Genomic DNA, 72,089 nt, shown 5'->3' with positions numbered 1-72,089 from the left:
GATTTTACATTTTACCACATTTACATTACTGCATTACAAATATAAAATATCTTTTATAATGCCTTCAACCCTCTTTGTTCTTTCCTGTCTTATATCTGTTTTTTTTAATATCTGTTTTTGATTACCTAATCTGTCTGGACAATTGTTTTTCTAAGGTAATCATCTTGTTTAAGTGTATCATATAAACAACATAAAATAAATGTTTTTCATGCGAAGATTGTCTTCATCTTAGAACGTTTACTCATTTTGATTGGTTATATTAACGGACCCATTTAGTTTTTAGTCTTAAAAATATTATTCTCTATGTCAGAAATCTGCAATCTATACCCTGTGGACCAAATGTGGCCTGGCTCCTGTTTCTGTATGAGCTAGAATGTTTTTACATTTTTTAATAGTTAGAGAAAGAAAGGAAAAAGAAAAATATGTGAGAATGTGGCACACAAGACTTAAAATATCTACCATCTGGTACTTCACAAAAAAGTTTGCTGACCCCTGCTCTGTTTTATTTCAAAACACACTTTTAGCAGATACTGTCCCAGCCCTGTCATGTTCTCTCTGTGCTTATCCAATGCTGGTACATGTGGCTCTTTGGCTCAGAGAGGGGGGTTCCATTCTCCATGCCCAGTGGCTGGGGCAGGCTCTCTGTGCCAAGGCAAGAATGTCCCCTGGCCACGGACCTCAAAAATGCATAAACATCCATCCCCTTGCTCCTCAGGTGGGAGAGCTCTAAGGACGCATTCTACACCAGAGTCCCCAAGATGATCAAACTCCACTGACCACAGCAGTGACATGCTTGATACGACATACTTCGTGGCTTCTTTTTTTCCCTGTCTCACTCCCCTGCTCCCTCTCAGTGTTTCCTGGTATTATCTCTCAAATAAACTACTTACACTCAATTCGTGTGTCATTGCCTAAAATAGTCTTTAGAATGCTATCTTCTATTTTTTCTGCTTCCTTAAATTTTACCCAGTTCCTTAATTTCATACATAATGCATTCCTGAAAACATGTTCAAGTTAAATATGTATAATTTGAGAAGATAGACTTACATTCTAGAAGTTCTCAGAGAGCCAAATATATCATTGAAAATTTCTCATGACATTAGACTTTAGTCATTAATTCAAAAGCATATTTCAAATATTCTGTAACTAATTTCTAAATTTTAAACATTTTTCTTCACAATTTCTCACAGTTGACTATGTTTAATCATTAATTGAGGCTGAAAACTCATCTCTTTAAACACAATAGTTCTATTTTTGCCTGAGTTTTATTCTAAACATTTGAGCTGCCTATGACTTGGTAACTTTATTTCTTTCTCTTTCTACTTTCTAAATTAAAATACCCAGGTCCAAATGAAAATAATTCCTCAAAGAACTGAAAAAAGGCTATTCTTCAGATAAAGACAACAGGGCTGCGGCTAAAATTCATGTTCAGCAAACAGGCAATTTTGTCCTTGAAATATTTCAATGTTTTTATCATCAGATGAAGAATGAAAACTGTAATTGCCTTGAGAACGGTATTTCAGAGCAAACGGTGTATTAACTTTCTAAAGAATACTATACATAAAAGTTAAATATTTTTTTAAAAAATCAAGAACCTCCCCACCCCCCTGACTAACCTTTTTTTGTTTCCTCCAGGTGCCCTTATGGTTTTGTGCTGCAGTAGCTTTTTGTAATTTGGTAATTTTTCTTGCTCTGTTTATTCTTGCAGAAGGAGACATTTATTTATCTAGTGTTTATTTAGGACAGTAGTTCTCAACCATGACTACCCAGTGGAGTCCAGCATACTTTAAAGACAGTACAGAGGCCTTGGTCTCACCTGCAGAGGTTCTGATTTCATTGGACTGGGATAAGGCCTGGGCTTTGGGAATTTTGAAAACTTCCCAGGTGATTTTAATGTGCAGCTAAAGCTAAACCACAGGTAGAATCATCTAGGAGTTGAGGTAAATTCTCTTGGACTTTGATCTGTTCTTGTTTGACTCTTTCACATTATGAGAAAGAAGAAAAAAGGATGTATAGAAACGCACAGTGTAGTCTCAATAGGGGGCTCTGTTTCTTTTCTAAAGAGTTTCTTTCTCTGGTGCTTTATTTTGAAAGCAGGAAGTTGCATGTTCCTAGCTCTTCACCAGTGTGGCCAGGTGCTCACCTACTGTCACTTTGTCTTGCAGTATGATATGATGAGCCACCAGCTCATTGCTTGGCACTGCCGCCCAAAGCACGAGGAAACCAGGGGCCTTCTGTTGTCACTGCGGTCGCATAGGAATTGACCCCAAATCTAGACAGAGCTCAGATAGTTGTATTTTTTTAAGTTCTTTGCCCGTTCAAGTCTACCATCAGCACCCCCTTCATTCCTCCTTACTTACTATCAGGCATCTCTTCTAGACTGCAAAGTACGAGTTTTACCAGGCTTGTATCTACTTCATTCTTTGATCATTTGAGGGAGAGGCGAGTCCAAACTTTCCCTTTTGGAAAAGCTGAAGGCGAGCATTCCACCGGAAGGGTACTAGCCTTCCTTTCTTGTGTCTTCTTGTGTACAGCAATCATGGTGTTGTTATTAACCTCAAGTGTTGATTTGGGGCTGCTTTAACGAAGCTGCTCTAGACTGTCATTATGGCTTTAGGGAAAGTTGCAGAACATTCTTCACTTTAATCTGTTTGCACTTTTTAGTCAACATTGTTTAAGTTTGTGGTACATGGCCACTAAGATTTCCTTGTCTCTAATGCCAACGAAGACTCCTCTCTTTCACTACCATCTTGTTCACTTCAACGGCAATCTAAGGGTCAGAAAATAAGTGTGCTTGCTCTCACAAAGTCTAAGAAAAATGTGATTAGTGATTTTTGATGGCATGGTTTGGGTGGTCAGAGTGTTCTAGCGGAATGTGGTATGTTGCCACTGAAGCCAGAAGTCATGGGTTCATTCCAAAGAGATGGGCTCTTCTAAGATCCCAGGAACATCCAATGGTGGCAGCCTTGCCAGGTTACATAACATGTACAGTGTCAGAGATGGAACTTCTGCTCCCATCCTCCACCATCACATGGTCCTAATTATTTCATGCAGCAGATGCCGCCCTTTCTACCTTCATTGGGCATCTTACTAAGCAACCTAGGCCCATCATAATAATTCACCTGATAGGCACAGTTGGTTGGCGCATGGATGGTCTAAGCAGGACCAGTCAGAAACTGCCCAGGACATGTAAGGCAGAGCCTCAATTCCAGTCTCTTTAGTGATGAAACTTGGAAATATGAGACATAGGAGTTGCCAGTGGCCTTACTGCTTGCTCTGGGGATGGGTCCAGTTGACGATTGATGCCGTCAAGCCAAGAGAAGGGAGGAGACTCAGGGAATGTCCTGAGCATGTTCAGGTTTCTGAGGCCCAGCCACCAAATTATATCCAGATTTCCATCTCTTGGATAGCAAGTCAATTCCCTTTTGCCGAAAATGGTTTGAATTGTGTTTATGTCACCTCTAAACCAGAGTCCAAATAAGGGCATTCAAGTCATAATCAGAAGATCTGAGTTTGAGACATGCCTCCCATGCTGGGGATTTATATAGAGGCATTCCTGCGAAATGATAATAATAATACCAACACATTAGAGAAAAGATGAGAAAATTCTTGCCTGGTATTAATTATAGAATATAATAGCATTCAGAAATTACTTACCTCCCCTCCCTTTTTCTCCTCATTCCTCTCCACTCATCAGCTAAAAAGGCAGCAAAAAGGGATCCCAGACACACCAACCAAGGTGCCTGTTCTTACCTTTGGTGCTCAATGAAAGGGTCTGCCATGTATGTCCTAGTTTGGGATCTAGTATAGTTTCACCTGAATCAAGCCCTACACTGTCAAAGAAAAACAAGTCTTTTAGATCATTTTCCTTGCCTGAAAATCCATACATTTCCCCCTTTCTGAACAACTACCTACCTTTTCTTAATGTCTGTGACAATGTGCAGATCTACAAGTGATTAACCTGCTCCTCAGGACTTCGCCATTCAGAACTAGGAAGTAAACTCTGGCAAAGTCTTAAAACAGTGCAACAGTCAACAGAAAAATAAAAGAACATTTCATGTTATTCAATTTCAACAATCTCTGTAAACATCTTGAGGAAGCCAAAACCTTCTATTGATCAGTTTAGTATGTCATTCTACTCCAGAGGAAAATGATAATAAAATGAATGCCATTAAGTGTTTAGAGACCACATCAGTATATACTATGTGTGACAGGTCCCTCTGCATCCAGAATGTTCCACATTTATAAATAAAAATATCCTGTCCACTTCCTAAAATCATTCCTTGCTATGAAATTATGTCTGGGTAATTTTATGTTTCAAATTCTTATCTTGTGCTCATTTGTGCATTTTCCTCCTGCTTCCACTATAGTGAGGGTGATATATTTATATCTTCACTCAGAGTTCAGAGGCAGCAGAGAGAATTGGATAAACACACTGGGGCCTGACAAGGCCATGGAATACCTCGTTCTGTTCCTGTACATTGCCTTCTCTTACAGAAATGTGCTTGTCCTTGGAAAGTGCCTATTTATTTCCTACTTTTAGATACCTCCGTCTCTTTGTGGGACTCTACTACCAGAGATTCTTCAGATACAAAATAGAAACTAAGCCAATGAAAACAACAGACAGGGCTTGGTGTTTCAGAAACTCTGTGTGCTTGTCAGTTAACATGAAGCATCATTTCCTTGCACACGAATATAAACACCTGGTATATAAAGTGTGCTTCTTGCCCATGGATCTTTAGATGAAAAAGAGTATGGGCCCTGTTGTCAGTAGACAGGTTTGTTCAAGTCCAATTTCTGTTGACTAATTATTTTTATCCAATGAAGAGTAATTTATCCCTATCAACACTGTGTCTCCACCTTTTATAAAATAGAAGTAATAATAATAACACATAACCAACCAATAGTTGATTTAAGGTATAAATGAGATAATGCATCAAAATAAAATCCGAAGCATTTTTGCAAAGACCATAATTCAGAGTCAAATCAACCCAGGAAAACTTCCCAATGGATTATGGATATTGTCCTCTGGAAAGTCCTAATAAGTAGTCCTAATAAAATAGTCTCAATAAGACAAAGTCAAAGTGCTCCTCTTCTGGGGGGAGGGGAAAGTTAAATCACATAATTAGCCACCCTTTTTTTTTTTCCAACACTCAGTCTCGCTTTCTTCACTGACACATGAATGACCTAAGAACACTTCTGAATTGTTAATGGAAGAAAGGCATTGAGGTGGCTGCAGTAAAAACACCTCCTTTCTCTGCAGTTTAAGGCTGTGACCGAACTGTTACTCATAATGATCCCAGAACAAGAAGCAATGCCCCACAGATCAGTCAAATGGAATTCTTCCTTGGCATGGAGCTAACCAAGGGAGCTCTTGAGACTCTTAAGTAAACATTTTAGAACTGATCGCATGCAGGCTTGACAGTTTGCAGCACAGGACATTAGAAAGCTAGCGTGATGCTTATAAGATCCAAAAGTTAGCATGCTATTTGTCTGTGCTGCACCCTGCAGTGGATCCCCACATAGGGCCTGATCCTTCCATATGATTTCCAAAGCCTTTTCCCTCTGGCTTCATTTTTTCTCCTCACATGCCTTGGTTCCCACACCATAGGCTGGCTTCTCCAAATTTCTATGCAAGTCATAGCCTCCGTAGTGTGTGTACAAGGAGACTGGATTTTTTTTGGGGGGGGGCTGGGGGGGAGGATTTGGGTTGGGTTTTTTTTTTGGCCCGTTGTTGGCCTATATTTCAGTATCTCTACCACTTCCTTTTCCGGTAGACCGCGAATAAGTGCTGATGAAGCAGCCTGTAAGAACAGTATATTGTATTTCAGCATGAAGAGAACGGTCTCCCGAGACAGCAGAAAGGAGCTGGGGCACCTTTTTGCTTTTCTTCTGCTCTGTGGCTGTCAGGAAGGTCATTTGGGCCACTCTTGATTTCAGGGGAAAGTAACTCTCCTTTACAGGCCTCCTGGCGGTTGTCATGGAATTCATGACAGTTTCTTATGTCACAATTTTAATTAACCTCATGCTGCAAAAGCCAGAGATTTGGATGTTTAACCATTTCAGACCAAAGCCACACCGTCGTTTATAAAACACCTAAGGCTGTGAGAGTAGCAGGATTGGATTCAGAAAAACACACATCTTGGGTTAATAGTTTAAAGCATGTCATAAATGTAAGAAGACATTAATGCACCCATGGACTCAGTGGAAGTCTCCTTTCCAGTGATGAGAAAAGGGCAAAAAATACTATACATTGAATTGGCATTTTGCAAAATAAATAAACATATACTATTAGGAACAGGAAAAACTCAGTAGATTTGAAAATGGTTACAGAAAAAATTTATTGCTTAGACTGTGGTCATTGTCCATTTTTAACAGCACTGTTTTGGCCTGGGGCAGAGATGAGCCTCAGGCTGGAGTGCAGAGAGCCGCCTGTGTCCTGGGAGGAACAGCTCGAAATGCATACAACAGGACTGCCTCAGCAGCTTCCACATCACATCCTTTGGTTTGTTTCAAGTTCTTTCTCACTAGGACAGAATTGGAATCTATCTATCAACTAAAGTTGCAATATATAAAAACATATCTGATGGGCCTTTTCACCAATGAGTATGTCAAAATTGCAGCAAAGCTCCAAATTTAAATGCTCCGATGCCTTTCTGTTTGGTTAGCAAGAAATCCAGTCTTGTCTTGTACCCTGCTCCCTCATGTTTCCCTCTAGAGGAAATGTATGAGGGTAGGGCAGATGTTTACCTTTGTACAGTTCCCAGATGTTCTCAGGTCTACCATGGTTGGGGAATCCTTCCATTACTCTGGTGCTTGTGGCTCTGCTCACCCTTCAGCTCTGTTGGAGGCTGGGACTCTGGGGTTCCAGGCTGCTGTCTGTGCTCTTGGAGCTGGTGATGCATACTGGCATACTAGTTGGCCTAACAGTTGGCTGTTTGCTTTCTGTCTTTCCAGATATTGTTTCAAGGAGCAACATTTAGGAGGAGTTTCTTATCAGAGAGCTGTTGAGCACTCAGAGCTCCCAGGCATTAGGGAGAAGGGATGAGGATGGTGGGACTCAGTGGGGATCCCGGCTGGGTAGAAAATGGTCAGAAAAGTTTCATACTAATCTATGAGCTCTGCAAGCTAGGAGATTAAAAGCAGAAAAGGGACGATCAAATGTCTTGGTTTTAATTCTAATTAACTAGCTCTGTAACCTTGGGTAAATTGTTTAATCTCTTTTCTCCTCAAATGTAAAATGTGAATAATAAAAGTTCCTGCCTGATGACCTAGTTGGAAGGACTTAGCCTTGTTATTGGTACAAAGTAAGCACCCTTGGAAAAATCACTTGACATATTGCCTTCTAATGTCAAGTACAGTAATAATGGCATATCTCCATTTTTTTTATTGAGGTATAACTGACATATAACATTATATTAGTTTCAGGTGTACAGAATAATGATTTGATATTTGTATATGCTGCAAAATCTAATTAACATCTGTCACCATATGTGGTTACAAAAAAATATTTTTTGTGATGAAAAGTATACCTCTATTTTAGCCATCATTAATCCACCAGCAATCTAGAATTGATCAATATTACTCTTTTATAATGGGCTAAACATTGCCTTTTATTAATTTCATTCATGAACTCTGTCCTCAGTTGTCATGGTAGGAAAGGGTTTCTTCTCTTCCATATACTGGCTTTTAAAATAAAGGCAACTATCCTTTCTGCATGGGCTTCATCCTTCCAGGGTAAATTGACCCATTATTTCAAAAAATAGCAAGTCCTAAAGCTGTTTTTCCTCCTCCTTCTCCATCTACACTCTAATTTATCAGTACCTCATTAAACTGGATCACCCAGAATATTCCAGGTGTGCTTAGAATTACACAATGCACTTGAACTTCTACTTCTATTAATGCACTCTAAGAGCATATAGGCCTTTTCAGGCCTCCTGGCATCCTGAGGATGCAAAGTGAGATTTAAGTTACCTAAATTTCTATTCTTTTTATTTTTATTTTTGCCATATTTCCTTCCATTACTTTGTTTTTTAATTTTTTATTGTTATATTAATCACCATAGATTACATCATTAGTTTTTGATGTAGGGTTCCATGATTCATTGTTTGTGCATAACACCCAGTGCTCCACACAGAATGTGCCCTCTTTAATACCCATCACTAGGCTAACCCATCCCCACCCTCCTCCCCTCTAGAACTTTTGGTTTGCCCTTCAGAGTCCATCGTCTCTCATGGTCTGTCTCCCCCTCTGACTTACTCCATTCATTCTTCCCCTCCTGCTATCTCCTTCTTTTTCTTTTTTCTTAACATATGTTGCCTTATTTGTGTCAGAAGTACAGATCTGTGATTCAACAGTCTTGCACAATTCACAGTGCTCACCATAGCACATACCCTCCCCAATGTCTAATACCCAGCCACCCCATCCCTCCCACACCCCACCACTCCAGCAACCCTCAGTTGGTTTCCTGAGATTAAGAATTCCTCATATCAGTGAGGTCATATGATACATGTCTTTCTCTGATTGACTTATTTAACTCAGCATAACACCCTCCAGTTCCATCCACATCGTTGCAAATGGCAAGATCTCATTCCTTTTGATGGCTGCATAATATTCCATTGTGTATATATACCACTTCTTCTTTATCCATTCATGTGTCGATGGACATCTTGGCTCTTTCCACACTTTGGCTATTGTGGACATTGCTGCTATAAACATTGGGGTGCACGTACCCCTTCGGATCCCTACATTTGTATCTTTGGGGTAAATACCCAGTACTGCAATTGCTGGATCGTATGGTAGCTCAATTTTCAAATTTTGAGGAACCTCCATACTGTTTTTCAGAGGGGTTGCACCAGCTTGCATTCCCACCAACAGTGTAGGAGGGTTCCCCTTTCTCCGCATCCCCGCCAAATTCTGTCGTTTCCTGACTTGTTAGTTTTAGCCATTCTGACTGGTGTGAGATGGTAACTCGCTGAGGTTTTGATTTGTATTTCCCTGATCCCGAGTGATGTTGAGCACTTTTTCATGTGTCTGTTGGCCATTTGGATGTCTTCTTTGGAAAAATGTCTGTTCATGTCTTCTGCCCATTTCTTGATTGGATTATTTGTCTTTGGGTGTTGAGTTTGATAAGTTCTTTATAGATTTTGGATACTAGCCCTTTATCTGATATGTCATTTGCAAATATTTTTTCCCATTCTGTCGGTTGTCTTTGGTTTTGTGGACTGTTTCTTTTGCTGTGCAAAAGCTTTTTATCTTGATGAAATCCCAATAGTTCATTTTTGCCCTTGCTTCCCTTGCCTTTGGTGATGTTTCTAGGAAGAAGTTGCTGCGGCTGAGGTCGAAGAGGTTGCTGCCTGTGTTCTCCTTTAGGATGTTGATGGACTCCTGTCTCACGTTTAGGTCTTTCAACCATTTGGAGTCTATTTTTGTGTGTGGTGTAAGGAAATGGTCCAGTTTCATTCTTCTGCATGTGGCTGTCCAATTTTCCCAACACCATTTGTAGAAGAGACTGTCTTTTTTCCATTGGACATTCTTTCCTGCTTTGTCAAAGATGAGTTGACCATAGAGTTGAGGGTCCATTTCTGGGCTCTCTATTCAGTTCCAATGATCTATGTGTCTGTTTTTGTGCCAGTACCATACTGTCTTGATGATGACAGCTTTGTAATAGACCTGGACGTCCGGAATTGTGATGCCGCCAGCCTTGCTTTCCTTTTTCAATATTCCTCTGGCTATTCGGGGTCTCTTCTGGTTCCATACAAATTTTAGAATTATTTGTTCCACTTCTTTGAAAAAGGTGGATGGTATTTTGATGGGGATTGCATTGAATGTGTAGATTGCTCTAGGTAGCATTGACATCTTCACAATGTTGGTTCTCCCAATCCATGAGCATGGAAAGTTTTTCCATTTCTTTGTGTCTTCTTCAATTTCTTTCATGAGTATTTTATAGTTTTCTGAGTACAAATCCTTTGCCTCTTTGCTTAGATTTATTCCTAGGTATCTTAAAGTTTTGGGTGTAATTGTAAATGGGATCGGCTCCTTGATTTGTCTCTCTTCTGTCTTGCTGTTGGTGTGTAGGAATGCACTGATTTCTGTCATTGATTTGATATCCTGCTACTTTACTGAATTCCTGTATGAGTTCTAGCAGTTTTGGGGTGGAGTCTTTTGGGTTTTCCACATACAGTATCATATCATCGGCAAAGAGTGAGTGTTTCACTTCCTCTTTGACAATTTGGATGCCCTTGATTTCTTTTTGTTGTCTCATTGCTGTGGCTAGGACTTCTAATACTATGTTGAATAGCAGTGGTGATAGTGAACATCCCTGCCACGTTCCTGACCTTAGGGAAAAGCTCTGAGGTTTTCCCCATTGAGAATGATATTCGCTGTAGGTTTTTCATAGATGGCTTTTATGATATTGAGGTATGTACCATCTATCCCTATACTCTGAAGAGTTTTGATCAAGAAAGGATGCTGTCCTTTGTCAAATGCTTTTTCTGCATCTATTGAGAGGATCCTATGATTCTTGTTCTTTCTTTTCTTAATGTACTGTATCACGTTGATTGATTTGCGGATGTTGACAAGCCTTGCAGCCCAGGGATAAATCCCACTTGGTCATGGTGAATAATCCTTTTAATGTACTGTTGGATCCTGTTGGCTAGTATTTTGGTGAGAATTTTTGCATCCATGTTCATTAAGGATATTGGTCTGTAATTCTCCTTTTTGATGGGATATTTGTCTGGTTTTGGGATCAAGGTAATGGTGGCCTCATAAAATGAGTTCAGAAGTTTTCCTTCCATTTCTATTTTTTGGAACAGTTTCAGGAGAATACGTATTAATTCTTCTTGAAATGTTTGACAGAATTCCCCTGGGAAGCTATCTGGCCCTGGGCTTTTGTTTGTTGGGAGATTTTTGCTGACTGCTTCAATTTCCTTAGTGGTTATAGGTCTGTTCAGGTTTTCTATTTCTTCCTGGTTCATTTTGGTAGTTGATACATCTCTAGGAATGCACCCATTTCTTCCAGGTTATCTAATTTGGTGGCATAGGGTTGCTCATAATATGTTCTTATAATTGTTTGTATTTCTTTGGTGTTGGTTGTCATCTCTCCTCTTTCATTCATGATTTTGTTGATTTGGGTCATTTCTCTTTTCTTTTTGATAAGTCTGGCCAGGGGTTTATCCATCTTGTTAATTCTTTCAAAGAACCAGCTCCTAGTTTCGTTGATCTGTTCTACTGTTCTTTTGGTTTCTAGTTCATTGATTTCTGCTCTGATCTTGATGATTTCTCTTCTCCTGCTGGGTTTAGGCTTTATTTGCTGTTCTTTCTCCAGCTCCTTTAGGTGTAGGGTTAGGTTGTGTATTTGAGACCTTTCTTGTTTCTTGAGAAAGGCTTGTATTGCTATATCCTTTCCTCTCAGGACTGCCTTTGCTGTATCCCAAAGATTTTGAACAGTTGTGTTTTCATTTTCATTGGTTTCCATGAATTTTTAAAATTCCACTTTAATTTACTGCTTGACCCATTCATTCTTTAGTAGGATGCTCATTAGCCTCCATGTATTTGAGTTCTTTCCAACTTTCCTCTTGTGATTGAGTTCTAGTTTCAAAGCATTGTGGTCTGAAAATATGCAGGGAATAATTCCAATCTTTTGGTACTGGTTGAGACCTGATTTGTGACCTAGGATGTGATCTATTCTGGAGCATGTTCCATGGGTACTAGAGAAGAATGTGTATTCCGTTGCTTTGGGATGGAATGTTCTGAATATGTCTGTGAAGTCCATTTGGTCCAGGGTGTCCTTTAAAGTCTTCATTTCCTTGTTGATCTTTTGCTTAGATGATCTGTCCATTTCAATCAGGGGGGTGTTATATTCCCCCACTATTATTGTATTGTTGTCAATGTGTTTCTTTGCTTTTGTTATTAATTGCCTTATAAAATTGGCTGCTCCCATGTTAGAGGAATAGATATTTACAATTGTTAGATCTTCTTATTGGATAGACCCTTTAAGTAGGATAGAGTGTCCTTCCTCATCTCTTATTACAGTCTTTGTTTTAAAATCTAGTTTGTCTGATATAAGGATTGCCACCCCAGCTTTCTTTTGTTGTCCATTAGCATAGTAAATGGCTTTCCACCCCCTCACTTTCAATCTGGGCGTGTCTTTGGGTCTCAAATGAGTCTCTTGCAGACAGCGTATTGATGGGTCTTGTTTTTTAATCCGATCCGATAGCCTGTGTCTTTTGATTGGGGCATTGAGCCCATTTACATTCAGGGTAACTATTGAAAGGTATGAATTTAGTGCCATTGTATTGCCTGTAAGGTGACTGTTACGGTATATTGTCTGTGTTCCTTTCTGATCTTTGCTGCTTTTAGGCTCTCTCTTTGCTTAGAGGACCCCTTTCAATATTTCTTGGAGGGCTGTTTTCGTGTTTGCAAATTCTTTAAATTTTTGTTTGTCCTGGAAGCTTTTATCTCTCCTTCTATTTTCAGTGAGAGCCTAGCTGGATATAGTACTCTTGGCTGCATATTTTTCTCGTTTAGTGCTCTGAAGATATCATGCCAGTCCTTTCTGGCCTGCCAGGTCTCTGTGGATAGGTCTGTTGCCAGTCTCATATTTCTACCATTGTAAGTTACATATCTCTTCTCTCGAGCTGCTTTCAGGATTTTCTCTTTGTCTCTGAGACTCGTAAGTTTTACTATTAGATATTGCGGTGTTGACCTATTTTTATTGATTTTGAGAGGGGTTCTCTGTGCCTCCTGGATTTTGATGCCTGTTTCCTCCTCACATTAGGGAAGTTCTCTGCTATTATTTGCTCCAATATACCTTCTGCCCCTCTCTCTCTTTCTTCTTCTTCTGGGATCCCAATTAGTCTAATGTTTTCTCGTCTTATCGTATCGCTTATCTCTCGAATTCTGCCCTCGTGATCCTGTAGTTGTTTCTCTCTCTTTTTCTCAGCCTCTTTATTTTCCATCATTTGGTCTTCTATATCGCTGGTTCTGTCTTCTGCCTCATTTATCATAGCAGTTAGTGTCCCCATTTTTGATTGCACCTCATGAATAGCCTTTTTGATTTTGACTTGGTTAGGTTTTAGCTCTTTTATTTCTCCAGAAAGGGTTTCTCTAATAACTTCCACGCTTTTTTCAAGCCCAGCTAGTATCTTTAAAGTCATGATTCTGAACTCTAGGTCCGACATCGCACTAATGTCCATATTGAGTAGGTCCCTGGCTGATGGTACTACCTCTTGTTCTTTTTGCTGAGGTGATTTTTTTGTCTTGTCATTTTGTCCAGAGGAGAATAGATGAATGAGAGAACAAAATGGTAACAGGTTAACAACGTCCCCAGCAAATATACTGTATACAAATCAGAAAAGACCTGAAACCAGGGGATAAGAAAGGGAAAGAAAGAAAAAAGAAAGAGAAAAACAAAAAACAAAAAACAAAAACAGAACAATACGAAAAAAACAGAATATGATCAAATATGATCAGGGTAGTGCATAGAATAGTGCCACACACTAGATTTTGTGCGTATTTTGTTCTGTTAGAAAAAAGTGCCTCCTAAGTAACTACTATGAAGGGATAAAATATGACTCTAAAAATGAAAAATAAAAAATGTTTTTTTAAAAAGCGGATTGATAAGATGTTGGTTGAAAAAGGGAAAAAGAAAAATTTAAAAAAAACAGTTAAAAAAATTAACTTTGAAAAACTAATGAATCATGGTTAAAAAAAAAAAGCCATGAATTCTATATTCAGTATTCCCCTAGCACTGGAGTTCTCCCGTTCTCCTTGATCAGTAAACTTGGTCTTGGCTTGCTGGCTGTTCCTGCTGATCTTCTGGTGGAGGGGTCTGTTGCCGTGTTTCCCAAATGTCTTTGCTGGAGGCGGAATTGCCCCACCCTTGTCGGGCCAGGCTAAGCAAGCTGCTCCGGTTTGCTCTCAGGAGCTTTTGTTCCCTGCAAGCTCTCGGTACAGCTTTGGAGGACCAGGGTGAAAATGCTGGCCTCCCATTCTCCACCTGGAGGAGCTGAGAACGTGGGGCTCTGCTCCTCAGTGCGCCCCAGAGAAAAGCAGTCACTCTCGTCTCCCTGGTCTCTGGCCGCACTCCGTGCTCACCCGGTCTGTGACCGAGTGTTTCTATCTCTGGCACCCGACCCCGTGTGGAGTCTCCAATCCCAGCAGATCCCTGCGGTGCACTCTCGCGCTGCTCCTCTCCGGGGAGGACGGTGAGTCTCCCCGGATTTGCCGCTTGTTGGGTCCTTGCTGGAGGAGCAGTGGCCCAACTGGGCCACGGATCACAGTTTATGGCAATCCCAGCTGAGAGCCCACACCTTGGCTCCGTCTCTGCAGCCGGCTTCCCTGCTCCGATACCTGGGAGCTCTGCTACACTCAGGCACCCCCAGTCTTCCTGCGACCCCGAGGGTCCTGAGACCCCACTCTCCCGCGAGGGTTCCACCCCCCACTTAGCCACTGGAGCGGCGTCCCTCAGCGGATCCGACTTCTTAAATTTCCAATTTTGTGCTCCGTGGCTCTATCACTTGCCAGAAGCCGCCGATGGAGGTCCCCTCCCCCGCCATCTATCCTCCCGAATATCACCTTGGATTCACTTCTCCGCACATCCTACCTTCCAGAAAGTGGTCGCTTTTCTGTTCAGAGAGTTGTTGCTACTCTCTTCCTCGATCTCCTGTTGAGTTCGTAGGTGTTCAGAATGGTTTGATCCCTATTCACCTGAATTCCTGAGACCAGACGAATTCCAGGTCTCCTACTCCTCCACCGTCTTGCTCCGCTCCCCTAATTTACCTAAACTTCTAAAGTATTCTTGTATATCTTGCAATTGGGCAATTGATTTTTTGAAGTTACATATTGGATTTATATCTATCTCAGCTAAATTGCATTTATTATATTCAGCTCCACTATTTTTCAAACTGCTGAGAAATTTTGGATCCCTGATTTGCTAATTCAGTATTATATAGTTTTCCCACCTTTGTGTCATCGTCAAAAGTTATCAGCATACCATTTATCTTTATTATGTTGTTTATTAAAATGTCCTCAACTTCTAATTGTATCTGATGAATTAAGCAGAATTATTTATCTCTGCTCCTTTCTGAAAATCTGTTAAAATGACAGTTAAGGGAAAGAAACTTAACTACTTGCAGAGATGACTGCCAATAAGAAACAACCTTATTCCTGTGTAGAATCTTAGACAGGCTTGGAACTGGAGGCACCAGATGCTCTGAGAACATTTTACAAAATGTGGAGACATTTTTGGTTGTCACAACATTCGGGAGGTAGGGGTGCTATTGGTCTTTAGTCGGTAGAGTCTATGGATGCGGCTAGATACCAGTCCACCGCGACAAAGAATTATCCAGCCCAAAATTCAGTGAAGCACTAATACCGAGGAATCCTGTATTAATCTAATCAAGTCCCATGGACAAGTCCAAGGTCAAGGGGTTAGGAAAGACCCACCAGGAGGCTAGAATAACGATGTAGACACATAATACAAGGGAGTGAAGAATTACATGCATGATTTGATTATCAGTGTATAATAAATTGAAAATTTCTTTCATATAATGTGGACAAATCTTTCATGGAAAATGGATATGGCCTTTTTTCTAGAAAGGAAATTAGCGATTTTTACTACATTTCACTGATTCTAAGATGCATACTTCTGTTTTACATTCTAGCATCTCTGAAGTACTAATGTGTTTTTTGATCGATATGATGAGAAAGTATTGTATTATACTTCATTATATTGTATTATATTTAATTGGCATTTTTTTTTCCTGTGGAACATGAAATAATGTCTCTTACACTTGATGGTATACAGATTTAATGACACACAATAAATGCATATTATGTGCTTACCCTATGATAGGCAGTAAATTCAGAAGAACTCTTGGAAGTATAGATAATTACATTTTGCAAATATAAGTAAGCCCCCTCTTCACATCTTTACATATGAACAAGAATCTACCTAGTAGACCTTTGAGCTACGTTTGATAGCAGTTGGGAACATTTTAGCACAGTGGTAAAAAAAAAGGGGGGGGGGCTTCAGCATCTGTAGAAATGAAGTAATGAATGAAAACACTTAGGATGGTATTTGACATATAATAAACACACACTAAGTAGTTATTGTCAATCCTATATGCCCAATGTTTTGGTAGGTGGATAACTATGGAGAGCAACATTTTTTGCGTGTTGTTTTTGTTTTTTAGATACATTTTATTAGGTACGGGCTGCTGAGGTATTTTTCAGTTCATTAATATCTTGCCAAAAGTTAAACATATGACTTCATAAAATTAGAACAACAAACTCAGTCAATTATTAGGTGGACAACATTGGAGTCAGAGTATCTCTGTTTTGGTTTCTCATCTGCAAAATGGGGACACTGGTTTCAGTATTGCCAACTCACACATTTTATGGAATGCAGAGTGGCTCACAGTGCCAGACAGAGAACATACATGATCAAGTGCTGCCAAGATATATCTCACATGGCATGAGACAACTGGCAGCTATTACCTAAACTCAGTATTCTGATATTTTTGTTTTCTTAAAGGCCTCAGGTTTAATGCACATTTTCTTTTTTTTTTAATTTTTTTATTGTTATGTTAATCACCATATATTACATAATTTGTTTTGGTGTACTGTTCCATGATTCATTGTTTGTTCATAACACCCAGTGCTCCATGCAGAATGTGCCCTCCTCAATACCCATCACCAGGCTAACCCATCCCCCACCCTCCCCTCCAGAAACCTCAGTTTGTTTTTCAGAGTCCATCATCTCTCCTGGTTCGTCTCCCCCTCTGACTTACTCCCCTTCATTCTTCAAATGCACATTTTCTTTAATGTACCTAAACACAGCAAGATAATCAAGGCGGCTCTTTCCGGGTTCAGAAATACATTCATAAGGTAATGTTAAAGTCAGCATTTGTAAAGAGAGGTTAAAACAAATCTTGTGAAATATTTAAAGAAGATAAATGACTAATACTTTAGCTGGATTCAATACTTATTCCTCTAGAGCAAAACTTACATAAACCGTCCCATTAAAATTTCCTCTGAGCACCTTTTATATTAGTTAATAAGAAAAAATGTATTTCCTTATATTCTAAATTGTCATGAATATAAATACATATTATTGTAAATAGATAGCCCGTGGAAACTGACTGCATTTATAAAGGGGAGAATCACATAACAATAATGTCCTATTACCATGGCTATGTAGAGAAGAAAATCCTATGTTACTATGGGAAAAGAACAAAAATGTGTTTATTAGGGTAAGATAAGAGAAGTCATAGGTGGGAGGCATGGGGGAGCTGCCTGTCTGCTTCCCTGACTAATGTTCCAACCCTATCTTCTTCTATGCCTTTGCAAGCAGATCAAATTTGTTTCCAACATATTTCTGCTGCTGAGTTAACATTTTAAGATTGACTGTGACTTGGATCAGCTGACTTTCCAAACAGATCTGGGGGTGTGTAGGTGCATACCAATGAGGATTTAACAATTCATTCCAAATAAAGCTCAGGACCATGGCAGTTCAAGTCCAGGACCATAACAGAAAGTGCCTGCCCTCTCTTAAGATTATTCCCACTGTTGGCCAGTATTTTGTATTTTTCTACTGAGTTACTCTTAGGTGCAACATAGTTCTGGCCTTGTGGGAAATTATAGAAAGAAGTGACTGGCAGTGTATATTGATGTTTATAATAGCATAGCCTTATGTTCTTAAGACTAAGATTTTTGATGGGTTTATCTTTGTGTTCAGAGCACCGATTTAAGAATGAAGCCCCTAGTGATTGAGTGATGTACCCAGGTATACTTGTTCTTTGGGGCTTTCCTCCAAATTTCAGAGCATATAGTAAATGTCATGGCAGCCTAATTTTACTATATATTCCTAACCAAGATTTCAGGTTAGATCTAGAGATGGTGGCATTGAATGGGGAGAAAGAACCATAAATTAATAGATCAAAACTGGGTTTTAGGGGCACCTGGGTGGCTCAGTCAGTTGGGCATCTACCTTCAGCTCAGGTCATGGTTCTGGGATCCTGGAATCAAGCCCCTCATCAGGCTCCTTGCTCAGTGGGGAGCCTGCTTCTCCCTCTCCTTCCTGCTGCTCCCCCTGCTTGTGTGCTCACTCTCAATCTCTCTCTCTGTGTCAAATAAATAAATAAAATCTTTAAAAAAAAATCTTAAAAAAAAAAAGTTTTAGTCTTGACTTTGTATGACTCTGAATTTTCATTCAACTTCTCTAGATTTCCAAGGCTGGGTTGATGGAGGGACTCTCTATTCTGGCCATACATCACAATCACCATCAAAGTCTATAAAACATGCTAAAACCTGCCTGGTCCCAGGTTATTTGGTGAGAATCTCTGTGGGAGAGGCCTGAGTAGCCATATTTTTTAAACATCCCCCAGGGTGTTCTAATCGAAGCCAAGATTAATACCACTAAGCTGGCCGATTCCCGAGAGCCTTTCTATGTTATTCAGTACAGGTGGTCTTTCTTCCAGTTTTATTTATTTCCACCTGTACTTTTAATTTACTCTTCACTTATTTCCTTTTTTCCTTCTTGTTTGAAGGAGTTTTAAGCTTATTCTCATGATGTGTGGCAGTATCAATCTGCATATGCAGGTAAAATCAGGTAAAATCTTAATATCAATATTTTCTTCATATAAAGGCACAGTGCTGAAGTCCCTTCAGTTTCCAGAACTGAATGAATTCAGTCCCAGGAAAAAAACACAGCTCCTTGGCAAAAGGGTTGGGATAGACATGACTCTCATTTGGCCATTTTCTGAGTCTTCTGATGGAAGAAATTCTTTAGGGGAAAAATAAAACTATTTGGTAGAACAATTATTTCCTGTTGAAAAATGTCTACAGTTCTTTCTTTTACTTTTAAAAATAAATTACTCTGTACTGTTTATGAACTGTGCCTGTGAAGACCACAGGCCCCACATATAAGGGATTTCTCAATTTCTCCTATGAAAGAAATCTTGGAGCATATAGCATTTTATATTCTGATGGCAAGAGTCTGAGTTGACAGTCTAGATTAATACAGCTTTCAGCACCCACCTCAGGAGATTAGCAAATTGTAGGGAAGCTGTGATTGGTGGATAAAACATTGCTATCTGATGTGCTCAAATTGACACCTGGTGGATAAATTTTTTCTCTATGTCATTGCTCATAAAATTCTTGTAGATAAAAACTCTAATAAAGAACTCTCTTTGTTATTTACGTTTGTTTGACTTTACCAGTTTACTGCAACCAGTCATCATCTACTTCATTTATTTTTTACAGCCTACAATGAATAACCCTAAATTAATCAACTGATTGCAAATTCCTTAATTCTATGCACCACATTTCTCTTTCTTTGCAGTTTCCTTTTAACCAGAATTGGGAATTAGACTCATGGGACTACGCTGTCAGTACCAGCCAAGTGTGAAGTAGAGACAGACATTGTTTCTGTACCTCTGGGGAGTTTCTAGGAAGGACAAAGTTACTTTCATTAAATATCTGAATTACTTGGAAGGAGAATGGAATTCTGTCTGGTCATCCCCTTGAGAAGTTTACATTTTTACCCCCTCAGTCTCCCTCCAGTGGTTCTTTGGGGAGTCAGGAAAAATCCATTATGTCAGTCCTTTCTCCTCGTTATACAATCACACAGAGCACCAGGTTATTACTACATTCACTCAGCAAATATTTATGATGTGTCAGGCACTGTCACAGGCCCTAGGAATGAGAAACTAACAAAGACTTTGCTTCTGGAATTCAACTGATAAAGATCAAGTGGTACAAAGTACTATGGAAGAAAATAAAGAAAATATTTGGTGCATGTAATAGCTAGAGTTGTAGAAACAGAAAGAGAAAGTGCTATTTCATATATAGAATAGCCAGGACATTTCTCTCCAGCACATGGCATTTGAGCAGTGCTTGAAAGAAATAAAAAAATCCATCAGGCTGATATCTGGGGGAAAATTTTCAAGGCAGTGGTAACATAGAGTGCAAAAGCTGTGAAGCAGCTGTGTCCTTGATATATATGGGGGGAAGAGTAAAAAAGCTGGTATGGCTGGAACAGAATGATGAAGAACCAGGGTTGCAGAAGAGAAGGTCAGATGGTCAACAAGAGACAGGTCATTAGGGCCAAGGAGGTCATGGTAAGGGCTTTGCTGTTTATTCTGAAAGTCATTAGAGGTTATTAAATCACCTCATTCTCATCTTCAAAGGATCTGTCCAACTTCTGTGATGAGAATAAGCTTTACAGGCAACAGGCAAACTTTGGGGCAGAGAAACCAGTTCAGAAGCTTCTTACATGGTTCAAATGAGAGATGATGGGTTGGCTTAGGGAAGTGTGATGGAGATGGTATCAAGTGGTCAGATTCTGGCCTTATTCTAAAGATAGAACTGAGATATTCACTGATGGATTGGGTATGGTATGAGAAAAGAAAGAAATTAAGAAGTTTCTCAGTTTTTTTTTCTGTAGATCATTGTCTTGAGCTTTATTATAGAACTATCCAAGGCTTGGGAATGACAGAGAAGAGAATTCAAATTATTCTATAAGTTGAGTGGCAATGGATGATTTTCTTAAGGGTTTTGAGCCTCAGTTTCTTCAAAGGTACATTGGTGTAATTATATTTAACACATTAGTGTATCTTCAGGGTTTAAATTAAGTTATAATCATAAGTGTACTAAACTCTCTATCTCTACCTCTTAATTTTCACAGCAACACTATGAAAGAAGTGATGTTATCCCAATCATATGGATGAGGAAATTAAAACATGAAGAGATTACAGAATTTCTCCAAGGTCACACAGAGATAGATCTGAGATTTGAAGTCAGGTCTGTGTGATACCACAACCCAAGCCCCAAAGCAGCTTATTAACAACCACAAAAACAATCATGATCTTAATAATACAAATAGCTAACATTGTGCAGCATGCCAAGCCTTTTGTTTAATTCCTCACATGCTTTATTTCTGTTCATTCTTACAACTTCCTACCAGATCCATGTATTATCTTCCTTTCACAAATGAGAAAGTGGAGGCTCAGAGAGGTTAAGTAGCTCATCCATACACCTTAAGCAATCAACTAGCACACCCAAAAGCCTGGCTTAAAACTTGGGTCAACACTGTACAAAACTGTCTGCTTTGACTAATGCCAAGAGGCCTCTCTACACTAAGGGATTCAGTATGCATTCCCTTCTGCTGATGTGGGGAAGGGGAAGTAGGGAGGGAAAGCTGAATGTGGAGATTCTTCTTAGAACCCCCAAAGCTCTGAGGAATAGCAGGTACCCACCCACCTAAGATAACTAGAGCAGTAAGCAGAGACTGGCCACTTTAGCTCTCCAGCACATTTCTCTGAGGTTAATATTGTAAGATGTTAGTCTCTTTCTTCCTCTAAAAACATGATTTATTGCACTTTTTTCATTGCTTTTATTTTTGAGAAATGATGAAGTATTTATCAGGAGGCATGCTTTTGCAATTCATAAGTACTCTCCTTTCACCAGCAAATCCAATTGTTTTATGTTGAGAGGAAGAAAGCATACAAATAAAAATCTTGCTCTAGTTGGATTTTTCCCCCCTCAGAGAAATGAAAGCCAAAAAGGAAAAAAAAAAGAAAAAGAAAAAAAAGTCACTATGTCAAAGGTAGAATCTGACTGCATTTAGAGGATAATAAGGAAGAAAAATGTGATTTGTTATCAAATAACAGTGATAGATTAGTTTCCTTTTGTTTCAATTTCAGTTGTTATGAAGTCCCAACATTCAGCTGAATGTTTTTTCAGGGATCTTGTAGTATTTTTCTTGCCATCATTTGGTCAAAATCTCAAAGGAATTCAATCCTTTATAAAACCTATGTTTAGAAAGGCAGGGATTAAGGCAGTCCTTGACATAGCAGTGGACAGAACTTCTTCCAACTGTCCTTGCTCACTTCAGATGGAGATTCCATTTGTTCTGAGGGTGAAATGCAGCTACAGGCTATTTCTGTGCCTTCTGCAGCACTATAGAAAAGGCTATAAAAGGGAATAAATGAGATCCTGAATAGCGGTGGGGGTATGATGTCTTGATTTCTAGAGGACTAAGTGTGCAAACAATTGTTGAACATCCCTGATGTACCTGACACAGGACTAAGCATTTATATTTGCTAATTTAATCCTCAAAACCACCACCAGAGCAAGAAAGCTCTTGGCATTCCCATTTGAGAGATGAGAAAACAGAGGTTCAGAAAACTGAAGATGTTTAAAACATATATCTAGGAGCTCCTGGGTGGTTTAGTTGGTTAAGTGTCTGGCTCAGGTCATGATCTTGGGGTCCTGGAATCAAGCCCCACATCGGGCTCCCTGCTAAATGGGTAGTCTGCTTCGCCCTCTCCCTCTGCCCCTGCCCCCGCTCATGCTCTCTCTAATAAGTAAAATCTTTAAAAACAAAAACAAAAACCCGCACATATCTAGTACATGGGGAACTAATGGGATATACACTCACATCTTCATGACTCTTACTGGTGGCTGCTATATTGCTATGTCACCTCTTAGCATCATAACTTTCCACTAATGTCTCTGTAAACAGGGACTATATAGAAGGATTGATTTTAAATAACATGCATAAAGTATCTAATATAGTGCCTGGCATATTTTAGGAAGCTTTTTCTTGTTGTTCTTTGCTGAGAATACTTGTTTCTGTTTTACACAATTACCTGACCAAAGCACTGAGGAGCAAACCATCAAAGTTCCCAATGGCCTTTTAACATTGAAAAGTAAAGTTTAAATACATATGTTTTTTAACCTTAAAGGTTTTATTTGGTGCATGTATCAGTCAGAGTTGCACTACATATATATATATATATATGGCAGAATTCTATAGGCAGAATTTCCTGGGCCTCAGGGCACTTCACTTTTCTCCTTAAGGTCTTTCAACTGATTGTATGAGGTCCACCTTGCTGATTGAAGATAATCTTCATCAAAGTCAACTGATTGTACGTATTAACCACATCTACAAAATACCTTCACGGGAACACCTAGATTAGTGTTTGGTTAAATAATCGGGTACTATTATCTAGCCAAATTGACACACAACACTATCCATCACAGTACTTATTTGTCACACTGTGCAGCAGCAGGAAACTTGCCTGAATCATTTTATCAAATTTGATAATCAAAGACCCAGCCTGTTAGTATTCTATAGATTATCTTCAGGAGGTTGGGGGAAACCAATGGAGGAAGAGGCATTGCTTTTCCTTGTGTCTGTACATTTTCCCTAAAAAGTAACTATCGTAGTATTTTGTTTTTGCTTATTGAATTATTTGCAAAATGCCCTGAATTCAATATTTTCTTGAAGGCAAACACTTGTTAAATTATTCATAGTGCTACTTTCTAAGAATAATTAGATTACCTGCTGCCTACATTAGCTAGGAGACTATAGTGCCAAAATTTGAGATTTTATAATGGTTTTTTGTGCATTTTTCCTTGACTAAATTAGAGTGTATTTGGGAATAGAAATAGGATCAGCTCTGAAAGCAATTTACGGAGCATGCCTTATGTTGATGGGGATTGAGATTTTAGAAAAGGTGATCAGAAAAAGCCTTACTGACAAGTTGACATTTGAATAAACATCAGAAAGAAATGAAAAGTCATGTATACATCTGGGCAGAAAGCATTCCAGGAAAAGTTCCTCTGATAGGAGCATGCCTGGCATGTTCTGGTAAAAACAAAGAAGTGGTGTAACTAGAGGGGAATTAATGAGAGAAGAGTGGTGAAAAATGAGGTCAGAGAGATAAAAAGAAGTTTGATTCATATAGACTTGGAGGTCTTGTTGGTGTTAATTATTTTTTAGTCATACTCTTTTTCCTACTTCCATGGGAGGATATACTTCCTTGCTCCAATTTTTTCGACTTGACAGTATAACTGGCATTATATCCAAGTAAATATGCTACTCAAATCTTCAAAAAACCTTCTTTGGGCATCATAATTGGACCTAGAGCTTCCAGTGTTGTCCCTTTGATATATCACCTTATTCTCCCAGATGCAGTACTCCTACAGGGCTGTTCTTAGGCAGTAACTGAGCATTACATTGCATGGACACCAGTATCATTTTTGTGGAATGCAAGCCCCACCCCCACCCCTTGCACAGGAACTGTGGCTCATTGGTCTAGCTGGAACTTTCTTAAAACTGCATTGGGATCTGAGATTCACCCTACCTGTTTCTTCTGCCTTCCCCCCTCCTTATACAGTTGTCAGGCATGCATTGCAATTCTGCACTGAATGTTCTTCCTGCCTACTACTATGCACTTTCATCTTTCACCGGCCTTCTGCCACTGAATCTCTTGCATGTCGAATCTGCTTCTTAGGGGATCTGAACAGACACACTTGACTTGGCTTCATATTGTTATATTGTACTTCTTGCACTTTGATTTTAGCTTATCATATGGCACGCATTGACCAAAGATGAGGTGTATATGAGGGAGAACTGGACCCAATCTGTAGCTTGAACCAAGTGCAGCCAAACCTACAGTATCACCATCAAACAACCACCAACCATTCCACAGACGTGACCATAGATCAAATATTGTCATTTTAGGCCATTGAGATTTAGCACAGTTTGTTATGTAGCATTATTGTGACAACAACCTAATTGATTGATACACAGTAGAATTTCGGCCTTTTCTCTAAGTTAGAGGTAAAGCCGTTGGAGAATTTGAAATGCAAGATGACATCTGAATGATCCAGTTTTAGCAGGTTCACTCTTATTACCATGTTGATAATAGACAGAAAGGGATTAATGGTAAGAATAGAGAGAAACCTATTTGTTTATGACATAATTCAATTAAGAGATAATGTTGGTTTTGACCAAGATGGAAAGAAGTGTTAGAATCAAGATATTCTTCAAAGATAAAAAAAAAAAACACCAGGATTTATTGATGGGATGATGTGTAGTGTGCAATAAAGAGGAGAAAATGATGACACCAAGGGTTTCGACCTGAGCAATTGAGATGATGGAGTAGTCTTAACCGAGAGAAGACGCAATCCGAAATCAGGCTTTACAGATCCTTGAACTTTTCAGCTGCAATCATCTGTACGTCCGTTATACCTCAGCTACCTCCCACAGTTATTTCTGGGGCCTGTCATCACCACTAAATACATAATTTCCAGAATCTAGATTTTAGGTATGCTCCATTCTGGTAACTATCTCTTATTTTTCAAGTTTACTGCATCAACCTTTACAGAGTACCCCATTTCGAAAATGTTTCAATGTTATCAGGAGTTATATATTTTATGCTATCAACTTCAGGATCTTTTTTGCTTCTTTTTTCAACATAAGACACCATACTTCTTACTATAAAGCCTCCCAATATAAATTTTCCTTAGGAATACTTACCACCCGGTAAAATCTCAATCCTTATCTGCAACCATTCACATCTAAGGCCACCTTGTCTGTCATGCTCCAGCCCATCCTTGCTCCTCAATTACTTGGGCTATCTGCCAGATTACCAGCTCCTTTCCTGCTACAAATCATCTCCATCAGCAGACAAATATGCCTAACTAAGTCCAGTTGAAATATGTGCTGTTTTCTCCACCCACCCAGGATGCCCCATGGGTGAGGGATAGAGGTCAAACTACCCACTTGAAGAAGACTGAATGCCACCCTGAGAACAACCTAGGTCTCTTGAGTCCTGGGTGTCAGAACTCTCTCAACTTCTCACACACAGCAAACTCACTGCAGTCTAGAGGCTATTGTTCTCTGCTGTCCAGGCAACAACCTACACCAACCACTAGCCTATTGCATCTTTCACATTAGCTTGTTACAACACTGTGCCTGGTCATGGACATGGACCAGAGCTATAACACTTCTTACTGATGGCATAGCTTACTGGAGCTTCAGCTATCATATCAGTATAATGGGAATGATAAAATGATAATGGAACCTAATCCAAAGAACTGTTGTGAATATTAATTGTCCTCAATGTGCAGAATACACATTTATTTTATTTTAGGAATATCTATAAAGGATTTACTGTGTTTAGATTTCACTAGGACATATGACCAATAGCTAAAGTGATTATGTGAAAAAATACATCCAGCTTAACTTTAGGAAACATACTGAAATAGAGAGATCAAGGTAAGTTAGAGATAAAGACATCAAATGAAATATGGATATATGTAGTAAAGATGGATATTACAAAATAAAAACCATGTTCTCAAGAAATATTTCACTGGCATGCAATCATACCTAAATTAATACACGGATCCAAATAGCAATTATGCTTCTGTTACTCATAATACAAAAATATATAAGCATCATGGCTAGTGGATGAGACCTGTAGCACACATTAAAAAAAAATATGACCAATAGAATAAAATAATAAGACCCATGGAATGAGAGATTTGTTTGTACTGGGGTTTCATGACCAAGTTTAATTTATTAAGTTATGAAAGGATTATTTAACATTAGAAACGAATTAATATACTTCATCTCAATAATAGATTAATGGAATTTAAAATAAATGAAAAGTAGGTAGCTGTCTCAACATGCATAGAAAAATCAAATTTCTACCTTCAATAGGAAGAGAACAGAACTCCCTTGGCATTATAATGACTGAAAAATCTATAAGAAATTTCATGCTTAATTTTGAGACTATAGAACTATTCCACTTTGGAAAATAATTTAGTGATCATCCCAAAATTGAACATTTACGTACCCTAAAACCTATGCAGAACAACAATCATTGCTCCTTAATATTTTTCAAAAGATAAATACAATAGGGTAGGTTCATATGATAGAGTACAATGCATCTCATAGACAACAAATCTCAAAACAAAATTCCAGGGGATGCAAGGGATTTGATCAACTAAGTCCCGGTGCAATACCAATGTTACCAGGCTATTCTTGAGCATCGGAACATTGCTACTTAAGATGATATAAAATTAAGAACCTAAGGTTCCCTTATTTTGTTTGGAACTGTGATAAATTTATGGTGTCATAGATCTAAAGACAGAAAAATGTATATATTGCAAATCTGGGAGATCTTTGCAATTTTTTGACACATTATGTTTTAGAATATGGGTTAGCAGACTTTTCTATAAAGGGCCAGATAGTAAATATTTCAGTCTTTGTAAGTCACAAACAGTCTTAGTCTCTATCACGTTCACAGAAGTTATATTCTACACTCACAGTAATCCCAAATACCTACCATCCCTTGGAGTTTGATATGTATGATATACATTTGATTTCAGAAATTAAAGTCTGAAAAGTATAAGTAAGCTTTTAGAATGCTAACCACTACAGTTACTTCACCCCTTTGGAAGTTCTTTCTCTACATTTGTTCTTCCAAAATGCTTTTATCTGCCCAAATTTAATAGCACTGAAAACTTCCTTATTTGCATCATTATAATCTGTTTTTATGTCTCTTCTGCAATGTTTTAATCATAAATGAGAAAAACCAAATATTGATGGTGAGATAAACTTGTTTTTTATCTTCCCATGAAGAACTTATGAAAGGAATCTGGGATTTATGTTTTCTAAAGCTGTTCAATATTTGTGAATATACCTATTTACTTGAATAAAGCAATGATTGTGCAATATAAATATAGAAAAGTTTTAGGAATCAATGGGAAAAGAGAGGTATACTTAATACCTACCAAAGATTTCAGAAGATTTATATTTGGATTTTCATTTTGCTCTAATGAGAGCTCATGAATTTGATATTATTAAGGCATACCATATGTGACAGCTGAGGAAACTGCGTTTCCAGGAGGTTAAGTAACTTAACTGAGGTCTCTTACCTCTCAGGGCTCCCTTTCTCTTCAACTCAGCATCAGTAAAATGTTCTAAATCTAATTGGAACTGAGAAAATGGAGAAGAAACCCAAGAGTTTTATTGCAGTATGATCCAAAAGTCTAAACTCAATTTAAGACTGTAGAAAACAAGATGGTAATAGAAGACGACTTTCCACTATATAAATTCCATACAAAGTCAATCAATAAATATGTACTGCATTCCTACTACATTCTAGGACAAGGTTAGGCTCCTTGGTGGATGGCAAAAATATGTAAACACTGTCTCTGCCCTCAAGTGCATACATGATCAAGTATATACATGATCTTCTAAGAAAAACCAATAAACACAGTCAGTTAATAATTCATAGCATGATAAAGTAATTTGATTGAATATGAAGTAAATGCTATATACTCTATTAGGATATTTTACCAGTTTCACACTGAAAATAAACCTTTCACATCACTTGCCCTTTGTTATGTCAACAGATGTTATAAAATTTGAGCAGAGCAAGGTAAGCTAAATGATCAACATTCAGTTAAATAATAGAAATAATTCCCTTTGGAAAGAGTAGACAATAGTATTGCTATTCAGCCACGTGTTTAAGAAATATTTAACAGTTATTGACTTGTGGTTTTTGTGTTTGTTTTTCTTACACCAACCAATTATCTGGTTCTCCAACACCAGTTTGGGTGTCCAACAATTCAGTTCAATGCTAACACCATCTGAACTTAGCCCAGCCTCCATGGGTTAAGGATTCAGTCTCACAAGACTGCCCCTAGTTTGGACATCAGCTGCAAATGGTGTATCCAAGCTACCCACATTTCTGTCTCACCAACTACAAATACAACAGCAGCCTCAGGTTTGATAACTTGCTAGCACAACTCACAGAACTTAAGGAAAACCTTTATTTACTATTACTATTTATTATAAAGGATACAACTCAGTTATTGTTGTTGTTTAAAGGATACAATAGCCACATGAAAAAGCTGATTGGGGCAAGGTATGGGTTGGAGGGGAAGGGATGTAACGCTCCCATGCCCTCTTTGGGCACATACCCTCCTGGCACCTTGATGTATTCACCAGCCCAGTTCTCTGAACCTCATCCCATAGGTGTTTTTATGGAGGTTTCATTACATAGGCATGCTTGATTAAATTACTGATGTTGATGATTGAACTCCACTCCAGTCCCTCTTCCTTCTCTGGAGGCCAGAGGTGGGGCTGAAAATTCCAACCCTCTAATCATGTGGTTGGTTCCTCTGGAACCAGTCCCCATCTTGAGCTACCCAGGGTCTAACAATAGTCACTTCATTAGCATAAACTTAGGTATGGTTGGAAGGACCTCATTATGAATAAGAAGTTATTCCTTTTACTCAAGAAATTCCAGAGTTTTTAGGAGCCAGGAATCAGGGGAAAAGACCAAATATTTTTCATTATACCACATGACCAAATAAAACATCTTTAGACCAACTTATTGTCAAGATTATCAAACAATTGTTGAAGAAATAGCTAAAGCCTAGGAGATATCACTATTGAAAGCTAATAAAAAGAAACTCGTGGCTCTTAATGGAGTGGGTAGACACATTCAGATTTCAGTTTGAGGATAGGGCTACATGCTCCCATTCTCTAAGAATCAACATGTGTCTAGGCTAATATATATATATATATTTCTGTGAATTAAAAAGTGATATTTTCTTTGTTATTAAATTTCTGTCTCTGGAATGGAAAGTTAAAAAATAGAACTGATGAATCAAGAAAATTTATATGCTGCAATCTGCATGTTTTCCTGGATAAATCTCTGTACTTTTCTCTCTGTTTCTATACTAAATTGAGCCCAGATATTTTCACATCTTTGTAGACTCCTAAGTCTACCAAATTATCATCAAAACATTTTTTCCCCACTAGTGACAAGTACCTAACTGATTAAATCTTTTCCTTCAGAATAGCATATGAGGTTTATAGGAAGAGGATTTAAAAATAAATGATGAAGAAATCTTAGGGTTACCAATTTTTTATAGTTTTCTCATTATCATTTTTATGTTTTCATCATGTGAGTCTCACATTTTAAAACAGATGGGGCTGTATAATGACCTTAATAAAATTCTTATAGAGGTTCCTGGATCCCAGATTCAATTAAAAATTACCTATCATTTTTAATATGAAATATATTGATATTTAATTTTATACTTTATTCAAAATAAAGTATATTTTATGTAAAAATTTTATAAGCCTTTTTAAAAAGTCTTCTTATCAAAGATGTTTGGTGCTTGTGACTTTGAAGGAGATTTAGTTTCTAGGAAAGACAAGATTCTCCTGTGTTGTTAGAGAAAGAAACCTTGTGACAAATCTAGATGCATGGCCAGGTAAGGAGGATGACCAAATCCAGGGAAGGGACTGACTTCTGGCAGGACTGGGAGCCATGGTTCAGAGGTTGAGCTTCTGGATGCTGAATACAGAATAGTTTGGGCTAAGATGGAGTCCACTGGAAAGTAATGGAGGAAAAGGAGTTTGACCCTAGAATCAAACACATTTAATGACATTTTTAATTAGAATAAGATTTTTCCCAGGAATTTTATGAGTAGCCTTCAAAAGTGAGAACCCAAGAAAACCAAACCCACTGGAAATCTGAAAGAATCAGTGATGTACAAAGTGTTTTCATAAATGAATCTATCTCAGAAAATCACTTAAATGGTGATGTTTATTTTAAAGTTGTTTTAGATATTTACTGAGAGCAAATAAAACCCATTTCCTATCACACCAACTTTGTTCATCGATTCGTTCACCAAACAAGAATGTGGCACCTACAATGTACCAAACACTCTTCTAGATGTTGGAGATGCTGCAGTGGTTAAAACAAGACAAAAGCAAAAAAACAAAATGAAACAAAAACTCTGCCCCGGGAAACTTAAATTCTATTGTTGGGGGACAGCAAATAAATAGAAGAAATATGTAATACATTTAGTATATTAGTTGGCAATAATTCTACATCATGGCGTGAGCAGTTTCTACTGTCCACTCACAGAAATGTTGCATCACGGGCAGACGTGGTCCAATTGAACCTTATGAAAATTCAATCACTATGAAGCAAAAAAAAAAAAAAGGCTAATTATATCACAGCTTCACACACTACTTATTTATTTATGCCAACCATCATATTCAGCCACTAGAATCATCAGGAACATTATAAACCATACAGATTAATTTAAAAAGTGAATTTTATAAAGTCAGTACCTAATCATTAAATAAGCTTAAAACCATGACAGAAATGCCTATGAGGAAGGAAGAATTTGACAAGAGCACACATTAATGTGGATAAAAATGAGACAAAATATGAGATTATGAAGAATTCAACTTCTCTCATGCATGAATTTTCCCTGGGACAGGATGGTAGATCAGTTTCACATTTTGTGCCAACCCTGACTCCTTAGCCCCAGCTTCGTGAGGTGCTGTGTGATTTTTTTTTCTTCAGGCCTGACTCTAGGTGATACAAAGGTTTTACCTGGCAGGCCTCAGGGACAAGCTGTTACCTGACACCAGGTTTGTGCACACAAATGCAATGCCATCCTTGAAGAGAGGTGCAGTCAAGGACTCAGACCCTTCTCCCTTGTCAGGCTCTTCCTGTATCTGCATCCCTACCACAAGCACCTTCATGCCTAGGCCTCTTCATCTGAGACCTTGGGCAAAGGATCTCTCCTCTGCTGAGATCTCCTTATGAGGGGTGCTGAGGGGGAATCTCAAAGACACTTCTCCCCACCCTGACTCACTACCCACCACTTCTCCACTCCTAGTCCAACACTTTCCCCCTCAAGCCCAGGCCTCTGGTCCAGAAAACTGCAGGAATTTGTATTTGCGGCTCTCTCAACAGTTAGTTGACACGTCCTTGACCCTCTACTACTGAGCCCATCCATGGAGGAAACTAAAAGGGGGGAAGTTGGTGCTTTCTCCAGGTTTAGCTGGTAATTTATAGTATGGCAGTAAGTAACTAAAGGCTTCACTGTTACTTTCGTTACTTTCACGTTGGTTTTTTTGGTACTTTAGTAGGTGACTGCAACACCTGGCATGTCCTCCAGCTTGACTGGGCTCCTGACGTTGGGAAGCCACATCACAGTTTAGCACTTAGTAGTATCTCGTCAGTAACTGGCACCTGCCTGAGCCAAATCCTGGGTTACTAGCACCATCATGTTCAACCATTCAGGTGTCTCAAGAGGGTGGCATGGGTATGAACATAGGGGGAAAAAGAAAAGAGAAAGGTAAGGCAGAAAACAGACTCTTAACTGTAAAGACAAAACTGAGGGATTCTGGAGGGGAGTTGGGCGGCGGGGGTGGTGAGTTAAATGGGGGATGGGCATTAAGGAGGGCATTTGTGATGAACACTGGGTGTGTTATATAAGTGAGTCACTAAGTTCTACACCTGAAACCAATATGACACTGTATGTTAACTAACTGGAATTTAAATAAAAACAACACAAAAGGGATGGGGGAGAAAGAGGGTGGTGTGGGAATCAGCCCTAGGTACGGGTTAGGTTGCCAGGTGCCTCTGGCTTCCTGTCACACAGTATCTCAGCTCCAGCTCAGGCAGCTTTGCATCTGAGTCATAAAGTGTAAGTTGTACACTGTACATCCTGCCTTTATACCTCGTGAACATCTTTTCATGTTCATAAGTAAGTTAGAATGCATACAATTTAATTCCTATTGAAAACAACACATATATGAATATATAATATATATTATAGATATGAATGTGTGATTGCATATAAAGTAAAATAAACAATAAACATTTTGATTTCTAAATATAGGTTGGAACTATAAAATTTAAATGAACTTTCCAGAATAGTATCTCGAATACAAGGCAGTTCTGAGGATTTAAGTTTTCCTCCATTTTGTGAAATATTATATATTCTCTATGATATGAAGAACATTTTCTATTATCAGTTAATTGAATTTTCTAATGTTAAAAGTTTGCCTAATCTTTTTTTTTTTTTTTAAGATTCTATTTATTGGACAGAGAGAGACATAGTGAGAGAGGGAACACAAGCAGGGGGAATGGGAGAGGGAGAAGCAGTCTTCCCACAGAGCAGGGAGCCCAACATGGGGCTCGATCCCAGGACCCTGGGATCATGACCTGAGCCGAAGGCAGACACTTAACAACTGAGCCACCCAGGCGCGCAAAAGTTTGCATAATCTCGTCTTTTCCCTTACTTAAGCTTACAAGTGATTTTTTTTATTGTAATTGTTTTTCCAAAGAACTTGCTCTTGGACATTTATATTTTTTTACTCAATATCTATTTTCTAACTCATTATGTCACGCTGTTATCTTATGGGTCCCTTTCTCTAGTTTTTGTAAAATTATTTATTTTTATTTTATAAAAGATTTGCATCAAATTCCTAGTCCATTTTTTAAATTATTTATTTATTTATTTATTTATTTGAGAGAGGGAGAGAGAGAGCCTAGTCCATTTTATTTTATTTTTCTCATTGAATCATAAATCACTTATAGACACAGATTATCAACCTAAGAAAATTTATGCCAAATTTATATAGGAATATATAGTGTTCCTATTGTCTTCATTTTCTAAATATGTTGTAATTTTTGTTTTGATTCTCTTTTTCCAAACTTTACTTGTGATACATCTGCTGATCATAGCCATCAGTTTCTTTAAATTATTATACATATTCCTAACTTTATTGCATTTTGGTTATTGAATATGGCTTTAAAATTTTAGTTAATTATATTTATTGAGATTTTCTTTGTGCCCTAATATGGAATTAGTGTTGTTATATATGCAAATGGACATTGAAATATTACCTGAAAAAGTAAAATCCATTCAGAATTAGAAAGAAAAAATCAGCCTTATTGATAATCAGACTGCAGCAGACACAGACAAGGCCATTCTCAAAGCCAGTATAAATCGAAGTTTCTTTCAAGGCCATACTATAGCTGCAAAGTTCCTTCAGAAATGTACCAGTTCAGAGCTGATCTTCACCTCCTTTTTTTTTTTTTAGAATCACCCATAATAAGCTCAAACCCCATAAAAATCTCCTTCCTGCTTCCTAGTGAGAGCTCCATGGCCCCTTTTGTCCATTCTCCCTTGTAACAGCAACTTAACAAACCCAGCTCTGTTCAACTGCAAGTGTGTTCCTTCCTCATGCTCTTTATCTGATGGCTTCACCTCCCTCAATTCCATAAGAGAATGAAGTTACATAAACCAAGATTATTATAATAGAAATATGAGAAAATCTACATAGGCACTAGATATAACAAAGGGTACCAGTAATGTCCCACACATTTTAGAAATACTCTGTTACAGAAAGTGCAGGTGGAATAAGAAGAAAGTAAGACAATAAAGACAAGTTTTAACTTGCCTTTGTGTTTCCTTTCAATTTTTTTTGAGCCTTGGAGAAACCCTGTATGGTATGAAAGGTGGTGCCACAGCGTTGGTCTCTGAACACAGTTCCTTTGAGTTCCATGTGTATCTCTCTTTGTGTCTGTGTCTCTTGCAGTTGATTTTGAGTTATGTCATCTACCTTGTGACCTAGTGACTTAATTTCAATTTCCTCAGAATCAAGGAATAACACCTACCTCTCAAGTGGGTTTTGAAATCGAGAGAGTCAACTCCATTGCAGGAAATTGAAACCCTTCAATTGCTGTGCAACAAGCGTGCATCATTATTACATCCATTATTCTTATCTAAATTATATAGATAAAGGAGCTGGGGTTCAGAGAGTACGAAGGACCTTCCGATTTCTACTACCTACCAGCAGTGTGACCTTGGGAAGGCAACACAACCTCTCTGAAGATCTGTTTCCTTACCTCCAAAATGAAGACCGTAATCATGTCTAACCCCAGGACTGTGAGAGCAACTCAGTTACTGAAGTCATGTGTAATGCACTGGAACTACCTGGCCACACCTAACAAGTGCTCTTAGAACCAAAGCTCCAGATTCTGGCCCCACGTCTGGTTCTCTTCTGCTAACCTCTCACCTTACTTTGGATATTTGGATTTACTTTGGAAGTCAATGGAAACAGAACGTTTTTAATTTATTTTGTAAATTGTGAAGTGTGCTACATGGGTAAATGTTGAACCATAGGAGGTAGAGTCTTTGCTGTTATCACATTTGTTTGGACCCTACCCTACATGTATGATTTTTTTTTTTCTAGTAGAACTCGTTTTCATTTAAATCAGACACTCTACTAAGGACAAAGCCCTCTACAGGCAGCTTTTGTCTTTAGATAGCCTCTGTTTTGGTTGTGTCTGAATGTCACTTCTGCTGCAGTGAGGATATCTATACATCTAGCAGGTTTTATCAGTGAATTTGCTAAAAGTTATTCTCCAGTGGCTTCAAGGCTATAGCTAACAGGTAGACATCCAATTACAGTAATGCCAGCATTAGCGGAAGTAAAACAATGTTTGCTCTCTACAGGCGAGATGTTAGCCACATCATTGTAGAGTCATGAGATTTATTCTGGTTTTGCCCCTTATCATAATCCCCTAAATATTCAATAAGCTCTTGTCATCCAAATGTAACTTCTGCTTTAAAAAAAAAGAAACTCTACCATAATGATAACTTAGGATCCCAAATCTTCCCTGCATGACACACATGTCACAAGTCATCTGGATATTAAGCAAAAAAAAAAACAAATAAAAGTCACTGCCAGAGCCTCCCTGAAAGAGCAGGGAAGTGGGGAGGGATGTGCAAAAGATACACCAGGGAGGAACACAGTCTGGGCACGTTTGGTAAAGGAAATCTCTTACCTGCTTGACCAATTTGGCAAAATAATTTTGGCTTCAGTGGCTTTATGAGTTGCAGATGTTCTAGGTTCCTTTCCTTGGCAATACCAGAAGGCATCCTTTTATCTGGAAACTCTAGAATGACAAAGCAGGCCTCGGTTGTTTAATGCTTGAGTTAAAAGTAATGAGATGAGGGGCGCCTGGGTGGCTCAGATGGTTAAGCGTCTGCCTTCGGCTCAGGTCATGATCCCAGGGTCCTGGGATCGAGTCCCACATCGGGCTCCCTGCTCCTTGGGAGCCTGCTTCTCCCTCTGCTTCTCTCTCTCTCTGCTCCTCTGTCTCTCATGAATAAATAACTAAAATCTTAAAAAAAAAAAAAAAAAAGTAATGAGATGAAATGGATGTAATCTCTTTCAGTGGATGCAGTCAATTTCAGTGAACTTCTGCTTCAACAATGAAGAATTAAGACACAGGTGACCCTAGTGTTAGCTCCATTCCCACCTCACTTAGGGATTGTGGAGTACTTCAGGGAAATTCCCCTATAATCATCATATTTGGATCTTCTTGTCAAAACTGATTCAGTGAACTTCAAGGCCAATTCAGGGCCAAATAATGGGCTATTTTTAAAAATCTCCCACCCTGTGTGTCCATTTCCCTCTAGGAACTTCCCAGATTCTGATCCTCAAATGCCTTTCTTGTAGATCCCTTGCTTGTCCTCTGCTGCCTTCTCATTCTTGGTGACTCAAGCTTTGCTGTGTGTGCCACCTGGCCAATGTAAGGCCTAGACTCAGCCTTTGGTCCCTCTTTTTACCACTCTTCAATATGTGTCCTGCTCTCCCCCTTAATCAATTCCCCAAAAACTGCCACATAGGGCTTTGCCTCTAGCTGGCACCCAATGGGAGGATGCCCTCCCAGCTTCCAGCAGCTACAGCCCCTGCCATTCCACATTCTGGATTGACCCATGGGAGGTTTTTCACAACTGTGCAGAAGTTTCTCAATCTGCTTCCAGAGCCCAAAATTCAGATGAACTACAGAGTTGCCAGGGAAAATCGGGATGCCAGTGCTATGGACTGAATGTTAGTATCTTCCAAAAGTTCATATGTTGAAACTTCTGTTTCCAATGTGATGGTATTTGGAGATAGGGTCTTTGAGAGGTAATTAGTTCATGATGTGGGGAGTCCTCATGATGGGATGAGAATCCTATATAAAGAGACAATAGAGAGCTTGCATTTCCTCTCTCTGCTCTTGGCCATGAGAGGACACAGCAAAAAGGTGGCTGTCTATAAATCAGGAAGAGAGACATCATAAGAACCCAACCCTTTGCATTCTGATCTCAGACTTACCAGCGTTCAGAGCTACGAGAAATACATTTCTGTTGTTTCAGCCACCTAATCTATGGTGTTCTCTTACAGCTGCCCAAAGTGACAAAGACACCCATTTAAATGTGAATTTCAGAATTAAAAACTAAAAACAAAATTCACTGTTCAAAAACTATTAGATGTTTACCTGAATTTAAAATTTAATTATATTTTTATTTGCCAAATCTGGCAACCCAAACTATAAAATAACCCTCTTTCTGTAACACTTAGTCACTGCTCTCCCAAAATACTTCCAGGATCTGGAGACTAAGCAAATGCAAGTCTCAGTTCTACAGAGCAGGTCATTGTCACTGCCAAGGTTTGTGTCCCTGTCTGTGCGTGATAGCACTATGGGGAGAAGGATTCTCATAGACCCTTCTGCACTTTTGCAAGAAGAAAATGTTTGTGTTTGAAAGCTACCTAAAAACACACCCCCTGCTGCACAGAACATGGTCATTCTGGACTTACTTTAGGATACTAGCTTATTAGCCAATGTCCTGCTCCCTAACACATCTTGAAATGTGACTGTTGACCTTCCATGTGTAGTGGGTTAGGGTTACAGTGTCAATTCTGAATATAAACAGCTTTCAACCCAGCTTTATTTACTTCACAATTTTGCCTGGGGTCAAAACGATTCTAAGAATTGCTGAAGATATCATAGTGCTTTCAGCATAGGCTTTTCGCAATTCCTGAGGAATAATCAAGAGGGAATCAGGAAATGTCCTCCACTTACTCCACAGAACCAAGAAATGAGATGAAGTAAATATGACATAGATCTTCCCCTCAAAAAGTAAAATTTCCTGCAAAAAATGCAGTAGTTCTACACATGGTAATCAAATCCCTGACCTTTTGATTTTACCTAAATGCCTACAAAGAGGTATAAACTTGCCATCTGGAATTCTTGGCTAGTTGATGAAATTTTATTTTGTTTTACCCAAAACTTTTTCCACCCTTGCCTATGCCCTCAGAGTGCTGCTAAAGTTGAAGGATGTATTGTGCCTTCTGCTACCTTCATTTCCCACCTCCCAAACCCTGTCTCCAGAATAAACTCTCTATCTGAAGCAAAGACATTGGGAGCTTGAGTGGTACTGGCAGATTTATGATTCATGCATTGGAGGGAATGTCCCCTTTGCCCAGATAGGACAGCAGCTGCCCTGGATACCAAATAGCCCTGGCACCATCTGGTTAGCTGACCCACTCATCTGACAGCCAGTTTTTGTGAACACCAGAATTGTTTCCCATTGGAGATTTCTTGAAACGTCTCCTACATCAATTAAAGACTAAAGAACAGATGGTGATTTCTTGAGACAGTGAAGGATTTAACTGATTCATTACTCATGTAAGGAACAGTGATAACCAATTCGGCATCATATGTCTTGGCTTACTTTTCTTTTAGATTGTCAATTTCTAGTATGTTAGGAGATGTCAGGTTTTAGGAATGGAAATATGCTTCTCTCCTTCAGATGATTGAGACTTATAAGATGCCCTAGGAAGCCTGCAAGCACAAGGATATCTTTCAGTAATGTCAAGGTCAGGCCTTATATTAATGGAAATGGTGTTCATCACCTTGCAGGTACCAAAGCAGCTCCAAGGATACTCAGTGAAACTAGTGACTGCAATAGAATTTGATAATGGTGGATGCCAAACGTAGCCCTGTGCTGAGCACACAGAAAGAACACGGCAAACAGTAGCTGCCATTGTACTACTAACTACAGAAATTCTAGGAATTTAACAGCAGTTTTGTTGACCTTGTCATGCATTTTGGCATACTATTAGAAGAATGTACCTTGGGCGCCTGGGTGGCTCAGTTGGTTAAGCGACTGCCTTCAGCTCAGGTCATGATCCTGGAGTCCTGGGATCGAGTCTCACATCGGGCTTCCTGCTCAGCAGGGAGTCTGCTTCTCCCTCTGACCCTCTTCCCTCTCGTGCTTTCTATCTCTCATTCTCTCTCTCTCTCAAATAAATAAATAAAATCTTTTAAAAAAAAAGAAGAATGTACCTATATTTTATAACTTTATTTTCTCTGGGCCTTTCCTAGTCTCCACTGCTTTTCTTCCTTTCTCTCTACTCTGACTGATTTTCCTCTGTCTTTCTATCTCTGTCTGTCTGTCTGTCTGTCTGTCTCTCTCTCTCATACACACACACACGCACACACACAACCTCTCCCTCTCCCACTCATTTCCAACCAACCTTCCTCAAGAGAATCTCATGGGGCATGTTATTCACTATTCATTTTCAGAGCACACCCACTGGGCATTCTTGTGCCTATTTCTTAACCTGCTCCTTCCAACTTACCCATCACTACTTCTCTTTGACCCATATGTAGACTCCTGATGCAATCCATCCCAGCAGGTTAATAGGTTCAGTGATAGAAAGCATGGGAAGTTATTAAGAATCACTCTGAGGGGGGCACCTAGGTGGCTCAGTTAGTTAAGCATCCAACTCTTGATCTCAGCTCGGGTGTTGATCTCAGGGTTGTGAGTTCAAGCCCTGTGTTGGGCTCCACTCTGCATGTGGAGCCTACTTTAAAAAAATCACTCTGAGGGACTCTGCTTAGGAGGAGATTGGGGGTACAGGGTACATTGAGTTTCATAGGCTACAAAATACACCCGTAATTTCTTTTTCTTTTCCTCTGAAAGCTCATAATAAGCTTTTTTAGAAGTTCCAGTGTCGTTAACATACAGTGTTACATTAGGTTCAGGTGTACGATATAGTGATTCAACTATTCTGTATATTACTTAGTGCTCATCAAGATAGGTGTACTCTCAATCTCCCTCACATATATCACCCATCTCCGTTCTGGTAACTATCGGTTTGTTCTTTAGAGTTAAGTTCTTGATTTGCCTCTCCCTCTCTTTTTATTCCCCTTTACTCATTTTTTTTCTTAAATTCCACATTTGAGTGAAATCACATGGTATTTGCCTTTCTCTGACTGATTATTTTGCTTAGCATTATATCCTCTAGATCCATACAGGTTGTTGCAAATGGTGAGATTTCATTCGTTTTTTATGGCTGAATAACATTACATTGTATGTGTCTATACCATATCTTTATCCATTCATCTATCCATGGGCACTTGGACTGCTTCCATATTTTGGCTATTGTAAATAATGTTACAATAAACAGAGAGGTGCATACATCTTGAAATAGTGTTCTTGAAATCTTTGGGTAAATGCCCACTAGTAGAATTACTGGATCAAATGGTAATCCTGTTTTTAATTATTTGAGGAACCTCCATACTGTTTCCCACAGTTGCCCCAGTTTGCATTCCCAGCAACAGTGCAAGAGGTTTCCTTTTTCTCTACATCCTCGCCAACACCTGTTTTTTCTTGTGTTGTTGATTTTAGCCATACTGACAGGTGTGAGGTGATATCTCACTGTAGTTTTGATTTTCATTTCCCTGATGATGAGTGATGTTGACCATCTTTTCATGTGTCTGTTGACCATATGGATGTCTTCTTTGGTGAAATGTCTGTTTATGTCTTTTGCCCATTTTTAATTGGATTGTGTGTGTGTGTGTGTGTGTGTGTGTGTGTGTGTGTGTTGAGTTGTATCAGTTCTTTATATATTTTGGATACTAGCCCTTTATTCGATATGTCATTTGCAAATATCTTCTCCCATTCACTGGGTTGTCTTTTAGTTTTGTTGATTGTTTCCTTTGCTGTGCAGAAGTTTTTATTTTCATGTGGTCCCAATAGTTTATTTTTGCTTTTGTTTCCCTTGCTTCCAGAGACACAATCTAGTAAGAAGTTGCTATGTCCAGTATCAGAAAAAGTTACCATCTGTGTTCTCTTCTAGAATGTTTATGGTTTCAGAGCTCATACTTAGGCCTTTAATCCATTTTTAACTTATTTTTGTGTATGGTATAAGAAAGTGGTCCAGTTTTATTCCTTTGTTATGGCTGTCTAGTTTTCCCAATACCATTTATTGAAGAGACTGTCTCTTTCCCATCGGATAGTCTTTCTTGCTTTGCCAAAAATTAATGGAACATATAGTTATGGGTTCATTTCTGGGTTTTCTGTTCTGTTCTATTGATCTATGTGTCTATTTTTGTGCCAGTACCATACTATTTTTATTACTAAAGCTTTGTAATATAACTTGGAAGTCTGAAATTGTGATACCTCCAGTTTTGCTTTTCTTTATCAAAGTTGCTTTGGCCATTTGGGGTCTTTTGTGTTTCCATATAAATTTTAAGATTGTTTGTTCTAGTTCTGTGAAAAGTGCTATTGGTATTTTGATAAGGATTGCATTAAATGTGTAGATTGCTTTGGATATTTTAGACATATTAACAATATTTCTTCTTCCAATCTATGACCATGGAATGTCTTTCCATTTCTTTGTGTCATCATGAATTTCTTTCATCAGCGGTTTATGGTTTTTATGGTAAAGGTCTTTTGCCTCTTTTGTTAGGCTTATTCCTAGGTATCTTATTATTTTTGGTACAATTGTAAATGGAATTGAATTTCTCTTTCTACTTCTTCATTATTGGTGTGTGGAAATGCAACAGATCTGGGGCACCTGGGTGGCTCAGGCAGTTAAGTGCCTTCAGCTCAGGTCATGATCTTGGGGTTCTGGGATCAAGCGCTGTGTCAGGCTCTTTGCTCAGTGGGGAGTCTGCTTCTCCCTCTCCCTCTGCCCCTCCCCCCGGCTTATGCATGCTCTCTCTCTCTCTCTTGCTTACTGGTTCTCTCTCTCAAATAAATAAATAAAATCTTTTTTTTTTAAAGAAATGCAACAGATCTGGGCCTTGATTTTTGTATCCTGCGATTTCACTGAATTCATTTATCAGTTCTAGCAGTTTTTTGGTGGAGTCTTTCAGGTTTTCTATACATAGTATCATGTCATCTGCAAATAGTGAAAGTTTTACTTCTTCCTTACCAATTTGGATGCCTTTTATTTCTTTTTGTTCTCTGATGGCTGTAGCTAGGACTTCCAGTACTATACTGAGTAAGAGTGATAAGGGTGCACAGTTTTATTCCTGGCCTTAGGGGTAAGGCTGTCAGTTTTTTCCCATTGAGTATGATGTTCATTGTGGGTTTTTCATATATGGCCTTTATTGCCTTTATTATGTTGAGGTATATTCCCTCTAAACCTACTTTGTTGAAGGTTTTTTTTTAATCATGAATGGATGTTGTATTTTGTCAAATCTTTTTTCTGCATCTATTAAAAAGATTACAAGGGTTTTATCCTTTTTCTTATTGATATGATATATCACATTAATAGATTTTCAAATGTTGAACCACTCTTACAATGCAAGAGTGAATCCCACTTGATTGTGGTGAATGATTTTTTAAAATAGTGTTTGATTTGGTTTGCCAATATTTTGTTGAGGATTTTTGGATCTATATTCATCAGAGATATTGTCCTGTAGTTCTCTCTCTCTCTCTTTGTAGTGTTATTATCTGGTTTTGATATCAGGGTAATGCTGGCCTCATAGAATGAATTTGGAAGCTTTCCTTTCGCTTCTATTTTGAAATAGTTCAAGGAGAATAGGTATTAAACTCTTCTTTAAGTGTTAGGTAAAATTCACCTGTGAAGCCATCTCATTTTGGTTTTTGTTTGTTGTAGCCCCTTCTGATTTTTGTATTCACCAGGTTCAAGCTCGGCAGATACTCTGTAGAGATATGTTTTCACATTTCACATTAAGATGTTGGCAGTGCAGCTTCTTCTCATGGTAGGAAGTATAGGCTGGGGGAACTGCAGAGGAGCAAACTCTGAATGATTGATGGGATGCATGGATGGAACTCAGGTGGAGCCTGAGCCAGGCCTGACAGGATTAGCACCTGGACCAGACATGATGCCTCCCCATTAATATTGTGTGGTGAAACCCAGCCTAAGAATCACCATATGAATGAGAAGCATGGCCTTGGTTATGAATAGCTTTCTATACCTGCTCCAAATGTCTGATCCCACTTTAATTCTGATCACTAAGGCACAGCCGTTGTTGATATGAAGCTTTACCTCCTGACTCTGCATGTTTCCTCTTTAAAGGTATAGAAACACCCTTCTTTTCTGGAAAGATCCCAAAGAAATATCATATACACAAATCTTTTATGATTACTATTGACACCATCAACCTCTAAGTAGTATACTTTTAGGGTTCAAAAGTTTGTATAGCATTCCCAAATATTAGCGCCAGATACTGATTGATTGATTAATTGATTGATGATTGATTTGACAGAGAGAGAGAGAGAGAGAAAGGCAAGGGGAGCTAGGGGGAGAGGGAGAGAGATAGAATCTTAAGCAGTTTCCACACCCAGTATGGAGCCCAAGGTGGTGCTCAATCTCATGACCCTGAGATCATGACCTGAGCTGAAATCAAGAGTTGGACACTTAACTGACTGAGCCACCCAGGCACCCAAAGAGTAAAAAAAAAAAATAAACAGAGACAAACTGCTGGGACTTCAGCTTATTTAGATGCAAGCTCCTATTAGAATGTGGTTTATACACATTTCATGCTAGGCTTGTGTATGAGTAGAATACAAATTCATAGGAAAATTTGTGACACTGTAACTTTTAATTTCCTTACTAAAATATATATTTCTTGAGGAATGAGACTATTTCTTTTTTATCTTGGATTTTTATCATTGGTGCTATGAAAAAGACTAAAATATATTAGGTGCAAAAGACTAAAACATATATTTGTTTAATGGATATACATTGATCATTTTATTGATGTTATGGCTGTTCTTGGTGTTAATAACAACCCCAGAATATTACTCCTACACAACATCATCTGCTTAGGTACAAGATATTCTAATCATTCCTCCCTGGGTCATCTACCTTCATACATACGTGCAAAAAGATTTTAATGTATTTATTCTACCCAAAATTTCAGGCCTTCCTACTCACATCCTCTCTCCAAACACAAAATTGTAACATAGCCTCATAAATCTGAGACTGGTAAGACTAGACAAAAAAAAAAAAAAAAAAAGAAGAAGAAGATAGCAGGAGGGGAAGAATGAAGGGGAGGAAATCAGAGGGGGAGATGAACCATGAGAGATGATGGACTCTGAAAAACAAACTGAGGGTTCTAGAGGGGAGGGGGCTGGGGGGATGGGTTAGCCTGGTGATGGGTATTAAAGAGGGCATGTTCAGCATGGAGCACTGGGTGTTATGCACAAACAATGAATCATGGAACACTACATCAAAAATTAATGATGTAATGTATGGTGATTAACATAACAATAAAAATTTTAAAAAATAAAGTAGGAGGAAAGGATACATTTTAAATGAAGAGTATCATAAAAGAAAACTATAGTAAAAGTTACAGATAAATGTAAGTATTACTCATTTGCAAAATTGAATAATATAGATCTGTGGCAATCATTTAAAAACAAACAAACAACAACAACAAGAGAAATATAAATGCCAAGGAGGAATGAGTAAGTAGACATAAAATACATGAAGGTGCAATATTTCCCAGTTCCTTTCCAAAGAACACTAACATCCAAAATGGGACAAAAATAGCATAAAACAAGAAAACCCAATAGCAGTATCCTTTAATAGCAAGACCCTAAATCTTAAAAAATAAAATACCAAATATTATCCAGCATTATATTGAAAGAATAATGGCAAATATAGTTTATTCAGAGAATGCACACATGGTTTGATATTGGTTATTCTATTATTGTAATATAATTTATCATAGTTAAGAGTTAAACTTGGGCATCTGGGTGACTCCGTCAGTTAAGTGACCAATTCTTGATTTCAGCTCAGGTCATGATCTCAGGGTCTTGAGATCAAGCCCCACATCCGCTCTATGCTCAGCAGGGAGAACTGCTTGAAATTCTCTCCTTCTGCCCTTCCCCCCGCCAAGTAAATAAATAAATCTTTAAGGGTTAAATAAACTAAAGCTAATTATATAAACCTGGTATCTGAAAGAAATAAGCATTACATTAAAAAATAGGGGCACCTGGGTGGCTCAGTCCATTAAGTGTCTGCCTTGGGCTCAGGTCATGATCCTGGGGTCCTGGGATAGAGCACCTCATCGGGCTCCCTGCTCAGCAGAGAGTCTGCTTCTCCCTCTCCCTCTGCTGTTCCCCCTGCTTGTGCACTCTCTCCTGCTCTCTCTCTCTCTCTGTCAAATAAATAAATAAAATCTTTAAAAATAAATAAATAAATAATAAATCACACCTGAAGATACTAAAAGACTTGACTACATACAAATTTAAAACATCCGTATGTTACTCTGGGATAATGCTGACATCAATTTGCTTGTATATTTTTAGATAATTTTCTGTGCAATATACATCTACACACATGTGTATATGTATCTATAGCAGTATATGGTCAGTTATTCTGTATTTAGTTTTTACTGTGTAACAAACCACTCCAAAACTTAGTTGTTTAAAATAATATGCATTTGTTATTGCTCAGGAGTCAATGGATCCATGGTCAGTAGGGTAGGCATTACTGCTGAACTTGGTGGGAATTTCTTGCATGTTTGGAGATTGCCTGGCTCCAGTCTGGTCCAGACTCTCTTCCTTTTGCTTGCACTCACATTGTTATATAGACAGGTCCAAAAAAGGAGGGGAATAATTGCAGTCATTTTTTAAAATAAATAACATATCTCAAGAGCCAAGAATGAATACTGTATCATATCCATGTATTCTGATAAAGTTTTGATGAAATTCAATGTCCATATGAAGAGAAAAAAATACTTTTTGGGCCAGGATGAGAAATATTTCCTCAAACTGATAAAAGATATATAACTCATGCCAGTAGTCAATAACATCCTTCATGATCGAATATTTCATGAATCCCTATTAGACTCTATCATTATGGGGGGAGAACTGAGCAGACTAATTAACTGCTGAGGCACCCCCCCCATTGCCTCTCCCATCCACATCCCAAGGGTTAATGGACCATAATTTAAACAGATTATCTCCAGTGCTGCTTTGATTAAAGAGTACAAAGGAGACTTCCTAAGGGAGGGAGTTATTAGTAGGATGCCAACAAGCAGAGGTGGTTCCTAGGAGCTGGTTCCCTTAGCAGAATGGAAACTTGGCAGTAATGGTCCCAGTTATATAGTACTGTCAGCAGTTGCCTCAAATAAAAAATTAGTCAAGTTAATTCTAATCATGGTTTGATTTTTCATTCAGTGCACTATATCAAAGAAAAGTTTGGCATTTCATTCCATTAAATATGAAACATCTGACATTATGCCACTGCAAAGGACGGTTAAAAAATCCTCCTTTGAAGATGACTGTTTTTTTGTGCTTGATGAGAGAAACACAAATTTTGGTGGAGCAGAGTATTAGGGTACAGAGAAATCTGATACCTAATTAAGAAACCTTCAGAGCAAAACCATTTTTGGAATTAGCTATGGTACACATATAATTCATAATTTAACCAAACAATTTTCAGACTTGTACCAATCCAAATAGAAGTTATAATTGTAGAAACTTACATATATTTTATGTACACACATTTAGAATAACTGTAAAACTTTCATGATGATACAAATAAATATACAAATGTACGGTAGCACAGCAGTACGATTTCTGTCTTTGCTGCCCATTATCACCAGGTTATTAAAATCAACTGACCCTTTAAAAATCCACTTGGTAAATCAATCTAAATCTCTTTAAATGGTATTAAATTATTTTCTGTACATGGGCCCTCCATACTGTGGTTGCAATTTCTTTAAAATCTGTGGGAATGTTTACTCAAAAACTATAATAAATCATATGGTCATCCTATTCAGAATGCCAATCAGTACAAAAACAAAAGACCCAAACCTAGAATAAATTGCAGTGAAATTTAAACCTCCACAATTATACATTCAAAAAATGAATCCTCTAAATATGAGGGAACAACAAACATATCCTTTATGTATACAATACTACATCAGTTTTGTCACGTAGAGACCAAAATTAAAAACGTTATTAGATGAATGACTCCAATAAAGAGGTAGCAGTAATGAATGCTAGAAAAGGTTTGCAAATTATTCATGGTAAACAATAAATTAACTGTATAAAAAATAAGGAAAGAAATAAAGAAGGAAATGTACCCTATTTCACTGAGTCTAAGATTACAGTATTTTTCACATATCACAGTTACATACGTTTTTCACATATCTGAAATTTAAATGAGTCTCATAACCATTTTTGGTCAGGAAACAGCCATGATGTTGTTGTCACTGCTGGGTTATACTCAGCTTGAATGTAGCTGGTCATGCCAGCATCATACCAGTTTAGCTAAGGGCAGTGTTAATGCTACATAAGTGGAGTTAAATTGTTTGAAATGTCTTCTAGAACGACTAATATGATTTTAGGCCAAAGTGAAAAGTTGTTGTACTCAGAAAGGTATGGAAACACAGCATTAACTAATCCATTGGGTGACATTAAAGCAAATACTTGTCATTGGAAGACTGGCAGCCACGTCATACTCCCCTGTCTCAAAGTAGCAAGCAAGAGCTATACAGGACATAAGAAAGGAAGTTACTCACTAGTAGAAGGAGCTATATTATTTTTTAAATTATTATTAGGACTTCTTTTTTTTTACAGCATTTTATTATTTTGTGTTACTGAGATGCATGCATAGGTATTGACTATTTCTAGATAAGAGTGTACCTAAAGCCTGAGAAATTGTCGATTCCCTCAAAATGGTGAAAGAAATTTCAAATGTCAGAGGCACATTGAACCATCATTCAAAGGTACTGTTGTAGATTAATTAGCAGCACTTTTAAAAATTTTTTTAGAAGGAGATAAAAGGGCGGTGTGTCTTATAATTTATATCTTTTTTCAGATTTGATGTAAAGCATATCTGTAACAAACAAGGCCAAACTCTAAGCAACAACAAAAGATAGGAGGGAGGTGACCCTGCTGACTCCAGAATGTTGGGGATCAGGTGTAATAGTAGTTGTCTTTTACAGAGGACTGTATAGCTATTGCTAATTTTAATGTATGAAATGTACCTACATAAGAAAAATTAAAATTTGGAGTTATTTCAATTTTATTAAATTCTAAATATTTTCAAATGTTACATTCTTTCCCCTCCATGATCCCTGAAATATTCAAAACTGTGAATTGTATTGTATAAATATGTGAAGTTGAATTGGCCAGCATCCTGACCAAAAAGAGATCACCCAGAAGGGGTGATTGGTGAAAATATTTAGAATTTATGTTTTGAACGTAGAGACCATAGGGTTTATTGATAGATTGGATTTAAATTCTGAGGTAAAAGATTAAGGATAAATCTAAAGGTATGTTTTCCTAAACAAATAAAAGGGGTTGCCAGTATGTGAGATGATGGGCAATAAAAGAGAGCAAGTTTTGAGAGGTCAGAATTTCAGTTTTACATCTACTTAATTTGAGATGTCTGTGAGACATCTGAGTAAGTATGTTGTAGGTTTTGGATATAGGGATCTCAAATTCAAAGGAGCACTGTGAGATGGTGACATAAACTTTGGAACCATCACCATAAAAATCGTATTTAAAACCATGATATTAGATAAAATCACCTCAGAAAGAATATATAGGGAGAAAAAGTTTCAAGTGAAAATCCTGGACCATACCAACATGTGTAAGTCAAAGAGAAGATAGGAGGCAGCAAAGGAAATGGGGACAGAGTGGCCACTGAGGCAGAAGGCAAACCAGGGGAGTTTGGGAAGGGGAGTGAAGCACTGAAAGCCACATGAAGAAAGGGTTTGAAAGCACAGGGAGTCATCAGCCATGTCAAATGCCAAATAAGATGAGGACAGAGAAAGCTGATTATAGTATAACAAAGAAGAAATCATTGGTGACCTGCATCAGAACACTTTTAGGGGAGGGACAGATATATGAAAGCCCAATCAGAGTAGATTTTAGAGAGATGGGGAGGAGAAGAGTTTACAAGAATACAGGCAGACAATTTCTAAGAGTATTACTCTAAAGGAGAGGTGACAATGTGGGGAAGCAACTAAAGAGATAGGTGCCCAAGAAAAGGTTTGCTTTAAAAAAAACAAACAAACAAAAACAAACAAAAAAAACCCTGGTTTCAGCTCAGGTCATGATCTCAGGGTCCTGATATCGAGCCCTGCACTAGGGTAAGCACTTAGCCAGGAGTCTGCTTGAGATTGTCTCCCTCTCCTTCTGCCCCTCCCCCCACTCACACACAATCTCTTTCAATCTCTCTCAAATAAAATAAATAAAATCTTTCTTTAAAATGAGAACACAATAGCATGCATGTGTGTTGATGAAAAGCAAAAAGTGGAGAAGAAATAAATGGTGGGACAGAAGAAAGGAGAAAATCTTCAAGGAACAGCAGCTAATGTGCAAGTGGAGAGGTTGACCTTTGGGAACCTTATGTAAAGATCATTGATAGTGACAGGAATGAGAGCTGAACACAGACCCCTGTGAGTGAGGAGTAGAGGTGGAAACTTGTGGAAGTTCTCATGTCTGCTCTTATGAAATAGAAAGTGTGTGTCTACTTAAAGTGAAGATGGGGCACAGGCAAGCAAATTATTTTGTTCCCACAACATGTACTTGCAAAAGAAGATATTCTCTAAGTGTTTTCTCTGCAATGTCCTCTAGGTATCTGTGACAGCAAATGTGCTGACTGTATCTTATCATTTCTATATTACTTCTTTCTTTTGTCTCATTCATTGTTCTTTACATCTGTAAAATGAAGTTAGTAATGCATACCTTAGAATATTGTTGTGACAAGAAAAGTTAATTTAAATAAAAATGTATAAAAATATCTAGAACATGGGTTGCATGATACAAACAAAATTTTTTCCTTCTTTCTTCTCTTTTTCCTTTCTTTTTCTTTTTTTTCCATTTAAATCAAGAGGAGACCTCCTCCTTAGTGAAATTTATCTTGTCTTATAAAATCTCCAGTCTGAGCTCTAGTGATCAAAGGAGGACTCATCCTGGTTCTTAATTAGTGATGCACACCAGGCCAGTTATAATTAAGTGCATACTCCCCATCACTTGTAGGTTAAATACATGGTTCATGGCATCAAACAGTAGGAAAAGCTTTATGAATGGTGCTCCCAAGGGTAGTCTGTTTTACCATATAAATTTATCGCTCGGAAGAAATTGCTCCTGGAAACATAATTATAGGTTAGAAAGAAATGAGGGGGCAAACGGTTCAACATATAGCATATGCCATGACTGACACAATCAGGGCTTGACAGCTTGGCAGGAATCTATACCAGAATGCCTGGTGTACCATGACATCCGATGCCAGGTTTGTCTCTATCATAAATTATTTCATTCATAGTGATTGGATGATTGATTTTTTACTCATGAACAGTGACCTTGCTCTTGAAATAAGAGACCTTAGTTGAGGGAGATGAATCCTCAATTCTCAAAAAAAAAAAATTCTTGAAATATTAAAGGTTTTAAAAGATTGAAAAAAAAGAATTCTTGAAATATCGTTGTTAGCGCCCTGTCCCTACACCTGAAACTTAGAAATGCTTCAAAGAACTTCCATCTTCCAGCTCAAATTCATTTGAGAACTAGGAATTGCATGTGCAAGAGATACTTTCTTCCATTCATGTACATAATGGAAGCATGAAGAGGAAGAGAGCTGAAGAGGACCCCTTTCCTGAGAGTAAGGATGTGGTTAAGAATCTCTGCAGTGGGGCGCCTGGGTGGCTCAGATGGTTAAGCGTCTGCCTTCGGCTCGGGTCGTGATCCCAGGGTCCTGGGATCGAGTCCCGCATCAGGCTCCCTGCTCCTTGGGAGACTGCTTCTCCCTCTGCTTCTCTCTCTCTCTCTCCCACTCTGAGTCTCATGAATAAATAAATAAAATCTTAAAAAAAAAAAAAGAATCTCTGCAGCGTCTTGGTGATAATTATAAAAGGAGGAACTATTTAAGACAGTGACAGCCCTAATCCAATAAAACAGAAGAGTAATTGAACTAAAGCTTTATTTTATAATCTTACATCAAGAGCATGTCACAGGAGGACTTCTGGACTTTCTAATAAGGGTCTGTTTTTCTGGAGGGTGGGCAAGTAATTAGCACATAACACACCCTTATACCTCAAAGTGACTCACACTCCATTCAAAATATCATACTTTTTTTTCTCTAATGTGAAGTTTGAATTCTCTACCTATTCAAAGCATAGATGGTGATACATATAGGACTTAAAAAAAAGGACGGTAATGATGCAAATCTGCCTCAGGCACTTGACACCAGGTAATAGCTTTCAATCAATGTATATTATAATCATTTACATCTAATAAGACTAGATTCAAAACCAGAGAAAAGACTGGAGATAGGATTCATGTAGATGGTGTATCAGCTGGGTAGAACTGTGAGAACAGTTTCAAATGATGATGGTCAAACTCTACCAGCTCTTGAAGAACATTCTTCCTCTGTCTGTCCTATCTTTGTGGCACCACAGCTGAATTCCAGGGCCATTATTTTAATTAACACATTTTTTTCTGACTCCTAGACTAAGTCTAGAATAAAAGAATATAAAAAACATCTTTGGAGACTTCCAGTTCCACCTTTGATTTGTAAGAAGCTTAGAAGTCATCATTCCCATTCTTACAAGAAAAGCTGGGCAAACTGAAAACCAATGACTTTTTCTTAGATCCATCAGAAAATTACCATTGCAGGGCAAACAGCTACCCTGAAACCTGGAGAGACAATTTCCTCTAGAGGGACACAGCTGAGATCTATTTTTTTTTTTTTTTTTAGAGCAGAAGCCACTAGAGTCATAAACTGGCAGGAATGCTTAAATGTTACTTTTAATGAATTGTTGGATGCTGAGTGTGAACTGATGTGAGAGCGAGAAACTCTTGAAGACTGTTGTCCTAGGATAGGTTTATGGGCTTTACTTCCAGGACCCCCACCCTTTTCTCACAATAACTCAAAGAAGACCCCTTCTTGGATCTGATAGGGAGAGGAGAAGAACAATCATTGTGAAGTAAGCTAGAGTATTCTTCATAATAAAGACCTACTCTGCATGGAAAAATACTTCACAGAAAACATAGCCCACTGGGGCAAAGGAAAATTACCTGATTCTAGCCCCTTCTAGCTTTCCTAGGCACCTAAGATGGAAGGGGAGAAAGACACTTGCAAAGATCACAGCCCAGGGACACAAACTGGCCAAAAGCTGGAGTTTAAATCATAAAGTTATAGAACATCTCCTCCCCACACACATAACCATCACAACAACAAGCCTCCAGCATAATAACAGTGGATTGTAGCCAACTTGCTGCAAGGTGCAAACTTTATTTTAAAAAGCATTCTCTGGGGAACCCAAAGAGAACAGGGAAGACAAAAACAAAGACACTAGGGGAATTTGAATTCTCTAGTTCCTCCAGATACAGGAAATGCTAACCACAGAACACCTCCTAAACAGGTAAGTTGGAGAGTTCAACTCCCCTCTTTCAGTAATTGATAGTTCAAGCAGCAGAAAATCATTTAAGGATATAATTATATATATTTATCTATTATCTGTATGTATATCTGTATATGAATAGATAAACAGCACTATCAATCAACATGATCTAACTGGTATTTATACAAACTATATTCAACAATAGAAGAATATACATTCTTTTTTCAGGCTTACATAAAACTTACCAAATTAGACCACATTCTACATTAAAAAACACATCTTAACAACATTTTTAAAAATTTTATTAGAATAAAAATATATACAATATGGACTCATAGGCCACAAGAAGATTAAACTAGAAATCAATAACAGAAATTTAATTATGGGGGCACCTGGGTGGCTCAGTCGTTGGGTGTCTGCCTTCGGCTCAGGTCATGATCCCAGGGTCCTGGGATCGAGCCCCGCATCGGGCTCCCTGCTCAGCAGGAAGCCTGCTTCTCCTTCTCCCACTCCCCCTGCTTGTGTTGCCTCTCTTGCTGTGTCTCTCTCTGTCAAATAAATAAAATCTTTTAAAAAAATTTTAATTAAGAAATTCCCAGATGAAACAGTACATTTCCAAATAGCACAATGAGGCAAGGAAGAAATCTCAAGAGAAATTTAAAAATATTTTGAGCCAAATATAAATGACAATGCAACTTACCAAAATTTGTAGGATGTAGCAAAAGCAGTGTTTAGCAATTAAATGCATGTACTGGGGGAAAGAGAAAGATCTAAAATCAATATCTTAAACTTCCATTTTGGGGAACTAGAAAAAGGAGACAATTTAAAAATAAAGCAAACAGATGAAAAAGAAATAATAAATATTAGAAGAGAAATCAGTCACATTGAAAACAAGAAAACAATAGAGAAATACAATGAAACCAAAAGCTGATCCTTGGAAAATACCAATAAAGTTGATAACTTTTAGTTAGGCTAACCAGGAAAAAAAGAGAGAAAACACAATTACCAATATTAGAAATTAAAGGAGAATCTTTATTACTGATCTTGTGAATATCAAAGGCTAATAAAAAAAATAGTATGAACAATGTTATGCCCACAGATTTGATAATTAGATGAAGTGAACCAATTCATTAAAGATATAAGATGACCAAAACTCAACAAAGATAAATAAATACCAGAATAGGCCTCCATCTATTAAATAAATTGTATCAATTAATAATAACTCTCCAGAAAAGAAAATACCAGGCCCAAATGGTTTCACTAGTGATTTCTATCAAACTTTTAAGGAAAAGAAAATACAATTTCTCTAAAATGTTGTCCAGAAAATAAAAGCAAAGACAGTACTTTCTATGTACTTTTTAATGATGAGGGCAGCATTATAGTAATGCCAAAACCAGGTAACAATATTATAAGAAAAAAATATAAACCATTATTTCTAACAAACACTGATACAAAGATCTTCAAAAAATATTATCAAATAGAATCAACAACTTTTTTTATAAAGATTTGTTTATTTATTTGACAGAGAGAGAGAGCATAAGTAAGCAGAATGGCAGGCAGAGGGAGAGGGAGAAGCAGGCTTTCTGTCGAGCAGGGAGCCCGATGCAAGGCTCAATCCCAGGACCCTAGGATCATGACCCGAGCTGAAGGCAGCCGCTTAACCGACTGAGCCACCCAGGAGTCCCAATCAACAACATTTTTAAATAATTCTATACCATGACCAAGTGAAACTTATTTCTGGCATGCAAGGCTGGTTCAATATTTAAAAAAAAAAGTTGATATTACCCACCATATCAAATAGCTAAAATCATGTGATTTAACAAAATACACACACACACAAAAACCAAAAAAAACCCACCCAAAACAGATCACATCCATTCACAATGAAAACTTCAGTAAGGTAGGAATAGAGAGGAACTTCCTCAACTTGATAATGAACATGAACAAAACACCAATAGCTAGCATATACTTAAGGTGAGAAATTGGATGCTTTCTTCCTGACATCAGGAACACACAAGATCACCTCCTTTACTACTCTTTTTCCACATTGTTTGGGATGTCGTAGCTACTGAAACAACACAAGAAAAGTAAAATACAGGCAGAGAAGAAAGTAATAAGAATGGCTTTGTTTACAGATGGCATGATTGTCTATATAGAAAATTCCAAAGAATCAACAACAATAACAAAATACTTGGAACCGTTAAATGACTATAGCAAAGTCACAGGATACATTGCTAACATCCAAAATTCTATTGCTTTCCCACATCTGCAATGAAAAGCTGGTATTGGAAATGAATAAAACAATCAATGCCTTTTAAAGGAGCACAGATACAATGTAATATCGAGCTATAAATCTCACAAAACGGGTATAGAGTCTATGTTCAGAAACCTACAAAACACTGACAGAAACATCAAAACCACAATGAAGGGAGAGCTAATCTGTTTTCATGGGTGGGAAGACTCAGTATTTTTAACATTTCAATTCTTCCCAACTTCATCTCAAGAGCAATCTCAATCACTATCCCTGTAAGCTATTTTTTCGCAAACTGATTGGCAAACTGATTCTAAAGTTTATTTGGGAAGGCAAAAGGCCTAGAATTGTCAACACAATACTAAAGAGAATAATAAAGTTGGAGAAATCACACTACCTGATTTCAAGGTATACTATGAAGTTACACTAACCGTACTGGCAAAAGGAAGGACAAATAGATGAATGAAACTGTATAAAGAGCCCAGAAATAGACCCACACAAATATAGCCAACTGATCTTTGACAAAGGAATAAAAGCAATTCAATGGAGAAAGGATAGTGTTTTTAACAAATATTTCTGGAATAGTTGGATGTCCACATGAAAAATCAAACAAAACATTAACCTTGTAACAAAACCTTTATCTTCCACAAAATCAGCTCAAATGGATTATAGGTCTAAATGCAAAACACAAAATATAAAAAATTCAAGAAGAGGGGCACCTGGTGGCTCAGTCATTAAGCCTCTGCCTTTGGCTCATGTCAGGATCCCAGAGTCCTGGGATCAAGCCCTGCATCCGGCTGCCTGCTCAGCTGGAAGCCTGCTTCTCCCTCACCCACTCCCCTGTTTGTGTTCCCTCTCTCACTGTGTCTCTCTCTGTCAAACAAATAACTAAAATCTTAAAAAAAATTTCAAGAAGAAAACATAAGATAAAATCTAGGCAATACTTAGTTTGGCAATGAGATTTTAGATTTAACATCAAAAGCATGACACATGAAATTTTTAAAAAATTGATAAATTGGACTTTATTAAAATTCAATACTTCTACTCAGAGAAAGTCTGCATTAAGAGAAAGAAACAACAAACTACAGATAGGGAGAAAATATTTGCAAAATATATAACTGATTATGCCCAAAATATGCAAAGCCCTCTTAAAACTCAACAATAAGGAAACAAACCATTCCATTAAAAAAGTAGGCAAAAGACATGAATAGACACCTCACAAAAGAAGATATATAGATGGCAAATAAGGACATGAAAATATTCTCAATGCAATTTGTCATTAAGGAATTGCAAATTAAAACAATGAGATATGACTACATATTTTTAAAATGGTTAAATAAAAAAATTAAGGGTGCCTGGGTGGCTCAGTTGGTTAGGCGGCTGCCTTCGGCAGGTCATGATCCTGGAGTCCCGGGATCGAGTTCTACATCGGGCTCCCTGCTCAGTGGGGAGTCTGCTTCTCCCTCTGACCCTCTTTCCTCTCGTGCTCTCTATCTCTCATTCTCTCTCTCAAATAAATAAATAAAATCTTTAAAAAAAATTGAACAATACCAATGGCTGACAAGGATGGATAACAATAGCAACTCTCATTCATTGTTGGTGGAATTGCAAAATGATGCAACAACAACTCTGAAAGACAGTTTGCCAGTCTCTTACATAGCAAGACAATACTGCCATCTGATTCACCAGTTGTACTCCTAGGTATTTACACAACTAATTTGAAAAACTGTGTACACATGAAGACCTATATATGAATATTTATAACAACTTTATTTGTAATTGCCAAAAACTAGAAAACCAACATGCCCTTGAATTGATGAATAGGAAAAGAAACTGCTATGCATCCATATAATGACCTGTTATTCATAAATAAAAAGAAATGAGCTATCAAGGCACAATAAACATAGATTGACTTTTAATATATATTGCTAAGTGAAATAACCCAGTCTAAAACAGCTACATGCTTTATGTTTCAAACTATATGAAATTTTGAAAAACACAAAACTATACAGATAGTAAAAATATCAGTGGTTGCCAGATGTTTGGAAGTAGGAATGATAGTTAAATAAGTGAAGCATAGTGGATTTTTTTAGGGCAATAAAACTATTCTGTATGATACTGTAATTGTGGAATACCTGATCTCATGCATTTATACAAATCCATAGGACAATATTGTACAAAGAGCAAACCTTAATGTACACAAATATGAAAAGATCATTTAAGACAGGGCAAATTTGGCAAAATAATCTGTGTTACACATTTATGAAAAAAACCCTACTTAAGGAGGTATATGTTGGGGTGGGGGGAGTGCTGACCTAAGTAACCTTGGAAATGGTGGAGTCTATAAAACTAAAGGCAAAAGTAACTGTATATAAAGACTTTAGCCTAGGTGATAGAGTTGTTTTCCACAGAGATATGGATTAACAATTCTGTATTGCTATGCATGTGTACTGGAATTGAACATTCAGCAAGTGGATGAATGAGGTGGGATCCAGGCTTCTCACTGTTAGAATAGGAGTTTACAAATAAGCAAGGGGAGGAGGCTAGACTGATCCATTTGTTAATGGATTAGAGTTACAAACATCAGTATGAACTAGCTAAATATGATTACAGTTACATATAAAAATGTTATAGATATGAGTAGATAGATAAGTTAGTATGCATGCATAGATTTCCTTGCTTTGTCATGGAGAGGGCCTAGTAGCAACAACCATACCTAAGTCCAGATCTGGTTTCTAATACCATAGCTCAGTAAAAGGAACCAAGGATCAGTGGATAAATGACAGACTCTGGCATGCAGCAGGAAATATACAACATAAGCCTGGAGTATTTTATAGTGCTAGAAAGTAAGAAAATGTTCAAAAAGAAAAAAAAAAATCCACAATGGTGAGGATTTTTCAAAAGAAGACAGGGGCCAATTAAAGAGTTCCCATTGGAAAAGGTAGGACAAGTTGAGCAACAAAATTTAAAAGTAGAATGAGTTATAAACCAAAGTACAAACTATGTATCTATTAGTCCATATAGATATAAGTAAGTGATTGGATAAATAAATACATGGAAGAAAAGAGACAAATTTCATATGCAACAGAATCCCAAATAATTTATGTAAATATTGCACCTGCTCAGAGATGGAGCATAACTCCCCATTTCTTCAGTGTGGATTGTGCTTAATGATATCTCCAAAGAGCACACTATTGAAAAGAGAAGAAAGAGTGACTTTACAATGGAGAAATCTGACAAACACTATCTCAAGTTAAGTGATCAAGGTTAACATCAATATCCCTGAGTCAAATTGATAGTATATATTCTCAATGCGATGTGATGTAAATGGCATGTTACCTCTGTTGTCTTATTCACAATAAACCATAACCCCCATTTAATCACAAGAAAATCATCAGACAAATCCCAATAGAGGGACATTCTACAAAATGCCTGATCAGTGTTTCTCAAATTTTTCAAGGTTACTAAAAATAAGGAAAACCTGAGAAACTATCACAAATCTAGAGTTGCCTAAGGAGACATGACAAGTAAATTTAATGTGATATGCATGGAAGAATAGAAAGAGGACATTAGATAAAAACTAAGGGAAATCTGAATAAAGTAGGGATTTGACCAATAACGTATCAATATTGGTTTATTAATTATAACAACTGTATTTTACTACTAATAGATGCTAATAATAGAAACTAGGTATAGGGCATATGAAATCTCTCTGTACTGTCCTCTCAATTTTTTTGTAAATCTAAAGCTCTTTGAAAGAATACTCTATAAAAAATGACTTGTAACCAATTTCCACAAGAACATAAAATGTTACGTGCTTAAAATATTTCAATATCAAAAGAAGTTGTTGTAATGCAAAATATATTTGGAGAAATTAACTTCTCCACATTCTAATAAATATTTCTATAATTCAAGGTATTTTTGAAAAATCAAAATATGTAGAGGGAAGCTTTAAAAAAAGGTTGGGAATCCTGTCCATCTTTCTTAAAGAGAGAAATAAAGATTACCAAGAGTCGTTTGTTAAAATAGCAGGTGTACATAGATACGTATATATAGCAGGTGTACATATATATGTATTTTATATATACATGGATAGATAGATAAAAAATCATTTAGCCCCTAATTTCCTAAGCTATAGCAAGTCCATGTTTAATATTTATATCTGTTTTACTTCAGAGATTTGGAGTAGTAGGCTCAGGGCTAGAAAGTTCCAGAAATGGGCTTTTCAGATAGCCCATCTGACTATAAAGCTGTTTCATTGTTCTTATTGCATCTCCTTTCCTTCCAAGGAGTATTAGAGAAATCTACCTAGATCCTGCCATGAAGAAGTAGCTTAACCTTGATCAACATAGTTTCATGGCTGTTAGTCAATAAAAATATTTTTTTCTGCTATCACATGGGCTTGCTTTGAGGATGAAATGAATATCACATATACATAATATATATGTATCATATATTATATGTACATAACATTCATATATGTTGTATATGATGAACAGCAAGAAAAGAATCTATCTTTGAAATCCCTCTAATTACTATCTTTTTTTTTATTTTTCTGAGAGAGAGAGTGAGCGAGTGCACGCGTGAGTGGGGGAAAGGACAGAGGGAGAAAGAAGGAGAGGGAGAAGCAGACTCCCCCTGAGCAGGGAGCCTGACAAAGGCCCCAATCCCAGGACCCTGAAATCATGATCTGAGCCAAAATCAGACGCTTAAAGGACTGAGCCACCCAGGCACCCTCTAATTTCTATCTTTCTTGAAACTCTAATCTAATTAGAATGATCTAGAAGCTGTAACCTAAGGCACTCTTTCAATATTATTAAAATCATGGCACAACTAGAAGATGGTATAGAACTAATATTCCAGGCATGTTAGGATAAATACACAAGCTTCCATTATCCTGAAGGACTTAGAGCCTCTGTGCCCAGTATCTGGGCACACCTGAAAATCAGTCTCAGATTTCCAGCATGTTGAGGCAGGCAGGATAGTAAACTGCACTCTGAATACCTTGAATTTCTCCACCCCCAGGCCCTCAGTCAGTTCATTCTCTAACTGTACTCTTCCCCCTCCCCTCACAGCCTATCACTTTAATATCCAGAACCCAACTCCAATTTTCATTTTTCCATGTTTCTTCCTGAATACTTAGCCCCTCATGCTTTCTTCGTTTTCTAAATTTCCACAGGATTTACAAACATCTCACTAATTAGTTCTCAGTATCTTGATTTTTTTTATTTTTATTTTTTATTTTTCTTCCTTATACATGTTTTTGTTTTTCCCCAAGAAAATAAAACTCTTAGAGAAGGAAGCTTGTGCTTATACATCTCTGTGTTTTTCATAGGACCTTAGCCTATAGCAGACACACAATTTTTTTGAGAATGTTATTTTAAATATAACCTCACTACCTTAAACTTGTAGCTGTGTGTGAAGAGTATTTCAATGGATCCTGGCATCATGACCTGTGAACGGAAGTAACTGGTCTGTGGATTGCATATGTGGATGCCCTCCATCTTTGCTCCAAAAAACATCACAAGGTGCTTTTTAAAATTTCTCTTGGCTGAAAACTTTCAGTGTACCTGAGTGATCAAAAGTTTTTCCACTGAGATTTTTATCAGAATATGTATTTCTGATTTTCTGGATGAGAGGTGAATCACATGCTATAACATGTCACAAAATTGTCTTCGTATATAAGATCAGGTAGGATAGAGGAGATATTTTACTTATTGCCTAGAGTGCACCAAATCTAACAAATGAAGGACATGGCAAGTTGCGGATTAAAGTTATGATAAAATGGAAATAGCAGTATGGGATATGCTTGCAACATATTTTCATGCATCTTTCCAAATTAAAAAAAAGGAAAAAATAGGGCAAAACCATAGCATTTAGGAATTGGAATGTGGAAATCAGCCTTCATTAGAATGACAATCTGAGACTTTTTTTTTGTTGAAGTACAAACAAAAAAATCGTATTAGCATTTGCAGCATGAAATGTTATTAAAACTAAACCAGATGTTACATTCATATTCAAAATTGGGAAGTCTTCTGAGCAGTGACAGTGCATTAGCAAACAAAGGAAAATAAACAATATGATAATGTTAGAATGTTGGGCTTTCTGCTAACAGAGGTAAAACATAATCTCAAAGAAAATCACCCAGAATAAGGAAACCACAGAAGATTCTTACCGGTATTTAACTGAGGAAATCTAGATAGATCAAAATACAGATATGGCTCCAAGAAGAATGTTCTCTAAATTCATAAAGATAATCCACGTTGGGTTTTATTCATTTCTTTTCTCTCATAGATGATCGGAAATAAATTCTCTAAATGAACCTTAAGAACAATTAAAATTAACGAATGCATTTTATGAGTTCAAGACATTGGAATACTTCATTTATATATGGCACTTTGTTTTTGGCTACATATACTATCTGAATACACCTGAGGCAAAGTACCCTAGTGGGAAAGATGAGGACTTTGGCATCAAATCTCATTCCAAATCATGATATAAAATGTAGTTGTAAGATAAAATCAAATCTCAGTGTTCTCATCCTTAAAATGGAAATAATAATTATCTTATAGGGTAGTATGAGGGTATCTGAAAATGATATAATGTATGAAATGTGTCAAAACAGGGGCCTGGCACTGACAGACACTAAATATTACCTGTTATTTTATCGTTTTGATTACAAGATCATAGCCAGAGAATGAAGAGTAAAAGAACCAATTTAGCGGACAAAGATATAAACACACAAAACACTTACAGTGGCCACCAAGCTCCCTGAATGCTCTAGGTATCCCACTAGGAATGCCTCCTCTGGAGCTAGCCAAGCCCTCAAGGGACCAAAGTTGGGTTATGTTGTTTTGTGAACTGATGCCCCACTTTTTATGTGTTGTATTTGAAAATATTTGTTAGCATTGTTCTATGTACAATATTGAATGCTTAGCAAAACAGTGCTTTCATATTGGAGTTAAAATCCCCTTATGCATATAGGGTTGGTACATGAATCTGAGGGAGATTAATGAGAAGCAAAGCTGATTGTCATGTATTGTCATGCTGTATTCAGAATTCCCCTGTCCCCTCTCTGGCTTAGTTATGGTGTCAGGGTCATCATGCCTGGCTCTCTCTACTGCTGGGTAAAGTTGTTTCTCAGGAGACTCCTCAATCTTTTATTGAAATGGACACTTCTCTGGCATTTCCCTCCCTCATTTCAACTGATGAGTAAGGGATTTATTTAAAATTTCTATTTTGATCATCCACACCAAGACTATGACAGTCATAAGCCTTTATGTAATTAACAACATAATATGTAACAACATTGAAAGCCTACACTGCTAGATGTGCAAAAAAAGATCATAATTGTGCTAATAGCTAATACTTATGGAGTACTTACTAAATGTCAGGCTCTAGTCTAAGTACTGTATTTGTATTAATTTATTGTGTCCTCCCAACAATCCCATGAAGTAGGGATCTATCTAATTCCTATTTTCAGCATAAGGCACAGAGATGGTGATGTAATTGATGACTGCAGGATTTGACACAGTCAGTCTGACTCCAGAACTTGCTGTCTTAGCCACTACGTTATGCTCCAGTCATAGCATAAGGCTTCAACACACCACAGGAAAATCAGCATCAAAGATCTCTTCTCTTCTCTTACCTTCTTTAGATCTCTTAGAGTTAGGTGGAGCTGTGTGACTAGTAATGGGCAGAGGGCAGGGGTGTTGGATATCACTTCCAGGTTGAAGGATGGAAGAGCTGCCCATCATTCTCCAGCAACGTCTTCTCCATTCCACCAACTGAGAAGGCCACTTGTTCCAGATGTAATGGCCACAAGAACGTGGGGCCTCTCAGTCTGGGGCTTGAGTGGCTGTGTGGAACTAAGACACACTCCTTCCAATACATAGCATATATTAGATATGTGGCATGAATAAGAAATGAAATAGTAAGAAATTATTACCTCAGTGTAGCCTCGCCTATGCTTAAGAGACTCCTTGCTCTTGAAGCGGGAGAACGAGGTTTTTGTCTCACGGAGTCGAATGAATCTTGTGGATGAAGCAAAGTGAATAAAGCGACAGAAGTTTATTAAGCAAGGATACAGAAAAAAAACCCTCAGGAATGAGAGGAGTCCCGACAGGGTTGCCACTAAGGGCTCTTAGGGTTGATCTTTTATAGAAAGCTAACCAGGGAATTTAAATCTTTTTGACTTTTCTACTGCAGCACTATTGATTAAGGACTAGTGATAACATCTTTCATGGCTTACTTCTTTTTACGGTCTAGTTATTTTCTGTTGACCACAGGAGACGGTAATAAATAAGATTTCCCCCTCAGACATCTAGAGCAAGGTGGTCTGGTGTATGCCCTTATCTCTGGTTTCCTTATACCCCCACATTTTTGGAATTTCTGTGAGCCTGATCCGGGAGCCCCCTATCTATCTCTCGCTACCTAGCCCTGCCTGTCCCTTTCTCACTCTCAGAATTGAAAAACTATTTGAATAAAACAACACAAGCTTTATTATCTACCTATCAGTCAACTTTGTATGTGCAAAACAGAACATACATTATAAATATCTATGAAATATCATCATCATTCACAAGCCCCAAAAGAAAAAACTAGTCAGAAATTTAAAACCAAAGGCAACAAATTTAATCTCAAGCACATTACCTGTTCTGCTGAAGAGAAAGAAGAAATAAGTTGGATATAGGACTTTAGCTGAGCATATGAATAAACTATTCTGGATCTGACTTCCAGGTCTTTAATATTTCCTCATATATTTTCCATCTACCATGTGAAAATTTCCTTGACTTTCTATACAGCTTATTATTTGGACCTAAACTCACTTTCAAGGGCTCCTGGGTGGCTCAGTTGGTTAAGTGTCTGCCTTCGGCTCAGGTCATGATCTCTGGGTTCTGGGATCAAGCCCCCTGTCGGGCTCCCTGCTCAGCGGCAAGTCTGCTTCTACCTCTCTCTCTGCCCCTGCCTCCCAACCCCTACTTGGCCTCTCTCTCTCTCCCACATAAATAAAATTTTTTAAAAATAAATAAAAAATAAACTCACTTTCAATCTATTATTATATACTTTCATTGATTTCAAAATTTTGATATATTTTTTTTTAATTCTGCAAACTTTTTTTCTTTTTATTATTACTTTTTTTAACAGGATATTACTACATTTTGTGAGTTTAATGCCCTCTGTAATTTCCCTGAGGACACTTATCAGAATTATTTAAAGTCCCATTTGTTCTTATTAGAATTTCTTGTGTCCTCCAGAGTCAGGTGTTCGTTCATTTTGGTTTTTCTTGTTCATTTATGCTTTTCTTAAATATCTATTGATCCTTGATTTATTTTTTCACTAATCAATATCATCTGCTTTATATCATATAGAAATTCTTCAACTTTTTTTTTTTTGGTCTTTTAACATTACCTTCCCCTGTTTCTGAAACAATTGTGAATTTATTCTTTTTCCAATAACTTTTTGCTGTTCCAGTGTGATTTGGGGAGAGAACAAATCTAAACATTTATGCTTAGTTATTATCTTGATGTAGAATTCTGCTTTTGACTCCTTTGGGTTGAAATTGATCCTGTTTTATAGCCTAGGGTTGTCCTCAACTGATTGATGATTCCAGCCCATCAGTTCAGACCTCACACCTGGATCCTCAGTCATCACCTCTAACAGGTTAACTACTGGATTCTAATGAAAAGAGAGCACTTACCAGTTTAATTTAGTGATGCCCCCACTATCACCATCGAATGTACCAGGATGCATTTTGCCCTGACATCATTGCCTACACATTTTTTTTTGTAATTGAAATATTAGCTAATAGTTTTATTTTATTTTTTTAAGTTTTTATTTGAATTCCAGTTAGTTAACACAGTGTAGTATTAGTTTCAGGTGCACAATATAGTGATTCAACACTTTCATACAATACCTGGTGTTCATCACAAGTACACTCCTTAATCCCCATCACCTCTTTCATCGCCACCCCCCACTTCCCCTCTGGTAACCATCAGTGTGTTCTCCATAGTTCAGAGTCTGTTTCTTGGTTTGCCTCTCTCTTTTTTTTCCTTTTTCTCATTTGTTTTATTTCTTAAATTCCACATATGAGTGAAATCATATGGTATTTGTCTTTCTCTGACTGACTTATTTCACTCAGTACAATACTCTCTAGCTCCATCCATGTTGTTGCAAATCATTGCCTACACATTTGCCTACAGAACTGAATAAGTGTCTGTACAATTAAGCTACTGCAGCAACTCAGGTTTAAATTTGAATTATTGTTTTACTATCTTTCTTCATTGTGTATAATTCACCAAGAAAAATGATGCCCTTTTTCTTGTTTTATAAATATTCATTTCTTCCTGGTGACTTGAAAAATGTTGAAATGAAAGTTTCAAATTTTCCTCAGGAAAAAAAAATGACAATTTTCAATTACTGTGCTGCTTATCACAAAAGCAGTTTCATTTGCCTGATGGCTTCATTGACTGGTGTCAGGATAATGCCAAGTAGAATGTTTTGCTAGTTTAATGCCACCCACAGAACTAGATAAAATATTGCTTTTCATGTACTTTACAAAAATAGTAGCTATTAATTGTGCTGCTCAACCATAAACTGATCAAGCTGGAGAAAACAAGAAATGTGGCATTTACAATTTAGGAAGCCACTTCTCTAAATTTTTAGTCATTAATTCAGTTTAAATCTTGGACTTAAGAAACTTACAAAATTCTTCTAAATCTCCTGATTTACTGAATGTTTACTTTTTTGCACGTCAATGAAGTAAAGTTCTAAAGAGGTTGAGGCTACTGACTAAGATTTGCTACATCATTATAACTGAATGTTGTGTTTTTGTACTCATGCTTAATGTATTAAAAGTTAAATTAAGGAATGGGATTCAAATTTTAACAATGATTGGACATAGTCGTAGACAGTTTTCGTCAACAAGCATTGATTGGTGCTTTTGCCATTGATTTATCAGACACTGTTCTAGGCACTATGAAATACCAAATGATAATTTCAGAATTATGTGTATTTGTTTTAAAGCAAGACCAGCAGGGCTCCTGGGGTGGCTCAGCTGGTTAATTGTCTGCCTTCATTTTGGCTTCTGATCTCAGGTTCCTGGGATTGAGCCCCACACTAGGCTGCCCACTCAATGGGGAGTCTGCTTCTTTCTCTCCCTCTGCCCCTCCCGACCTGTGCTTTCTTTTTCTCTCTCTTTCTCTCTCTCAAATAAATAAATAAAATTTAAAAAAAAAAAAAGCAAGAGCAGAATGTAAGGTGCAAGAAGTATAATGGTAAAAATTTCTAGAAAAGTAGACCAGGACTAGATGTGAGAAAACTTAAATGCAAGGCCCAACGATGTAAATACAGGAGACATGTAGACAACACCCAGAAGAGTGGCATGATTGTGCATGCTTTAGAAATGTCATTTTGGCCACAGTTTGAATGAGGCCCAGGTATGGGATGAGCCTGGATAGAAGGGGAGCAGAAGTATATTGGCTACAGTGGGTATATCATGTAAATAGTGAACATGTGCATGGTGAGCAATAGCAAACATAGAAGCAAAATAGTTTTGTAACTGATTATTACCCTGAAACAGAAACAGATGAATAGACTTTTGTTTGGAATCAGTGCTACATACAATGTGCCTCCCAGGAAGTTATTTACATTGAAACTTTTACCATCAGATTTGTTGACACTCAGCCTTCAATACTAAGAGCTGGTTTTCCATGTAACAGAATGGAAAGGTAGATAAATATGGCAGTTATCATAATAAGGGACCCCAAAAATATAGTTGTGGTAGTTTAAAACATAGTAAATTAAATTAAAATTAAATTAAATTTAAATTCTGGCTATGCCACTGTAATCATTCAACCTTAGGCAAGTTACTAAATTTTTTTAGCCTGTTTCATCACTTTTTGAAAGGAAGATATGCATGTGAGCATTATAGAATTGTTTTTAAATTAAATGAAATATGTGGAACACATAAGGGGAGATTCTGGCAAAAGATAGTGGCTCAAAATTTTAGTCATTATTATGTAGACAAATGAATTTGAAAGTCATTTTATGATACCCTATTTTCAATTCATCTATAGAGAAGTGCAATATATAAAAATGATCAAAGTAAATCTTAATTTCTATTTATTTATAAGTTTAGATGTATGATTTTTTTCTTATTTGTGAATAAATTATTGCAGACAAATCTTAATCCAAATGGACTCTAATATACTAATATTTGGTATAGCCCACTTGATTGCATGAAGTTTGTATTGAAGTTTTTAAAAATAAAAATAAAATGTTGATGAAAAATTAGGTCAAATGACAGTAAAATGTTTGTAGGATCCTAGAAGCATTTCTGAGGAATTTTGATCTTTTCTGGAAGACCATTATGGGAAAAAAAAATGAATGCAGTAAAACCTTCATCATCCTCATTTTGCAAATGGGAAACACCTTGAGAAAGCATAAATGACTTGCTCAGATTGACAGGTTCTGGCCAAGCCAAGACTTGTTCTATTTTGTTCTTGGAAACATGTAGATAGAGCAGGTAGCAGAATACTCTTCTGATAATTAGGCAAGTTCTTTCAAGCAGCACTTTCTCTGTATCTTCAGCTTTGCTTTCCAGACCCCTCAATTGCTATTGTACCCATTTCATCTTAGAAAAGCTATGGATGAGATTGTGATGGATGTGCACAAAAGTGCAAAAACAGAAAGCTCCCAAAAGCAGGATTTTTGTCTGCTTTGTTCACCACTGAATCTCTAATGCCTAAAACAAAGTCTGGCTCATTACCAAGTTCTTATATTTGTAGAATGCTTGCCCATTTTATATACCATGAATGGGACTAGGGAGTAGATATGATTTCAATTAAAATAATGATAATAAAGATAATGATATTAATAAAAATATATTAATAATAAATATCTGTCCAGCAATATTCTAAGCATTTATATATACATATATATATAAAGTTTAACCATCTCAGCAGACCTACAGGGTAGTCGTTATTATTATCTGCATTTTGCACATGAAAACTTTAAGGATGTAAAGTTTAAATCATTTTTCAAAGTTGCACAGCAACTGAATGGCAGGGCCAGTATGAAAACAAGAGTTTGGCTTTAGAATTTGCTCTCAAAACCACTAGAAAATGATTCCAAGATAAAGTCTGAAGTTTCATTTTCCTTCTGCAGGTTTTCTGTTGTGTCCAAATGAGAGTATCCATGACATTGTGCCAGTTTTATGTAGACAGTACAGGCCCAGAAAGGAGGTTGTCTTCTTCCAGAGTAAGGGCCAGGCTCTGGAGGGGGGCTTGGCATGTACATCAGGACTAATACCAGATCTGGGCCAGAGATGACCTGAAGTGGGTGATTATCTGGCTGTGGAGGTTTCAAGCAAATTACCAATTATTTGGTGCTTCTCCCTTCAAGAGGTGAAGCCTTACTGTGCTCAACTTGGTGAATCACTTGTAACAGATAGAATACAGAGCACTGATGGTATGTCACTGAAGAGATTAATTTATACTCTTGTGGCTCATGTCTTGGTCTCTCTCTCCAATCACTTGCTCTCAGGGAAGCAAACTGCCATATTGTTAGTGGCCTGGTGGAATGACCTACAAGGCAAGGAACTTAGATATTCAGCCAACAGATGGTAAAGAACCGAGGCCTGCCTGCAACCACATGAGTGAGTTTGGAAGCAGGTTCTCCAGCTCCACGTGACTATAGTTTGGGCCAAGAGCTTGACTATGACCCCTGAGAAACCCTGAACCAGAACTATCCATCTAACTTGACTCTGACCCACAGAAACAGTGAGATAATCAATATTGTATTAAGATGCTAAGATTTGGAGTAATTCTTCCATATCTATAGATAACTAATAACACTGACCTAAGTTATCCAGGAAAGGATATGTGTAACAGGAGTTGAAAGAAGGCAACATTTTTTTGTAATGTTGATTCTTTTCACCTCCTTGATCAGTTTAGTCTTATCACAAAGTATGAACATTCACTTCCTAGAAAGGGTCCTTATCAGTCTGCAATTACATAAAGACCCCCTAGGTGGATCTTTACCAGTGCCCCATACAGAGTTTGATATGGGTACATAAGAAGCATTTTCTACTCCATTTACTCAATTTATTGAAAACTCAAGAGGCCCAAACCATACTCGTCTTAGTAATTATTTTCCCATTGTGCCATTAACAAAGGGAAAAAGTACTTGCTGGTCTGGGAGAAGACTAATTGAGAGGGGGAAAAGAAATAAACAAATTAGAGTTGGTAATTCTATTGTGATAAAATGTCTTAATGGTAAAATTACATTGTAAAGCTGGGTCATATAATATCTGAGGGAGGCCTTTTAGTGTACACTGCACATTAAAATGCATTTGTATGTGCATTTTAATTTGATGAATGGTGACACCTTCCCATTCAAAATGCCAAGTGGTAGTTGACAAAGAGTTCAAGAGGGACCGAAACAAAGCAAAAGGAGAAGGTAGTATAAAAAATTTTGATCCCGCATCAGAACATGCTGAAGCCATATTCAGAAACTCTTACTAAGGTACCCAAATCAGGGTCTTCCTCTCCCCCCACAAACCATAGGCATTATGCATTCAGTGTATGTGACCATAGAGAGAATTTTTTTTAAATCTTAAAAACACTGTATTCCAAAGTGTACTGGCAAATTTAGGTCCTTGATGGTAGCAGAAAGAAGAGAAAGTATTTATTTTTCTATGATTCCATTTGCATGTAATGATAGTGGCTTGGATGACAGTGGTAGTTATAAAGGCTGTGAAAAGTGGAAAATCACTGATACCAGGGTGTTTTTGAAAGTAGTTGACAGACTCATGATCAGATGTGGAGTATGAGACAAACAGAACCAAGGTTGAACTAAAAGTTTCACCTGAGGAGTGACAATCACTAGTGCTATTAACTGTAATTGAGAACACTAGCAGATCAACAGGTTAGGTGATGGTGATGGGCAGTGAGTCAAGAGTTCTATTAAAATTTCATTGCTTATTTACACCTAAGTGTAGATGTCAAGGATGCAGTTGGATTTACAAGTCCATAATCAAAAAAGACCTTGTCATTGAAAATATAAATTTGGGTATCATTATACTGTAGATAGTTGTGGTAGCCAACCCCCAAATAATTCCTGCTCCCTGGTATTCATGGCCTTGTTTGGTCCCCGCCTTCATTTTATCAAGGTTGATCTGTGTGACTAATAGAATATACAAAAGATGGTATGTCACTTCTGAGATGAAGTTGTATTAGAGTTCTTTTAGAGAAACAGGAGAGAGAGAAATTCATTTAAGGAATTGGCTCTTGCAATTATAGAAACTGGCAAGTCTAAAATCTGAAGAGTGAGCAAGCAGGCTGGAGACCCAGAGAAGAGCTAATATTGCAGTTGAAGTCCAAAGGCTGTCTGCTGGCATAATTCTTTCTTGCTTAGGACAGGTCACTCTTTGTTATATTCAGCCCTTCAACTGATTGGTTGAGGCCCACCCACAATGTACATAGCAATCTGATTTACTCAAAATGTACTGATTTAAATGTTAATCTCATCCAAAAACACCCTCACCAAAAAGAGAAAAAAAAAATTTAGGGTAACATTTGACCAAATATCTGGACCCTGTAGCCCAGCCAAGTTGACACATAAAGTTAACCATCCCAATTATAAAAGACATATGGCTTCTTCTTTGCTCTCTTGGGTCATTTTCTTCTGGGGAAGCCAGCTGCCATGTTATGAGGAAACAGCCCCATGGAGGAGCATATGTGGTAAGAAACAGAGCTTTTTGCCACATAAGTGCCATCTTCAGGGCACATCCCTCAGGCCCCATTCAATACTCAGACGGGTCAGATGTAGTCCAGAACTTGACTACAACCTCCTGAGAGAGCCTGACTAAAACTGCCCAGCTAAATGGCTCTGAATTTCTACCCCTCAGAAAATGTGTAATATAATAAATGTTGTTTTCAAACTGCAACATTCCCAGGATAATTTCTATGAGGCAATTGATAACTAATACAGCTTTGGGTTCCAGAAGTGTTTAAGTACTAGCTAATACTTAAAATGTGCAGCGGCTCTGGAATAAGTCAGTGAGTGGAAATGAGGAGGGCTGATGAGGGTGTTCATAAAAGCCTGAAGAGCCTTGAGAAAATTTTGTAGAAACATCATTGCCCTTGAGGAGGCTTTGATTGAAGAAAGTGAAGAAAATCTCAGAAAGTAGAGCAAAGGAGGTCCTTTTATGTGTAGTGGCAGAATGTTTAGCAACACCATTCCCTACAATAATGAGGAAAGTAGATGTGCCTAATGAATTTTGTGATGCAGCTAAGATTTCCAGCTATAGCTTTAGAGGTACCACCTGTTTTCATCCTGCTGCTTAAAGTAAAATGTGAAATGAGAGAAAGTAACAGGAAGACTGTTAAACATGGAGGAGCTGGGATTTAATGGTGTTGAACATTCTCAGGTTCTCCAGTGGGAAAATGATGCTAAAATTAAGAAAGGGCTTCTAAACAATGATCGATTCCAGGGCACAACTAGGAAAACATGGGCTACTGATAAAACTGACACTGTGACAGTAACATCTTTTGTTAAGACCTCAGAAAAATCAAAAGTGGTGCATCAGCGGGGCACCTGGCTGGCTCAGTCGGTAAAGCATATGACTCTTGATCTCGGGGTTGTGAGTTCAAACTCCATATTGGGCATAGAGCTCAAGTAAAAAAAAAAAAAAAGAAAAAAATTGGTGCATCAGCGTTTAATTCCATCAGACAACATGTCCTCTAGAGAGTGTAAGGTTGTAGCTCACAGATACCTTAACCAGACTTCTAAGTGCAAATCAAACTTCTAAGAAGCTGAAGGGCATTGTTCCTCAGACGGCTTAGGATAAACCCAATGTAGAGAAGAGCTTACCTCAAAGAAGTGTGTAGCTGTATCTTTTGTCTAGTGTGACAGGATGACTTATCTGTTTTGTTTCACGGGGTCTTCAGATTTAGAGAGAAACTGTAGTTGAGGAGATGTACTTAAGGAATTAAATCCAAAGAGTCTGGCTTAATCCCTGCCTCCTGGTGTTCACAACCTTGTTTAGACCTCTCACACACTGTCTTGAGATTAATCTGTTTGAACAATAGAAAATGGCAAGTCTTGGTATATCACATAGGACAGCCTATGTCCCATGACATTGTGGCTTCTGCTTAATTCTCTCAGGATTCTTGCTCAGGGGAAACACAGGTGTCATGTGAGGATACCCAGGCAGCACTTGGAGTGTTTTTTGTCAAAAAGAACTGAGGCCTTTTTCCAAGAACTACATGAGAAAGCCATCTTGGAAGCAGATCCACCATCTTCAGTTAAGCCTCCAGATAAGCTCTGGCATAGCTGACAGCAGGACTGCAACTTCATGAGAGACTTTGAATCAAACCATCCCCCAAAGCCACTGATGAATTCTTCACTCTCAGAAACCATGTGAGATAATAAATATTTGTTGTTTTAAGTTGCTAAATTTGGGGTAATTTGTTACACAGCAGTAGATATCCACTATAATGGTATTTAAAGCCATTGCTCTGGGGAGCGTTCCTAGAAAGTAAAGGCGGGTAGAGAAGTCATGCTGTCAGGGATGTGATGCCTGAAGCCTACTGGTGTTTTATCAGGAGCAGGGAGGAGAAGATACAGCTACACAACTTTGGCAAATTACTGGCATTTATTTTCCCAATCCATCAAATGGAGATAGAGCAGCTTACAGTGATGTGGGTGATTTATGAATAACATTTGTAATGTGT

Source organism: Zalophus californianus, chromosome 15, assembly GCF_009762305.2.
Source record: "Zalophus californianus isolate mZalCal1 chromosome 15, mZalCal1.pri.v2, whole genome shotgun sequence".
Classification (NCBI taxonomy): Eukaryota; Metazoa; Chordata; class Mammalia; order Carnivora; family Otariidae; genus Zalophus; species Zalophus californianus.
This window is presented reverse-complemented; position numbering follows the sequence as displayed.